We start from the raw sequence: 52,500 nt of genomic DNA on the forward strand, positions 1-52,500 counted from the left end.
GACATCAATAATCTGCTCCCTAACATTATAAACCAGCATCAGGACATCAATAAGCTGCTCCCTAACATTATAAACCTGCATCAGGACATCAATAATCTGCTCCCTAACATTATAAACCAGCATCAGGACATCAATAACCTGCTCCCTAACATTATAAACCTGCATCAGGACATCAATAACCTGCTCCCTAACATTTATAAACCTGTATCAGGACATCAATAACCTGCTCCCTAACATTATAAACCTGCATCAGGACATCAATAATCTGCTCCCTAACATTATAAACCTGCATCAGGACATCAATAATCTGCTCCCTAACATTATAAACCTGTATCAGGACATCAATAATCTGCTCCCTAACATTATAAACCTGCATCAGGACATCAATAATCTGCTCCCTAACATTATAAACCTGCATCAGGACATCAATAATCTGCTCCCTAACATTATAAACCTGCATCAGGACATCAATAATCTGCTCCCTAACATTATAAACCTGCATCAGGACATCAATAATCTGCTCCCTAACATTATAAACCTGCATCAGGACATCAATAACCTGCATCAGGACATCAATAATCTGCTCCCTAACATTATAAACCATTAACTGTCCTGAATGCCTCTGCTGATCCTACAGTTATTGTATGCAGTAATCAGTTAACCTATGAACCAGAGTTACACTGTTAGCACTGAGGAGGTGTGTCCTAGTAGGAAGACTACTGAGGTGGTGTGTCCTAGTAGGAAGACCACTGTTAACACTGAGGAGGTGTGTCCTAGTAGGAAGACCACTGTTAACACTGAGGTGGTGTGTCCTAGTAGGAAGACCACTGTTAACACTGAGGCTGTGTGTCCTAGTAGGAAGACCACTGTTAACACTGAGGAGGTGTGTGCTAGTAGGAAGACCACTGTTAACACTGAGGAGGTGTGTCCTAGTAGGAAGACCACTGTTAACACTGAGGAGGTGTGTCCTATGGGAAGACCACTGTTAACACTGAGGAGGTGTGTCCTAGTAGGAAGACCACTGTTAACACTGAGGTGGTGTGTCCTATAGGAAGACCACTGTTAACACTGAGGAGGTGTGTCTAGTAGGAAGACCACTGTTAACACTGAGGAGGTGTGTCCTAGTAGGAAGACCACTGTTATCACTGAGGAGGTGTGTCCCAGTAGGAAGACCACTGTTAACACTGAGGTGTGTCCTAGTAGGAAGACCACTGTTAACACTGAGGAGGTGTGTCCTAGTAGGAAGACCACTGTTAACACTGAGGAGGTGTGTCCTATAAGAAGACCACTGTTAACACTGAGGTGGTGTGTCCCAGTAGGAAGACCACTGTTAACACTGAGGAGGTGTGTCCTAGTAGGAAGACCACTGTTAACACTGAGGAGGTGTGTCCTAATAGGAAGACCACTGTTAACACTGAGGGAGGTGTGTCCTAGTAGGAAGACCACTGTTAACACTGAGGAGGTGTGTCCTAGTAGGAAGACTACTGTTAACTCTGAGGAGGTGTGTCCTAGTAGGAAGACCACTGTTAACACTGAGGAGGTGTGTCCTAGTAGGAAGACCACTGTTAACACTGAGGAGGTGTGTCCTAGTAGGAAGACCACTGTTAACACTGAGGTGGTGTGTCTAGTAGGAAGACCACTGTTAACACTGAGGAGGTGTGTCCTATAGGAAGACCACTGTTAACACTGAGGCTGTGTGTCCTAGTAGGAAGACCACTGTTAACACTGAGGTGTGTCCTAGTAGGAAGTCCACTGTTAACACTGAGGTGGTGTGTCCTAGTAGGAAGACCACTGTTAACACTGAGGAGGTGTGTCCTAGTAGGAAGACCACTGTTAACACTGAGGAGGTGTGTCCTAGTAGGAAGACCACTGTTAACACTGAGGTGGTGTGTCCTAGTAGGAAGACCACTGTTAACACTGAGGAGGTGTGTCCTATGGGAAGACCACTGTTAACACTGAGGCTGTGTGTCCTAGTAGGAAGACCACTGTTAACACTGAGGAGGTGTGTCCTAGTAGGAAGACCACTGTTAACACTGAGGAGGTGTGTCCTAGTAGGAAGACCACTGTTAACACTGAGGCTGTGTGTCCTAGTAGGAAGACCACTGTTAACACTGAGGAGGTGTGTCCTAGTAGGAAGACCACTGTTAACACTGAGGAGGTGTGTCCTAATAGGAAGACCACTGTTAACTCTGAGGAGGTGTGTCCTAGTAGGAAGAACACTGTTAACACTGAGGAGGTGTGTCCTAGTAGGAAGACCACTGTTAACACTGAGGAGGTGTGTCCTAGTAGGAAGACCACTGTGTTCAGGTCACCCTGCACTAACATAAATAACATGAGCACATCTACTGCTGCTAAGTTCTCTCTCCCGTTTTCTCTCTCCCGTTTTCTCTCTCCCGTTTTCTCTCTCCCGTTTTCTCTCTCCCGTTTTCTCTCTCCCGTTCTCTCTCTCCCGTTCTCTCTCTCCCGTTCTCTCTCTCCCGTTCTCTCTCTCCCGTTCTCTCTCTCCCGTTCCTCTCTCTCCCGTTCTCTCTCTCCCGTTCTCTCTCTCCCGTTCTCTCTCTCCCGTTCTCTCTCTCTCTCCCGTTCTCTCTCTCTCTCCCGTTCTCTCTCTCTCTCCCGTTCTCTCTCTCTCTCCCGTTTCTCTCTCTCTCTCCCGTCTCTCTCTCTCTCTCCCGTTCTCTCTCTCTCTCCCGTTCTCTCTCTCTCTCCCGTTCTCTCTCTCTCCCGTTCTCTCTCTCTCCCGTTCTCTCTCTCTCCCGTTCTCTCTCTCTCTCCCGTTCTCTCTCTCTCCCGTTCTCTCTCTCGTTCTCTCTCTCTCCCGTTCTCTCTCTCTCCCGTTCTCTCTCTCTCCCGTTCTCTCTCTCTCCCGTTCTCTCTCTCTCCCGTCTCTCTCCCTCCCGTTCTCTCTCCCGTTTCTCTCTCCCTCCTGTTCTCTCTCCCTCCCGTTCTCTCTCCCTCCCGTTCTCTCTCCCTCCCTCCCGTTCTCTCTCCCTCCCGTTTCCCTCTCCCGTTCCCTCTCTCCCGTTCCCTCTCTCCCGTTCCCTCTCTCCCGTTCCCTCTCTCCCGTTCCCTCTCTCCCGTTCCCTCTCTCCCGTTCTCTCTCTCCCGTTCTCTCTCTCCCGTTCTCTCTCTCCCGTTCTCTCTCTCCCGTTCTCTCTCTCGTTCTCTCTCCCGTTTCTCTCTCTCCCGTTCTCTCTCTCCCGTTCTCTCTCTCCCGTTCTCTCTCTCTCCCGTTCTCTCTCTCTCCCGTTCTCTCTCTCTCCCGTTCTCTCTCTCTCCCGTTCTCTCTCTCCCGTTCTCTCTCTCTCCCGTTCTCTCTCTCTCCCGTTTCTCTCTCTCCCGTTCTCTCTCTCTCTCCCGTTCTCTCTCTCTCTCCCGTTCTCTCTCTCTCTCCCGTTCTCTCTCTCTCTCTCCCGTTGTCTCTCTCCCGTTGTCTCTCTCCCGTTGTCTCTCTCCCGTTGTCTCTCTCCCGTTCTCTCTCTCCCGTTCTCTCTCTCTCTCGTTTTCTCTCTCCCGTTCTCTCTCTCTCTCGTTCTCTCTCTCTCCCGTTTCTCTCTCTCCCGTTCTCTCTCTCCCGTTCTCTCTCTCCCGTTCTCTCTCTCCCGTTCTCTCTCTCCCGTTCTCTCTCTCCCGTTCTCTCTCTCCCGTTTCTCTCCCGTTTCTCTCTCTCCCGTTCGTTGTCTCTCTCCCGTTCTCTCTCTCTCCCGTTCTCTCTTCTCTCTCTCCTAGTTTTCTCTCTCCCTCTCTCTCTCGTTCTCTCTCTCTCTCTCGTTCTCTCTCTCGTTCTCTCTCTCTCCCGTTCTCTCTCGTTCTCTCTCTCCCGTTCTTCTCGTTCTCTCTCTCCCGTTCTCTCTCTCCCGTTCTCTCTCCCCGTTCTCTCTCCGTTCTCTCTCTCCGTTCTCTCTCTCCCATTTCTCTCTCCCGTTCTCTCTCTCCCGTTCTCTCTCTCCCGTTCTCTCTCCGTTCTCTCTCTCCGTTCTCTCTCTCCCGTTCTCTCTCTCCCGTTCTCTCTCCCGTTCTCTCTCTCCCGTTCTCTCTCGTTCTCCGTTCTCTCTCTCCGTTCTCTCTCTCTCCCGTTCTCTCGTTCTCTCTCTCCCGTTCTCTCTCTCCCGTTCTCTCTCTCCGTTTCTCTCTCTCCCGTTCTTCTCTCTCTCCCGTTCTCTCTCTCTCCCGTTCTTCTCTCTCTCCCGTTCTCTCGTTCTCTCTCCCCGTTCTCTCTCTCTCTCCGTTCTCTCTCTCCCGTTCTCTCTCTCTCCCGTTTTCTCTCTCTCCCGTCTCTCTCTCTCTCCGTTCTCTCTCTCCCCGTTCTCTCTCTCTCCTCTCTCTCTCCTCCCGTCTCTCTCTCTCTCCCGTTCTCTCTCTCTCCCGTTTCTCTCTCTCTCTCCCGTTCTCTCTCTCTCCCGTTCTCTCTCTCTCTCCCTCTCTCTCTCTCCCGTTCTCTCTCTCTCCCGTTCTCTCTCTCCCGTTCTCTCTCCGTTCTCTCTCTTCTCTCTCTCTCCCGTTCTTCTCTCTCCCGTTCTCTCTCCTCCCGTCTCTCTCTCCCGTTCTCTCTCTCTCCGTTCGTTCTCTCTCTCTCTCTTCTCTCTCTCTCCCGTTCTCTCTCTCTCCCGTTCTCTCTCGTCTCGTTCTTCTCTCTCTCTCTCCCGTTCTCTCTCTCTCTTCTCTCTCTCTCTCCCGTTCTCTCTCTCTCCCGTTCTCCTCTTTCTCTCTCTCCCGTTCTCTCTCTCTCCTCTCTCTCCCGTTCTCTCTCTCCCGTTCTCTCTCTCTCTCCCGTTCTCTCGTTCTCTCTCCCGTTCTCTCTCTCTCCGTTCTCTCTCTCCCGTTCTCTCTCTCCGTTCTCTCTCTCTCTCCCGTTTCTCTCTCTGTCTCTTCTCTCTCTCTCTTCCGTTCTCTCTCTCTCGTTCTCTCTCTTCTCTCTCTCTCTCTCTCTCTCCCGTTCTCTCTCTCTCCCGTTCTCTCTCTCCGTTCTCTCTCCCGTTCTCTCTCTTCCGTTCTCTCTCCTCTCTCTTCTCGTTCTCTCTCTCTTCCGTTCTCTCGTTCTCTCTCCGTTCTCTCTCTCTCTCTTCCGTTCTCTCTCTCCGTTCTCTCTCTCCCGTTCTCTCTCTCTCCCGTTCTCTCTCTCTCCCGTTTCTCTCTCTCTCGTTTCCGTCTCTTCTCTCTCTCCGTTCTCTCTCTCCCGTTCTCTCTCTCTCCTCTCCCGTTTCTCTCGTTCTCTCCCGTTCTCTCTCTCTCTCTCTCTCCCGTTCTCTCTCTCTCTCCGTTCGTTCTCTCTCTCCCGTTCTCTCTCTCCGTTCTCTCTCCCGTTCCTCTCTCTCGTTCTCTCTCTTCCCGTTCTCTCTCTCTCCCGTTCTCTCTCTCTCCCGTTCTTCTCTCGTTCTCTCTCCTTCTCTCTCTCTCTCCCGTCTCTCTCTCTCCGTTTCGTTCTCTCTCTCTCCCGTTCTCTCTCTCTCCGTTCTCTCTCTCTCCCGTTCTCTCTCTCCCGTTCTCTCTCTCCTCCGTTCTCTCTCTCTCCCGTTCTCTCTCTCTCCCGTTCTCTCTCTCTCCCGTTTCTCTCTCTCCCGTTCTCTCTCCCGTTCGTCTCTCTCTCTCTCTCTTCTCTCTCTCTCCCGTTCTCTCTCTCTCCCGTTCTCTCTCTCTCTCCGTTCTCTCTCTCTTCCGTTCTTCTCTCTCTTCCGTTCTCTCTCTCTCCCGTTTTCTCTCTCTCTCTTCCGTTCTCTCTCTCTCCGTTCTCTCTCTCCCGTTCTCTCTCTCTCCCGTTCTCTCTCTCTCCTCGTTCTCTCTCTCGTTCTGTCCGTTCTCTCTCTCCGTTCTCTCTCTCTCCGTTCTCTCTCCCGTTCTCTCTCTCTCCCGTTTCTCTCTCTCCGTTCTCTCTCTCTCGTTTCTCTCTCCCGTTCTCTTCTCTTCTCTCCGTTCTCTCTCTCCCGTTTCTCTCTCTCCGTTCTCTCTCGTTCTCTCTCGTTCTCTCTCTCTCCGTTCTCTCTCCCTCTCTCCGTTCGTCTCTCTCTTCCGTTCTCTCTCTCCGTTTCTCTCTCTCTCTCGTTCTCTCTCTCTCTCCGTTCTCTCTCTCCCGTTCTCTCTCTCCCGTTCTCTCTCTCTCCCGTTCTCTCTCTCTCCCGTTCTCTCTCTCTCCCGTTCTCTCTCTCTCCCGTTCTCTCTCTCTCCCGTTCTCTCTCTCTCCCGTTCTCTCTCTCTCCCGTTCTCTCTCTCTCCGTTCTCTCTCTCCCCGTTTCTCTCTCTCCGTTCTCTCTCTCCCGTTTTCTCTCTCTCCGTTCTCTCTCCCGTTCTCTCTCCCGTTCTCTCTCTCCGTTCTCTCTCTCCCGTTCTCTCTCTCCCGTTCTCTCTCTCCCGTTCTCTCTCTCCCCGTTCTCTCTCTCTCCTCCCGTTTTTCTCGTTCTCTCCGTTCTCTCTCTCCTCCCGTTCTCTCTCTCCCCCGTTCTCTCTCTCTCCCGTTCTCTCTCTCTCCCGTTCTCTCTCTCTCCCGTTCTCTCTCTCTCCCGTTCTCTCTCTCTCTCCCGTTCTCTCTCTCTCCGTTCTCTCTCTCTCCCGTTTCTCTCTCTCCCGTTTCTCTCTCTCTCTCCGTTCTCTCTCTCTCTCTCCGTTCTCTCTCTCTCTCCCGTTCTCTCTCTCTCTCCCGTTCTCTCTCTCTCTCTCTCCGTTCTCTCTCTCTCTCCCGTTCTCTCTCTCCCGTTCTCTCTCTCTCGTCTCTCTCTCCCTCTCTCTCTCCCGTTCTCTCTCTCTCTCCCGTTCTCTCTCTCTCTCGTTCTCTCTCTCTCCCGTTCTCTCTCTCCTGTCCCGTTCTCTCTCTCCGTCTCGTTCTCTCTCTCTCTCCCGTTCTCTCTCTCTCCCGTTCTCTCTCTCTCCCGTTCTCTCTCTCTCTCCCGTTCTCTCTCTCTCCCGTTCTCTCTCTCTCTCCCGTTCTCTCTCTCTCTCTCCCGTTCTCTCTCTCTCTCTCCGTTCTCTCTCTCTCTCCCGTTCTCTCTCCCCGTTCTCTCTCTCCGTTTCTCTCTCTCTCCCTCTCTCCCGTTCTCTCTCTCTCGTTCTCTCTCTCTCCCGTTCTCTCTCTCTCTCCCGTTCTCTCTCTCTCCCGTTCTCTCTCTCTCCCGTTCTCTCTCTCTCCCGTTCTCTCTCTCTCCCGCTCTCTCTCTCTCTCTCTCCCGTTCTCTCTCTCTCTCTCTCTCTCTCTCCCGTTCTCTCTCTCTCTTCTCTCTCTCGTTCTCTCTCCCGTTCTCTCTCTCCCGTTCTCTCTCTCCCGTTCTCTCTCCCGTTCTCTCTCCTGTTCTCTCTCCTGTTCTCTCTCCTGTTCTCTCTCCCGTTCTCTCTCTTGTTCTCTCTCTCCCGTTCTCTCTCTCCCGTTCTCTCTCTTGTTCTCTCTCTCTCTGCTGTTCTCTCTCCTGTTATCTCTCTCACATTTTCTCTCTCTATCCTTCACTTCCCAGTGAAGCCATGAAAACAATCAAGCATCCCAGAAAATTGCTAAAAAATAGCCAACGTTAACATAGCCTAAGAAACAAGGTTCATGAAATCAATAATTTGCTCGTAACAGATGACATTCATATTCTGACAATCTCTGAAACTCACTTAGATAATACCTTTGATGATACAGTGGTAGCAATACATGGTTATAACATTACCGAAAAGACAGGAATGCCAAAGGTGGAGGTGTTGCTGTTTATATTCAGAACCACATTCCTGTAAAGATTAGAGAGGATCTCATGTTTAATACTGTTGAAGTAATATGGCTACAGGTTCATCTGCCTCCCCTAAAGCCCATTCTGGTGGGCAGCTGCTATAGACCACCACGTGCTAACAGTCAGTATCTGGGTAAAGTGTGAAATGCTTGATAATGTAAGTGATATCAACAGAGGTATTTTTTCTGGGTGATTTAAATATTGACTGGCTTTAATCAGGCTGCCCACTCAAGACAAAGCTTCAAACTGTAACCAGTACCTGCAACCTGGTTCAGGATATCAGTCAACCTACCAGGGTAGTTACAAACAGCACAGGAATTAAATCAACATGTATTGATCACATCTTTAACACTGTAGTTAGTCCTACATATAAAAACAAAAACTAAAAGCATTGTCCAAAATACTATCGTTCACTAAACCCTAAACCTCACCTACATCTTGTAATGATTAACGTGGAAATTGAGCAAGTTGAGGAGACTAAACTGCTCGGAGTAACCCTGGATTGTAAACTGTCATGGTTAAAACATATTGATACAACAGTAGCTAAGATGGGGAGAAGACTGTGTTGTTAAGGCAATGCTCTGCCAACAAGGCAGGTCCTAGTTTCTACATTAACAACACTGTCAAAAAGACAGGCCCTAGTTTCTACCTTCTTAACAACACTATCAACAAGGCAGGTCCTACAGGCCCTAGTTTCTACCTTCTTAACAACACTATCAACAAGGTAGGTCCTACAGGCCCTAGTTTCTACCTTCTTAACAACACTATCAACAAGGCAGGTCCTACAGGCCCTAGTTTCTACCTTCTTAACAACACTATCAACAAGGTAGATCCTACAGGCCCTAGTTTTGTTCCACCTGGATTACTGTTCAGTCGTGTGGTCAGGTGCCACAAGGAAGGATTTAGAAAAATTGCAATTGTCTTAGAACAGGGCAGTACGGCTGGCCCTTGCATGTACACAGAGAGCTAATATTTAGATTTACGAATGTCAATCTCTCCTCAAAATGGTAAAGATACACCTTATGGAACACCCATAACGATACCTGGATGTTGTATTGTAGATATTATATATTATAGATCATGTATTGTAGATTTGTGGTAGTAGTGGTCTGAGGGAACACAATGTATTGTGAAATGTAATGTCGTGTAGTATTTTCAATTGTATTTAATTACCTTAATGTTGCTGGACCCCAGGAAGAGTAGCTGCTGCCTTGGCAGGAACTAATGGGGATCCATAATAAACCCCAGGAAGAGTAGCTGCTGCCTTGGCAGGAACTAATGGGGATCCATAATAAACCCCAGGAAGAGTAGCTGCTGCCTTGGCAGGAACTAATGGGGATCCATAATAAACCCCAGGAAGAGTAGCTGCTGCCTTGGTAGGAACTAATGGGGATCCATAATAAACCCCAGGAAGAGTGGTCCTTCTGTAGCACAGTTGGTAGAGCATGGTGAACGCCAGGCTAGTGGGGATCCATAATAAACCCCATGGAAGAGATAAAAGTCTGCTAAATGCCTTGACAGGAACTAATGGGGATCCATAATAAACCCCAGGAAGAGTAGCTGCTGCCTTGGCAGGAACTAATGGGGATCCATAATAAACCCCAGGAAGAGTAGCTGCTGCCTTGGCAGGAACTAATGGGGATCCATAATAAACCCAGGAAGAGTAGCTGCTGCCTTGGCAGGAACTAATGGGGATCCATAATAAACCCCAGGAAGAGTAGCTGCTGCCTTGGTAGGAACTAATGGGAACCATAATAAACCCCAGGAAGAGTAGCTGCTGCCTTTGCAGGAACTAATGGGAACCATAATAAACCCCAGGAAGAGTAGCTGCTGCCTTGGTAGGAACTAATGGGGATCCATAATAAACCCCAGGAAGAGTAGCTGCTGCCTTGGCAGGAACTAATGGGGATCCATAATAAACCCCAGGAAGAGTAGCTGCTGCCTTGGCAGGAACTAATGGGAACCATAATAAACCCCAGGAAGAGTAGCTGCTGCCTTTGCAGGAACTAATGGGAACCATAATAAACCCCAGGAAGAGTAGCTGCTGCCTTGGTAGGAACTAATGGGAACCATAATAAACCCCAGGAAGAGTAGCTGCTGCCTTTGCAGGAACTAATGGGAACCATAATAAACCCCAGGAGGAGTAGCTGCTGCCTTGGTAGGAACTAATGGGGATCCATAATAAACCCCACGAAGAGTAGCTGCTGCCTTGACAGGAACTAATGGGGATCCATAATAAACCCCAGGAAGAGTAGCTGCTGCCTTGGTAGGAACTAATGGGGATCCATAATAAACCCCAGGAAGAGTAGCTGCTGCCTTGGCAGGAACTAATGGGGATCCATAATAAACCCCAGGAAGAGTAGCTGCTGCCTTGGCAGGAACTAATGGGGATCCATAATAAACCCCAGGAAGAGTAGCTGCTGCCTTGGCAGGAACTAATGGGGATCCATAATAAACCCCAGGAAGAGTAGCTGCTGCCTTGGCAGGAACTAATGGGGATCCATAATAAACCCCAGGAAGAGTAGCTGCTGCCTTGACAGGAACTAATGGGGATCCATAATAAACCCCAGGAAGAGTAGCTGCTGACTTGACAGGAACTAATGGGGATCCATAATAAACCCCAGGAAGAGTAGCTGCTGCCTTGGCAGGAACTAATGGGGATCCATAATAAACCCCAGGAAGAGTAGCTGCTGCCTTGGCAGGAACTAATGGGGATCCATAATAAACCCCAGGAAGAGTAGCTGCTGCCTTGGCAGGAACTAATGGGGATCCATAATAAACCCCAGGAAGAGTAGCTGCTGCCTTGGCAGGAACTAATGGGGATCCATAATAAACCCCAGGAAGAGTAGCTGCTGCCTTGGCAGGAACTAACGGGGATCCATAATAAACCCCAGGAAGAGTAGCTGCTGCCTTGGCAGGAACTAACGGGGATCCATAATAAATACAATAGGATATATGAATTAGTGTGATGGAGATGTGTGTGTGTGCTGCCTGTTGATGTTGTTGGGTTTGATGGCATTTTAACGTGTGTGTGTATTAATAATGTGTGTGTGTATTAATAATGTGTGTGTGTATTAATAATGTGTGTGTTATGTGAGCCCGGTCCCATATTAATAATGTGTGTGTGTGTGTGTGTGTGTGTGTGTGTGTGTGTGTGTGTGTGTGTGTGTGTGTGTGTGTGTGTGTGTATTCAATGTGTGTGTGTGTGTATTAATAATGTGTGTGTGTATTCATAATGTGTGTGTGTATTCATAATGTGTGTGTGTATTAATAATGTGTGTGTTAGGTGAGCCCGGTCCCATATTAATAATGTGTGTGTGTATTCATAATGTGTGTGTGTATTCATAATGTGTGTGTGTGTGTATTCATAATGTGTGTGTGTATTCATAATGTGTTAGGTGTGTATTCATAATGTGTTAGGTGAGCCCGGTCCCATATTCATAATGTGTGTGTGTGTATTCATAATGTGTGTGTGTATTCATAATGTGTGTGTGTGTGTGTGTATTCATAATGTGTTAGGTGTGTGTGTGTATTCATAATGTGTGTGTGTATTCATAATGTGTTAGGTGTGTATTCATAATGTGTGTGTGTGTATTCATAATGTGTGTGTGTATTCATAATGTGTGTGTGTATTCATAATGTGTGTGTGTGTTCATAATGTGTTAGGTGTGTGTGTGTATTCATAATGTGTTAGGTGAGCCCGGTCCCATATTAATAATGTGTGTGTGTATTCATAATGTGTGTGTATTCATAATGTGTGTGTATTCATAATGTGTGTGTATTCATAATGTGTTAGGTGTGTATTCATAATGTGTTAGGTGTGTGTGTGTATTCATAATGTGTTAGGTGTGTGTGTGTATTCATAATGTGTTAGGTGTGTATTCATAATGTGTGTGTGTGTGTGTGTATTCATAATGTGTTAGGTGAGCCCGGTCCCATGCCACCGTCGAGGGCCTTTCTCCTGTAAGCGTGTCTGTGGTCGAACTCTGACCTGTGGTAACCATAGCTGCACCAAGGACTGTCACCGTGTCACCGCGACAACCAACAAACTACAGGTACGTAGACAGAAGGGGTTTGTGTGTGTGTGTCTCCTTCTCTCCCTCGTCTCCTTTTCTCTCCTTCTCTCCCTCTCGTCTCCTCTCTCCTTCTCTTCCCCCTCCCCTCGTCTCCTTCTCACCTTCTCTCCCCTCGTCTCCTTCTCACCTTCTCTCCCCCTCGTCTCCTTCTCTCTCACTCGTCTCCTCTCCTTCTCTCCCTCCCCTCATCTCCTTCTCTCCCCCTCGTCTCCTTCTTCCCCCTCCCCTCGTCTCCTTCTCTCTCACTCGTCACCTTCTTCCCCCTCCCCTCGTCTCCTTCTCTCCCCCTCCCCTCGTCTCCTTCTCGCCTTCTCTCACCCTCTTCTCCTTCTCTCCCCCTCGTCTCTTTCTCTCCCCCTCGTCTCTTTCTCTCCCTCTCGTCTCTTTCTCTCCCTCTCGTCTCTTTCTCTCCCCCTCGTCTCTTTCTCTCCCTCTCGTCTCCTTCTCTCCTTTGCTCCCCCTCGTCTCCTTCTCTCCCTCTCATCTCCTTCTCTCACCCTCCCCTCATCTCCTTCTCTTACCGAGACAACGTTGAATGTTCCTGAGTGGCCGAGTTACAGTTTTTACTTAAATCGGCTTGAAAATCTATGGCAAGACTTGAAAATGGTTGTCTAGAAATGATCAACAACCAGCTTGACAAAGCTTGAAGAGTTTTTAAAAGAATAATGGGCAAATATTGTACAATCCAGGTGTGCAAAGCTCTTAGAGACTCACCCAGAAAGACTCACAGCTGTAATCACTCTTAGAGACTTACCCAGAAAGACTCACAGCTGTAATCACTGCCAAAGGTTATTCTAGCATGTATTGATTCAGGGGTGTGAATATTTACAGTACCAGTCAAACGTTTGGTATTCCAGGTGACTACCTCATGAAGCTCGTTGAGAGAATGCCAAGTGTGCAAAGCTGTCAAGATAAAGGGTGGCTACTTTGAAGAATCTCAAATATAAAATATGTTTAGATTGGTTTAACACCTTTTTGGTTACATGATTCCATATGTGTTATTTCATAGTGTTGATGTCTTCATTATTATATTACAGTGTAGAAAATAGTAAAAATAAATAAAAAATCCTTGAATGAGTAGGCGTGTCCAAACTTTTGACTAGCGCTCAAAATAAATTAAATATTTCTGTATTTCATAAACAAATGAAGAACAATTATTGAAAAACATGTTTTCACTTTGTCATTATAGGGTGAATTCAGGCTGTAACAAGTACATGTGAGGTTATGAATGGTTATGAATGGTTATGAATGGTTATGAATGCTCTATGAATGGTTATGAATGGTTATGAATGGTTATGAATGGTTATGAATGGTTATGAATGGTTATGAATGGTTATGAATGCTCTATAAATGGTTATGAATGCTCTATGAATGCTCTATGAATGGTTATGAATGCTCTATGAATGGTTATGAATGGTTATGAATGCTCTATAAATGGTTATGAATGCTCTATGAATGCTCTATGAATGGTTATGAATGCTCTATGAATGGTTATGAATGGTTATGAATGGTTATGAATGGTTATGAATGCTCTATGAATGCTCTATGAATGGTTATGAATGCTCTATGAATGGTTATGAATGGTTATGAATGGTTATGAATGGTTATGAATGCTCTATGAATGCTCTATGAATGGTTATGAATGCTCTATGAATGGTTATGAATGGTTATGAATGCTCTATGAATGCTCTATGAATGGTTATGAATGCTCTATGAATGGTTATGAATGCTCTATGAATTGTTATGAATGGTTATGAATGCTCTATGAATGGTTATGAATGCTCTATGAATGGTCATGAATGGTTATGAATGCTCTATGAATGGTTATGAATGCTCTATGAATGGTTATGAATGCTCTATGAATGGTTATGAATGCTCTATGAATGCTATGAATGCACTGCCTATAATAGTCTTCTATTACTCTCCCTAGTCTTCTACACACACACACACACACACACACACACACACACACACACACACACACACACAAGCGTGTGCAGAATGTCTCACATGATTGCTTGTGTGTGCCTGTCGTGCGGTACGCTGTTACTCCGGGGTCCACGGGACCGAGTATTACAACCTCTGATTACCAGACTGACGTGGTGAACACGGAGAGGTGATAGAGTTGGGGAGGACGGGGACCGAGAGGTGATAGTGTTGGGGAGGACGGGAGGTGATAGTGTTGGGGAGGACGGGGACTGAGAGGTGATAGTGTTGGGGAGGACGGGGACGGGAGGTGAGAGTGTTGGGGAGGACGGGGACGGGAGGTGAGAGTGTTGGGGAGGACGGGGACCGAGAGGTGATAGTGCTGGGGAGTGTTGGGGGACGGGGACGGGAGGTGATAGTGTTGGGGAGGACGGGGACTGGAGGTGATAGTGTTGGGGGGACGGGAGGTGATAGTGTTGGGGAGGACGGGGGGAGGTGATAGTGTTGGGGAGGACGGGGACCGAGAGGTGATAGTGTTGGGGGGAGGACGGGAGGTGATAGTGTTGGGGAGGACGAGGGAGGTGATAGTGTTGGGGAGGACGGGGGGAGGTGATAGTGTTGGGGACGGGGACGGGGGTGGGAGGTGATAGTGTTGGGGAGGACGGGGACTGGAGGTGATAGTGTTGGGGAGGACGGGGGAGGTGATAGTGTTGGGGAGGACGGGGACCGAGAGGTGATAGTGCTGGGGAGGATAGTGTGGGGAGGACGGGGGGAGGTGATAGTGTTGGGGAGGACGGGGACTGGAGGTGATAGTGTTGGGGAGGGGGGACGGGAGGTGATAGTGTTGGGGAGGACGGGGACGGGAGGTGATAGTGTTGGGGAGGACGGGGACGGGAGGTGATAGTGTTGGGGAGGACGGGGACGGGAGGTGATAGTGTTGGGGAGGACGGGGAGGGGAGGTGATAGTGTTGGGGAGGACGGGGACGGGAGGTGATAGTGTTGGGGAGGGGGGACGGAGGTGATAGTGTTGGGGAGGACGGGGACGGGAGGTGATAGTGTTGGGGAGGACGGGGAGTGTTGGGGGGAGGTGATAGTGTTGGGGAGGACGGGACGGGAGGTGATAGTGTTGGGGAGGAGTGTTGGGGGGGGGACGGGGAGAGGGAGGTGATAGTGTTGGGGAGGACGGGACGGGAGGTGATAGTGTTGGGGAGGAGGACGGGAGGTGATAGTGTTGGGGAGGACGGGGACGGGAGGTGATAGTGTTGGGGAGGACGGGGACTGGAGGTGATAGTGTTGGGGAGGACGGGGACGGGTGGTGATAGTGTTGGGGAGGACGGAGGTGATAGTGTTGGGGAGGAGGTGATAGTGTTGGGGAGGAAGGGGACGGGAGGTGATAGTGTTGGGGAGGACGGGGACCGGGAGGTGATAGTGTTGGGGAGGACGGGGACTGGAGGTGATAGTGTTGGGGAGGACGGGGACGGGAGGTGATAGTGTTGGGGGGAGGACAGAGGGACGGGAGGTGATAGTGTTGGGGAGGACGGGGACGGGAGGTGATAGTGTTGGGGAGGACGGGGACGAGAGGTGATAGTGTTGGGGAGGACGGGGACGGGAGGTGATAGTGTTGGGGAGGACGGGGACGGGAGGTGATAGTGTTGGGGAGGACGGGGACGGGAGGTGATAGTGTTGGGGAGGACGGGGACTGGAGGTGATAGTGTTGGGGAGGACGGGGACTGGAGGTGATAGTGTTGGGGAGGACGGGGACGGGAGGTGATAGTGTTGGGGGGAGGACGGGAGGTGATAGTGTTGGGGAGGACGGGGACGGGAGGTGATAGTGTTGGGGAGGACGGGAGGTGATAGTGTTGGGGAGGACGGGGACGGGAGGTGATAGTGTTGGGGAGGACGGGGACGGGAGGTGATAGTGTTGGGGAGGACGGGGACGAGAGGTGATAGTGTTGGGGAGGACGGGGACGGGAGGTGATAGTGTTGGGGAGGACGGGGACGGGAGGTGATAGTGTTGGGGAGGACGGGGACGGGAGGTGATAGTGTTGGGGAGGACGGGGACGGGAGGTGATAGTGTTGGGGAGGACGGGGACGGGAGGTGATAGTGTTGGGGAGGACGGGGACGGGAGGTGATAGTGTTGGGGAGGACGGGGACGGGAGGTGATAGTGTTGGGGAGGACGGGGACGGGAGGTGATAGTGTTGGGGAGGACGGGGGGAGGTGATAGTGTTGGGGAGGACGGGGACGGGAGGTGATAGTGTTGGGGAGGACGGGGACGAGAGGTGATAGTGTTGGGGAGGACGGGGACGGGAGGTGATAGTGTTGGGGAGGACGGGGACGGGGACGAGAGGTGATAGTGTTGGGGAGGACGGGGACGGGAGGTGATAGTGTTGGGGAGGACGGGGACGGGAGGTGATAGTGTTGGGGAGGACGGGGACTGAGAGGTGATAGTGTTGGGGAGGACGGGGACGGGAGGTGATAGTGTTGGGGAGGACGGGGACTGAGAGGTGATAGTGTTGGGGAGGACGGGGACTGAGAGGTGATAGTGTTGGGGAGGACGGGGACCGAGAGGTGATAGTGTTGGGGAGGACGGGGACTGAGAGGTGATAGTGTTGGGGAGGACGGGGACGGGAGGTGATAGTGTTGGGGAGGACGGGGACGGGAGGTGATAGTGTTGGGGAGGACGGGGACTGAGAGGTGATAGTGTTGGGGAGGACGGGGACGGGAGGTGATAGTGTTGGGGAGGACGGGGACCGAGAGGTGATAGTGTTGGGGAGGACGGGGACGGGAGGTGATAGTGCTGGGGAGGACGGGGACGGGAGGTGATAGTGTTGGGGGGACGGGGGAGGTGAGGAGTGTTGGGGAGGACGGGGACGGGAGGTGATAGTGTTGGGGAGGACGGGGACAGGAGGTGATAGTGTTGGGGAGGACGGGGACAGGAGGTGATAGTGTTGGGGAGGACGGGGACGGGAGGTGATAGTGTTGGGGAGGACGGGGACTGGGGAGGAGGTGATAGTGTTGGGGAGGACGGGGACGAGAGGTGATAGTGTTGGGGAGGACGGGGACGGGAGGTGATAGTGTTGGGGAGGACGGGGACGGGAGGTGATAGTGTTGGGGAGGACGGGGACTGAGAGGTGATAGTGTTGGGGAGGACGGGGACGGGAGGTGATAGTGTTGGGGAGGACGGGGACGGGAGGTGATAGTGTTGGGGAGGACGGGGAGGGGAGGTGATAGTGTTGGGGAGGACGGGGACGGGAGGTGATAGTGTTGGGGAGGACGGGGACGGGAGGTGATAGTGTTGGGGAGGACGGGGACGGGAGGTGATAGTGTTGGGGAGGACGGGGACCGAGAGGTGATAGTGTTGGGGAGGACGGGGAGGTGATAGTGTTGGGGAGGACGGGAGGTGATAGTGTTGGGGAGGACGGGGACGGGAGGTGAGAGTGTTGGGGAGGACGGGGACGGAGGTGGAGGTGAGGTGAGTGTTGGGGAGGACGGGGACGGGAGGTGATAGTGTTGGGGAGGACGGGGACCGAGAGGTGATAGTGTTGGGGAGGACGGGGACGGGAGGTGATAGTGTTGGGGAGGACGGGGACTGAGAGGTGATAGTGTTGGGGAGGACGGGGACTGAGAGGTGATAGTGTTGGGGAGGACGGGGACCGAGAGGTGATAGTGCTGGGGAGGACGGGGACCGAGAGGTGATAGTGTTGGGGAGGACGGGGACGGAGGTGATAGTGTTGGGGAGGACGGGGACGGGAGGTGATAGTGTTGGGGAGGACGGGGACTGAGAGGTGATAGTGTTGGGGAGGACGGGGACTGAGAGGTGATAGTGTTGGGGAGGACGGGGACGGGAGGTGATAGTGTTGGGGAGGACGGGGACGGGAGGTGATAGTGTTGGGGAGGACGGGGACGGGAGGTGATAGTGGTGGGGAGGACGGGGACGGGAGGTGATAGTGTTGGGGAGGACGGGGACGGGAGGTGATAGTGTTGGGGAGGACGGGGACGGGAGGTGATAGTGTTGGGGAGGACGGGGACCGAGAGGTGATAGTGTTGGGGAGGACGGGGGAGGTGATAGTGTTGGGGAGGACGGGGGAGGTGATAGTGTTGGGGAGGACGGGGGGAGGTGATAGTGTTGGGGAGGACGGGGACGAGAGGTGAGAGTGTTGGGGAGGTGAGAGTGTTGGGGAGGACGGGGACGGGAGGTGATAGTGTTGGGGAGGACGGGGACTGAGAGGTGATAGTGTTGGGGGGGACGGGAGGTGAGAGTGTTGGGGAGGACGGGGACGGGAGGTGAGAGTGTTGGGGAGGACGGGGACGGGAGGTGATAGTGTTGGGGAGGACGGGGACGGGAGGTGATAGTGTTGGGGAGGACGGGGACGGAGGTGATAGTGTTGGGGAGGACGGGGACGGGAGGTGATAGTGCTGGGGAGGACGGGGACGAGAGGTGATAGTGTTGGGGAGGACGGGGACCGAGAGGTGATAGTGTTGGGGAGGAGTGTTGGGGGGGACGGGGGAGGTGATAGTGTTGGGGAGGACGGGGACTGAGAGGTGATAGTGTTGGGGAGGACGGGGATCGAGAGGTGATAGTGCTGGGGAGGACGGGGACTGAGAGGTGATAGTGTTGGGGGGAGGACGAGGGGACTGAGAGGTGATAGTGTTGGGGAGGACGGGGACCGAGAGGTGATAGTGTTGGGGAGGACGGGGACGGGAGGTGATAGTGCTGGGGGGAGGACGGGAGGTGATAGTGTTGGGGAGGACGGGGGAGGTGATAGTGTTGGGGAGGACGGAGGTTTAGTGTTGGGGGGACGGGAGGTGATAGTGTTGGGGAGGACGGGGACGAGAGGTGATAGTGTTGGGGAGGACGGGGACCGAGAGGTGATAGTGTTGGGGACGGGGACGGAGGTGATAGTGTTGGGGGGACGGGGAGGTGATAGTGTTGGGGAGGACGGGGACTGAGAGGTGATAGTGCTGGGGAGGACGGGGATCGAGAGGTGATAGTGTTGGGGAGGACGGGGACTGAGAGGTGATAGTGTTGGGGAGGACGGGGACCGAGAGGTGATAGTGTTGGGGAGGACGGGGACGGGAGGTGATAGTGTTGGGGAGGACGGGGACGGGAGGTGATAGTGTTGGGGAGGACGGGGACTGAGAGGTGATAGTGTTGGGGAGGACGGGGACTGAGAGGTGATAGTGTTGGGGAGGACGGGGACCGAGAGGTGATAGTGTTGGGGAGGACGGGGACTGGGAGGTGATAGTGTTGGGGAGGACGGGGACTGAGAGGTGATAGTGTTGGGGAGGACGGGGACGGGAGTTGATAGTGCTGGGGAGGACGGGGACTGAGAGGTGGGGACACATTTATCCGTTAAGGGAAGCTCGTTAGGATCAGGTGGAGACGTGGAGAAACCCTTCTTAAGCACCCCGTCACTCCTCTCCTGCACACAAACAGTTTCAAACATTTCTGTCTGCGAACGGAATGCTCCTCCCACCCCCTGTGACATCACAGCCTATTGTTCATGTGGCGGAACAACACGCGCTCTCGCCTCCATCTTGGAACGTCTCTATGTTTCTTTCTGGAACTTTCCACCGTGGAATGCTCTGTGACATCACAGCATGGCACTAAGTCCTGTTTCGCGATTGGTGGAGACGCTGGCGATGGCCGCATTTGGCAATGAACCTTATCACAACGTGTGTGTGTGTGTGTGTGTGTGTGTGTGTGTGTGTGTGTGTGTGTGTGTGTGCGCACAGATTATCAGAGCTGGGAAATGCCAGGTACTTGGGTGCCGATGCGATATGTATTGTGATTGGTTGAATATTGAATATGTTTTTGAGATTTGATCTTCCCAACATTTTGCTCTCCATATCAGCTTCAGAGGGACAGAGAGAGAAAACACGTTTTGGTCAGTCATGGAGATGAATATACTGAAAACATGTTTTGGTCAGTCATGGAGATGAATGTACTGAAAACAAATGGGCTCCTTATTAAACAGCTGTGAAGGAGCGATAGGATCAGCTGTGAAGGAGCGATAGGATCAACAGCTGTGAAGGAGCGATAGGATAAACAGCTGTGAAGGAACGATAGGATAAACAGCTGTGAAGGAGCGATAGGATCAGCTGTGAAGGAGCGATAGGATCAGCTGTGAAGGAGCGATAGGATAAACAGCTGTGAAGGAGCGATAGGATAAACAGCTGTGAAGGAGCGATAGGATAAACAGCTGTGAAGGAGCGATAGGATCAACAGCTGTGAAGGAACGATAGGATAAACAGCTGTGAAGGAACGATAGGATAAACAGCTGTGAAGGAGCGATAGGATAAACAGCTGTGAAGGAGCGATAGGATAAACAGCTGTGAAGGAGCGATAGGATAAACAGCTGTGAAGGAGCGATAGGATCAGCTGTGAAGGAGCGATAGGATAAACAGCTGTGAAGGAGCGATAGGATAAACAGCTGTGAAGGAGCGATAGGATAAACAGCTGTGAAGGAGCGATAGGATAAACAGCTGTGAAGGAGCGATAGGATCAACAGCTGTGAAGGAACGATAGGATCAACCGCTGTGAAGGAACGATAGGATAAAGGGATAAACAGCTGTGAAGGAGCGATAGGATAAACAGCTGTGAAGGAGCGTTAGGATAAACAGCTGTGAAGGAGCGATAGGATAAACAGCTGTGAAGGAGCGATAGGATCAGCTGTGAAGGAGCGATAGGATAAACAGCTGTGAAGGAGCGATAGGATAAACAGCTGTGAAGGAGCGATAGGATAAACAGCTGTGAAGGAGCGATAGGATAAACAGCTGTGAAGGAGCGATAGGATCAGCTGTGAAGGAGCGATAGGATAAACAGCTGTGAAGGAGCGATAGGATAAACAGCTGTGAAGGAGCGATAGGATAAACAGCTGTGAAGGAGCGATAGGATAAACAGCTGTGAAGGAGCGATAGGATAAACAGCTGTGAAGGAGCGATAGGATAAACAGCTGTGAAGGAAATGTAAATGTCCTTGAACAGCTGATCCTATCGTTCCTTCACAGCTGTTTACATAATGTCTACACCTGTTGTATTCAACATTTCACGGTCAGGTCTACACCACCTGTTGTATTCAGCATTTCACTGTGAGGTCTACACCACCTGTTGTATTCAGCATTTCACTGTGAGGTCTACACACCTGTTGTATTCAGCATTTCACTGTGAGGTCTACTACACCTGTTGTATTCAGCATTTCACTGTAAGGTCTACTACACCTGTTGTATTCAGCATTTCACTGTGAGGTCTACTACACCTGTTGTATTCAGCATTTCACTGTGAGGTCTACTACACCTGTTGTATTCAGCATTTCACTGTGAGGTCTACTACACCTGTTGTATTCAGCATTTCACTGTAAGGTCTACTACACCTGTTGTATTCAGCATTTCACTGTGAGGTCTACTACACCTGTTGTATTCAGCATTTCACTGTGAGGTCTACTACACCTGTTGTATTCAGCATTTCACTGTGAGGTCTACTACACCTGTTGTATTCAGCATTTCACTGTAAGGTCTACTACACCTGTTGTATTCAGCATTTCACTGTGAGGTCTACTACACCTGTTGTATTCAGCATTTCACTGTGAGGTCTACTACACCTGTTGTATTCAGCATTCCACTGTGAGGTCTACTACACCTGTTGTATTCAGCATTTCACTGTGAGGTCTACTACACCTGTTGTATTCAGCATTTCACTGTAAGGTCTACTACACCTGTTGTATTCAGCATTTCACTGTGAGGTCTACTACACCTGTTGTATTCAGCATTTCACTGTAAGGTCTACTACACCTGTTGTATTCAGTATTTCACTGTAAGGTCTACTACACCTGTTGTATTCAGCATTTCACTGTGAGGTCTACTACACCTGTTGTATTCACTGTGAGGTCTACTACACCTGTTGTATTCACTGTGAGGTCTACTACACCTGTTGTATTCAGCATTTCACTGTAAGGTCTACTACACCTGTTGTATTTCACTGTAATGTCTACTACACCTGTTGTATTCAGCATTTCACTGTAAGGTCTACTACACCTGTTGTATTCACTGTGAGGTCTACTACACCTGTTGTATTCAGCATTTCACTGTAAGGTCTACTACACCTGTTGTATTCAGCATTTCACTGTGAGGTCTACTACACCTGTTGTATTCAGCATTGCACTGTAAGGTCTACTACACCTGTTGTATTCAGCATTTCACTGTGAGGTCTACTACACCTGTTGTATTCAGCATTTCACTGTGAGGTCTACTACACCTGTTGTATTCAGCATTTCACTGTAAGGTCTACTACACCTGTTGTATTCAGCATTTCACTGTAAGGTCTACTACACCTGTTGTATTCAGCATTTCACTGTAAGGTCTACTACACCTGTTGTATTCAGCATTTCACTGTAAGGTCTACTACACCTGTTGTATTCAGCATTTCACTGTAAGGTAATATAATAATAATATATGCCATTTAGCTGACGCTTTTATCCAAAGCGACTTACAGTCATGTGTGCATACATTCTACGTATGGGTGGTCCCGGGAATCGAACCCACTACGCTGGCGTTACAAGCGCCATGCTCTGCCAACTGAGCCACAGAAGGACCACGGTCTACTACACCTGTTGTATTCAGCATTTCACTGTAAGGTCTACTACACCTGTTGTATTCAGCATTTCACTGTAAGGTCTACTACACCTGTTGTATTCAGCATTTCACTGTCAGGTCTACTACACCTGTTGTATTCAGCATTTCACTGTGAGGTCTACTACACCTGTTGTATTCAGCATTTCACTGTAAGGTCTACTACACCTGTTGTATTCAGCATTTCACTGTAAGGTCTACTACACCTGTTGTATTCAGCATTTCACTGTAAGGTCTACTACACCTGTTGTATTCAACATTTCACTGTCAGGTCTACTACACCTGTTGTATTCAGCATTTCACTGTGAGGTCTACTACACCTGTTGTATTCAGCATTTCACTGTGAGGTCTACTACACCTGTTGTATTCAGCATTTCACTGTGAGGTCTACTACACCTGTTGTATTCAGCATTTCACAAAGGTGTTAAATAGGGTTGAGGTCAGGAGATCTGCCAGTCAAGTTCTTCTACAATTTTACTGTTTTACTCCCCAATTTCGTGACATCCAATTGGTAGTTACAGTCTTGTCCCATCGCTGCAACTCTCGTACGGACTCAGGAGAGGTGAAGGTTAAGAGCCATGTGTCCTCCGAAACACGACCCTGCCATGCCACACTATGCACTTAACCCGGAAGCCAGCCGCACCAATGTGTTGGAGGAAACACTGTACAACTGGCAACCGTTTCAGTGTGCTCCCAGACCGCTACAGGAGTCGCTAGAGCGTGATGGGACAAGGACATCCCTGCCGGCCAAACCCTCCCCTAACCCGTACGACACTGGGCCAAACCCTCCCCTAACCCGTACGACACTGGGCCAAACCCTCCCCTAACCCGTACGACACTGGGCCTAACCCGGACGACACTGGGCAAAACCCTCCCCTAACCCGTACGACACTGGGCCTAACCCGGACGACACTGGGCAAAACCCTCCACTAACCCGGACGACACTGGGCAAAACCCTCCACTAACCCGGACGACACTGGGCAAAACCCTCCCCTAACCCGGACGACACTGGGCAAAACCCTCCCCTAACCCGGACGACACTGGGCAAAACCCTCCCCTAACCCGGACGACACTGGGCAAAACCCTCCCCTAACCCGGACGACACTGGGCAAAACCCTCCCCTAACCCGGACGACACTGGGCAAAACCCTCCCCTAACCCGGACGACACTGGGCAAAACCCTCCCCTAACCCGGACGACACTGGGCAAAACCCTCCCCTAACCCGGACGATACTGGGCAAAACCCTCCCCTAACCCGGACGACACTGGGCAAAACCCTCCCCTAACCCGGACGACACTGGGCCTAACCCGGACGACACTGGGCAAAACCCTCCCCTAACCCGGACGACACTGGGCAAAACCCTCCCCTAACCCGGACGACACTGGGCAAAACCCTCCCCTAACCCGGACGACACTGGGCAAAACCCTCCCCTAACCCGGACGACACTGGGCAAAACCCTCCCCTAACCCGGACGACACTGGGCAAAACCCTCCCCTAACCCGGACGACGCTGGGCCAAACCCTCCCCTAACCCGGACGACACTGGGCAAAACCTCCCTAACCCGTACGACACTGGGCCAGACCCTCCCCTAACCCGGACGACCACACTGGGCAAAACCCTCCCTAACCCGTGCGACACTGGGCATGAAAAAACCCTTTACAGTTGACACTATGCATTGGGGCAGGTAGCGTTCTCCTGGCGTCTGCCAAACCCAGATTAGTCCGTTGGACTGCCAGGTGGTGATTCATCCCTCCAGAGAACACATTTCCACTGTTCTAGAGTTCAATGGTGGTGAGCTTTACACCATTCCAGTCCCCGTATGGTGGTGTGCATGGTGATCTTAGGCTTGTGGGCAGCTGCTCGGCCATGGAAACCCATTTCATGACGCTCCCGATGAACAGTTCCTGTGCTGACGATGCTTCCAGAGGCAGTTTGGAACTTGGTACTGAGTGTTGCAACCGAGGACAGACGATTTTTATGCGCTTCAGCACTCGACGGTCCCGTTCTGTGAGATTGTGTGGCCTACCACTTCGTGGCTGAGCCGTTGTTGCTCCTAGACGTTTCCACTTCACAATAACAGCACTTACAGTTGACCGGGGAAGCTCTAGCAGGGAAGCTCTAGCAGGGAAGCTCTAGCAGGGCAGACATTTGAGGAACTGACTTTGATGGAAAGGTGGCATCCTTTGACGGTGCCAAGTAGAAAATCACTGATCTCGTCAGTAAGGCCATTTTACTGCCAATGTTTGTCTATGGAGATTGCATGGCTGTGTGCTCGATTTTATACACCTGTCAGCAAATCCACTAATTTGAAGGGGGTCCACATACTTCTGTGTATATAGTGTATATTGATTGCCCCTTTAACCTCCATAACCTCACTCACTCACTCACTCACCCTACAATTACATTTACATTTAAGTCATTTAGCAGACGCTCTTATCCAGAGCGACTTACAAATTGGTGCATTCACCTTATGACATCCAGTGGAAGAGCCACTTTACAATAGTGCATCTAAATCTTTTAGGGGGGTGAGAAGGATTACTTATCCCCTCTTTCTTTACTTCCCTCTCTCTCCTTTTCATACCCCTCCCTCCATCTCCCCCCACCCCTGTGTGAGGAGGGGTGTGTTTACTTCTCTCCTTCTCTCTCCAGGCGGGTCCAGAGTGTGTGGTGTGTGAGGAGGGGTGTGTTAACTTCTCTCCCTCTCTCTCCAGGCGGGTCCAGAGTGTGTGGTGTGTGAGGAGGGGTGTGTTAACTTCTCTCCCTCTCTCCCCAGGCGGGTCCAGAGTGTGTGGTGTGTGAGGAGGGGTGTGTTAACTTCTCTCCCTCTCTCTCCAGGCGGGTCCAGAGTGTGTGGTGTGTGAGGAGGGGTGTGTTAACTTCTCTCCTTCTCTCTCCAGGCGGGTCCAGAGTGTGTGGTGTGTGAGGAGGGGTGTGTTAACCCTCGCCCCCCTGGCTGTCCCCACCCGTGCCTGTTGGCATGCCACCCGGGGTCGTGCCCCCCCTGCCAACAGATGACCCGACAACGCTGTCACTGCAAGATCTCCCTGCTCTACATCGACTGCCTGTACGTCTCACACACACACACACACGTCACACACACGTTATACACACACGTCACACACACACACACACACACACACACACGTCACACACACACGTCACACACACACACACACACACACGTTATACACACGTTATACACACACGTCACACACACACACACACACGTCACACACACGTCACACACACGTTATACACACACGTCACACACACACACGTCACACACACGTTATACACACACACACACACGTTATACACACACACACATTACACTCACTAGCAGATCAGCCTACTGTCAGCCAGTACCACAGATCCATATGAACTGGAATCAATGAAAAGCTATCAACTTTCAGAGTTATGTTGGATCCATCCTCAGCAGTCAACATCAATCACTATCGCTGTCTGTCAACATCTATATATCACTGTCTGTCAACATCTATATATCACTGTCTGTCAACATCAATCACTATCGCTGTCTGTCAACATGTATCACTGTCTGTCAACATCTATATATCACTGTCTGTCAACATCTATATATCACTGTCTGTCAACATCTATATATCACTGTCTGTCAACATCAATCACTATCGCTGTCTGTCAACATGTATCACTGTCTGTCAACATCTATATATCACTGTCTGTCAACATCTATCACTGTCTGTCAACATCTATCACTGTTTGTCAACATCTATATATATCACTGTCTGTCAACATCTATCACTGTCTGTCAACATCTATGTATCACTGTCTGTCAACACCTATCACTGTCTGTCAACACCTATCACTGTCTGTCAACATCAATCACTGTCTGTCAACATCTATATATCACTGTCTGCCAACATCTATCACTGTCTGTCAACATCTATCACTGTCTGCCAACATCTATCACTATCTGTCAACATCAATCACTGTCTGTCAACATCTATATATCACTGTCTGTCAACATCAATCACTGTCTGTCAACATCTATCACTGTCTGTCAACATCTATATATCACTGTCTGTCAACATCTATATATCACTGTCTGTCAACATCTATCACTGTCTGTCAACATCTATATATCACTGTCTGTCAACATCTATCACTGTCTGTCAACATCTATATATCACTGTTTGTCAACATCTATCACTGTCTGTCAACATCTATCACTGTCTGCCAACATCTCACTGTCTGTCAACATCTATCACTGTCTGTCAACATCTATATATCACTGTCTGTCAACATCTATCACTGTCTGTCAACATCTATCACTGTCTGTCAACATCTATCACTGTCTGTCAACATCTATCACTGTCTGTCAACATCTATCACTGTCTGTCAACATCTATCACTGTCTGCCAACATCTATCACTGTCTGTCAACATCTATCACTGTCTGCCAACATCTATCACTGTCTGTCAACATCTATCACTGTCTGCCAACATCTATCACTGTCTGCCAACATCTATCACTGTCTGCCAACATCTATCACTGTCTGCCAACATCTATCACTGTCTGTCAACATCTATATATCACTGTCTGTCAACATCTGTATATCACTGTCTGCCAACATCTATCACTGTCTGTCAACATCTATATATCACTGTCTGTCAACATCTGTATATCACTGTCTGCCAACATCTATCACTGTCTGTCAACATCTATATATCACTGTCTGTCAACATCTATATATATCACTGTCTGCCAACATCTATCACTGTCTGTCAACATCTATCACTGTCTGTCAACATCTATCACTGTCTGCCAACATCTATATATCACTGTCTGCCAACATCTATATATCACTGTCTGCCAACATCTATCACTGTCTGCCAACATCTATCACTGTCTGTCAACATCTATCACTGTCTGCCAACATCTATCACTGTCTGCCAACATCTATATATCACTGTCTGCCAACATCTATCACTGTCTGTCAACATCAATCACTGTCTGCCAACATCTATATATCACTGTCTGCCAACATCTATCACTGTCTGTCAACATCAATCACTATCACTGTCTGTCAACATCTATATATCACTGTCTGCCAACATCTATCACTGTCTGTCAACATCTATATATCACTGTCTGCCAACATCTATCACTGTCTGCCAACATCTATATATCACTGTCTGCCAACATCTATATATCACTGTCTGCCAACATCTATCACTGTCTGTCAACATCAATCACTATCACTGTCTGTCAACATCTATCACTGTCTGCCAACATCTATCACTGTCTGCCAACATCTATCACTGTCTGTCAACATCTATCACTGTCTGCCAACATCTATCACTGTCTGTCAACATCTATCACTGTCTGTCAACATCTATCACTGTCTGCCAACATCTATCACTGTCTGCCAACATCTATCACTGTCTGCCAACATCTATCACTGTCTGCCAACATCTATATATCACTGTCTGCCAACATCTATATATCACTGTCTGCCAACATCTATCACTGTCTGCCAACATCTATATATCACTGTCTGCCAACATCTATATATCACTGTCTGCCAACATCTATATATCACTGTCTGCCAACATCTATATATCACTGTCTGCCAACATCTATATATCACTGTCTGCCAACATCTATCACTATCACTGTCTGTCAACATCTATATATCACTGTCTCCCAACATCTATCACTGTCTGTCAACATCTATATATCACTGTCTGCCAACATCTATCACTGTCTGCCAACATCTATCACTGTCTGTCAACATCAATCACTATCACTGTCTGTCAACATCTATCACTGTCTGCCAACATCTATCACTGTCTGTCAACATCTATCACTGTCTGCCAACATCTATCACTGTCTGTCAACATCTATATATCACTGTCTGTCAACATCTATCACTGTCTGTCAACATCAATCACTATCACTGTCTGTCAACATCTATCACTGTCTGCCAACATCTATGTATCACTGTCTGCCAACATCTATCACTGTCTGCCAACATCTATCACTGTCTGTCAACATCTATCACTGTCTGCCAACATCTATATATCACTGTCTGCCAACATCTATATATCACTGTCTGCCAACATCTATATATCACTGTCTGCCAACATCTATATATCACTGTCTGTCAACATCTATCACTGTCTGCCAACATCTATCACTGTCTGCCAACATCTATTACTGTCTGTCAACATCTATATATCACTGTCTGTCAACATCTATCATTATCACTGTCTGTCAACATCTGTCATTATCACTGTCTGCCAACATCTATCACTGTCTGTCAACATCTATATATCACTGTCTGCCAACATCTATCATTATCACTGTCTGCCAACATCTATATATCACTGTCTGTCAACATCTATATATCACTGTCTGTCAACATCTATATATCACTGTCTGTCAACATCTATATATCACTGTCTGTCAACATCTACTGCCCTTTCTCTAGGACGTTCAGAAGTGCGGAAGATGAGACTAAAGCTGATCTGGGGTCCTGTAAGAACCAATGTCCTAAACAGGTATGCTCTCTGTGTGGGTCTCTCTAAAGTCCTCTCTCTGTGTTGGTCTCTCTAAAGTCCTTTCTCTGAGTGGGTCTCTCTAAAGTCCTCTCTCTGTGTGGGTCTCTCTACAGTCCTCTCTCTGTGTGGGTCTCTACAGTCCTCTCTCTGTGTGGGTCTCTCTAAAGTCCTCTCTCTGTGTGGGTCTCTCTAAAGTCCTCTCTCTGTGTGGGTCTCTCTAAAGTCCTCTCTCTGTGTGGGTCTCTCTAAAGTTCTCTTTCTGTGTGGGTCTCTCTACAGTCCTCTCTCTGTGTGGGTCTCTCTAAAGTCCTCTCTCTGTGTGGGTCTCTCTAAAGTCCTCTCTCTGTGTGGGTCTCTCTAAAGTCCTCTCTCTGTGTGGGTCTCTCTAAAGTCCTCTCTCTGTGTGGGTCTCTCTAAAGTCCTCTCTCTGTGTGGGTCTCTCTAAAGTCCTCTCTCTGTGTGGGTCTCTCTAAAGTCCTCTCTCTGTGTGGGTCTCTCTAAAGTCCTCTCTCTGTGTGGGTCTCTCTACAGTCTCCCCCTCTCCCTCTCCTCCCCTTTCCCCCTCTCCCTCTCCTCCCCTTTCCCCCTCTCCTTATCTCACCCTCTCCCCCTCTCCCCCTCTCCCTCCCTCTCCCCTCTCTCCCTCCCTCTCCCCCTCTCTCCCTCTCCTCCCCTTTCCCCCTCTCCTTATCTCACCCCCCTCTCTCCCTCTCCTCCCCTCTCTCCCACCCTCCCCTTTCCCCCCCTCTCCTTATCTCACCCTCTCCCTCTCTCTCCCCCCTCTCCCTCTCCTCCCTTTTCCCCCTCTCTTTATCTCCTCCTCCCCCTCTCTCTCCCCCCTCTCCCTCTACCCCCCCCTCCCCTCTCCTCCACTCTACCCCCCTCTCTCTCCCTCCCTCTCTCTCCCTCCCTCTACCCCCTCTCCCTCCCCCTTTCCCCCCTCTCTTTATCTCACCCCCTCTCTCCCCTCTCCCTCTCCTCCACTCTACCCACCCCTCTCTCTCCCTCCCTCTCCCCCCTCCTCCCCTCTCCTCCACTCTACCCCCCTCCCCTCTCCTCCACTCTACCCCCTCTCCCTCTCCTCCACTCTACCCCCCCTCTCCCTCTCCTCCCCTCTACCCCCCCTCTACCCCCCCACCCTCTCTCCCCCCCTCTCCTCCCCTCTCCCCCTCTCCTCCCCTCTCCTCCACTCTACCCCCTCTCCCTCCCCCCCCACCCTCTCTCCCCCCTCTCCCCCTCTCCCCCTCTCCCCTCTCCTCCCCTCTCCCCCTCTCCCCCTCTCCTCCCCTCTCCCCCCTCTCCTCCCCTCTCCTCCACTCTACCCCCCTCTCCCTCTACCCCCCACCCTCTCTCCCCCCTCTCCCTCTCCCCCCCTCTCCTCCACTCTACCCCCCTCTCCCTCTCCTCCCCTCTCCTCCCCTCTCCTCCCCTCTCCTCCACTCTACCCCCTCTCCCCCTACCCCCCACCCTCTCCCCCTCTACCCCCCTCCCTCTCCTCCCTCTCCTCCCCTCTCCCCCTCTCCCTCTCCTCCCCTCTCCCCTCCCCTCTCCCTCTCCTCCCTCTCCCCCCTCCCTCCCTCTCCTCCCCTCTCCTCCCCTCTCCCTCTCCTCCCCTCTCCTCCCCCTCTCCTCTCCTCCCCTCTCCTCTCCTCCCCTCTCCCCCCCTCTCCCCTCCTCCCCTCTCCTCCCCTCTCCCTCCCCCCTTTCCCCCTCTCTCTTTATCTCCTCCCCCCTCTCCTCCCTCTCCTCCCTCTACCCACCCCTCTTCTCCCTCCCTCTCCCCCTCTCCTCCCCTCCTCCACTCTACCCCCCTCCCCTCTCCTCCACTCTACCCCCCTCCCTCTCCTCCACACTAACGATGCTACCCCCCTGTTTCTCCTCCCCACAAACCCAGTCTCTACCCCCCACCACTCTCTCCCCCACTCCTCCCCTCTCCCCCACTCAAACCCTCTCCTCCACTAACCCCACACCTCTACCCCCCACCCTCTCTCCCCCACTCCTCCCCCTCTCCCCCCTCTCCCTCACACCCCCTAACCCCCCACTCCCCCCAGTCCACCCACACTCCCCTCACACCCCTCTCCTCCACACTAACCCCCTCCCACACTACCCCCCACCCTCTCACCCCCTAACCACTACCCCCTCTCCTCCACTCTACCCTACACTCCCTCTCCTCCCCTCTCCTCCCCACTCCTCCCTCTCCTCCACTCACCCCCTCTCCCCTCTACCCCCACACCCTCCCCCCACTAACACCCCTCCCTCACACACTCCCCTCTCCTCCCCACTCCCACCCTCTCCCTCTCCACCCTGACACAACACTCACACCCCTCTCCCAATTTTGGTGGTTCTCCTCCCCTCTCCCCCCTCTCCCCTCTCCTCCCCTGCCCCTAACTCTCCTCTCCTCCCCTCTCCTCCCCTCTCCTCTCCTCCCCTCTCCTCTCCTCCCCTCTCCATTTCTAGAAATAACCCTCTCCTCCCCTCCCTCAGATATCCCTCCCTCTGTTACTCTCCTCCCCTCTCCCCCTCTACCCCCCTCTCCCTCTCCTCCCCCCACCCTCTCTCCCCCCCTCTAACTCTGAGAGCATGTTTTCCACTGATGGATAATCGATGCAGCTCAGTGGCGCCAGTGGTGTTTATGGTTACACACTAACACAGTCACACACACACATTACACACACACACACACACACACACACACACACACACACTAACACACACAAACACAGTCACACACACACACACACTAACACACACAAACACAGTCCACACACACACACAATACACACACACACACAAACACACACACACAATACACAGTCTGTTACTCAACACACACACAGTCAACACACACACTAACTGCTGACACACTAACACAGTTACTCACTGCTACACATTACACACTGTTACTCACACTGAGACAAACACAGTTACTCACTGCTGAGACATTACAGTCTGTTACACACACTAACACAGTCCACACACTACTCACACACTGAGACATTACTAACTGTTACTCACTAACGCACATTACTGTCTGTTACACACACACTATTACTGTCTGTTACTCACACTAACATTACACACAGTTACTCACACTGACACATTACAGTCTGTTACTCACTGCTGAGACATTACTAATATTTTACTCACTGCTCAGACATTACTGTTCACTAACACAACACTGGGACAAAACTGTCACACTCACTGCTGACAAACACTAACACACACACACACAGTCTGTTACACACACACAGACAGTCTGACACACACTACTGTCTGTTACACACTGACACAACACTAACACACACACACACTGCTGGGAACAATTTTGGTGGTTCTGTGTCCCTGAGGCAGGAGCTGTCGGCCTCTCAGCGAACCATTCCAAGAACATCAGATATCCACACGGCCTTTTTCTCAGCCTTTCCTGAGCAGCTTTTGCCTGTCTAACAAAGTCAATAAATAAAATTGATGCCAAACCCCCCTCACCCCCTCCACCCCCAGAAATATGACTTTTCATTCATTTATAGAAATAACAGTCCTGAAACTTCCAAGGCAGATATGCTGAGACATTACTGTCTGTTACTCACTGCTGAGACATTACTGTCTGTTACTCACTGCTGAGACATTACTGTCTGTTACTCACTGCTGAGACATTACTGTCTGTTACTCACTGCTGAGACATTACTGTCTGTTACTCACTGCTGGGACATTACTGTCTGTTACTCACTGCTGAGACATTACTGTCTGTTACTCACTGCTGAGACATTACTGTCTGTTACTCACTGCTGGGACATTACTGTCTGTTACTCACTGCTGAGACATTACTGTCTGTTACTCACTGCTGAGACATTACTGTCTGTTACTCACTGCTGAGACATTACTGTCTGTTACTCACTGCTGGGACATTACTGTCTGTTACTCACTGCTGAGACATTACTGTCTGTTACTCACTGCTGAGACATTACTGTCTGTTACTCACTGCTGGGACATTACTGTCTGTTACTCACTGCTGAGACATTACTGTCTGTTACTCACTGCTGAGACATTACTGTCTGTTACTCACTGCTGAGACATTACTGTCTGTTACTCACTGCTGAGACATTACTGTCTGTTACTCACTGCTGAGACATTACTGTCTGTTACTCACTGCTGAGACATTACTGTCTGTTACTCACTGCTGAGACATTACTGTCTGTTACTCACTGCTGGGACATTACTGTCTGTTACTCACTGCTGAGACATTACTGTCTGTTACTCACTGCTGGGACATTACTGTCTGTTACCCCAGATCGTTCCTTCTTGAGGATAGAGTAACGAAGCTGATGTTCATCAAGCCTCTACAAGGAGGGGATTCTTTCTGTAAACCAGTAAAGATGGCCCCCAGATCGTTCCTTCTTGAGGAGGCCTTAACCAAACCAGGCCTTAACCAAACCAGGCCTTGACCACGCCAGGCCTTAACCAAACCAGGCCTTAACCAAACCAGGCCTTAACCAAACCAGGCCTTAACCAAACCAGGCCTTAACCGAACCAGGCCTTGACCACGCCAGGCCTTAACCAAACCAGGCCTTAACCAAACCAGGCCTTAACCAAACCAGGCCTTAACCAAACCAGGCCTTAACCAAACCAGGCCTTAACCGAACCAGGCCTTAGCGAAGCCAGCCCTTAACCAGGCCTTAACCAAACCAGGCCTTGACCACGCCAGGCCTTAACCAGGCCTTAACCAGGCCTTAACCAAACCAGGCCTTAACCAAACCAGGCCTTAACCGAACCAGGCCTTAGCGAAGCCAGCCCTTAACCAGGCCTTAACCAAACCAGGCCTTGACCACGCCAGGCCTTGACCAGGCCTTAACCAAACCAGGCCTTAACCAAACCAGGCCTTAGCGAACCATCCTTATTTACATATTCAATTTGATTGTCCAGAATCAGTTTAATAATTTCTTAATTTTGTGGCTGCCAAGAGTCTCCTCTTTCCACTGCTGTGGTCACAGTGGGAGTGGAGAGAGGGGCGGGTTAGGGTTAGGGTTAGGGGTTAGGGTTAGGGTTAGCCAGTGGGAGTGGAGAGAGGGCCGGGTTAGGGTTAGGGTTAGCCAGTGGGAGTGGAGAGAGGGGCGGGTTTGGGTTAGGGTTAGGGTTAGCCAGTGGGAGTGGAGAGAGGGGCGGGTTAGGGTTAGGGTTAGCCAGTGGGAGTGGAGAGAGGGGCGGGTTAGGGTTAGGGGTTAGGGTTAGCCAGTGGGAGTGGAGAGAGGGGTGGGTTTGGGTTAGGGTTAGGGTTAGGGTTAGCCAGTGGGAGTGGAGAGAGGGGCGGGTTTGGGTTAGGGTTAGGGTTAGCCAGTGGGAGTGGAGAGAGGGGCGGGTTAGGGTTAAGGGTTAGGGTTAGCCAGTAGGAGTGGAGAGAGAGGGCGGGTTAGGGTTAGGGTTAGGGTTAGCCAGTGGGAGTGGAGAGACCAGGCGGGTTAGGGTTAGGGTTAGCCAGTGGGAGTGGAGAGAGGGGCGGGTTAGGGTTAGGGGTTAGGGTTAGGGTTAGCCAGTGGGAGTGGAGAGAGAGGCGGGTTAGGGTTAGGGTTAGCCAGTGGGAGTGGAGAGAGGGGCGGGTTTGGGTTAGGGTTAGCCAGTGGGAGTGGAGAGAGGGCGGGTTTGGGTTAGGGTTAGCCAGTGGGAGTGGAGAGAGGGGCGGGTTTGGGTTAGGGTTAGGGTTAGCCAGTGGGAGTGGAGAGAGGGGCGGGTTAGGGTTAGGGTTAGCCAGTGGGAGTGGAGAGATGGGTGGGTTAGGGTTAGGGGTTAGGGTTAGGGTTAGCCAGTGGGAGTGGAGAGAGGGGCGGGTTAGGGTTAGGGGTTAGGGTTAGCCAGTGGGAGTGGAGAGAGGGGTGGGTTAGGGTTAGTGTTAGGGGTTAGGGTTAGCCAGTGGGAGTGGAGAGAGGGGCGGGTTAGGGTTAGGGTTAGCCAGTGGGAGTGGAGAGAGGGGCGGGTTTGGGTTAGGGTTAGGATTAGCCAGTGGGAGTGGAGATAGGGGCGGGTTAGGGTTAGGGGTTAGGGTTAGCCAGTGGGAGTGGAGAGAGGGGCGGGTTTGGGTTTGGGTTAGGGTTAGGGTTTGGGTTAGGGTTAGCCAGTGGGAGTGGAGAGAGGGGCGGGTTTGGGTTTGGGTTAGGGTTAGGGTTAGCCAGTGGGAGTGGAGAGAGGGGCGGGTTAGGGTTAGGGTTAGCCAGTGGGAGTGGAGAGATGGGTGGGTTAGGGTTAGGGGTTAGGGTTAGGGTTAGCCAGTGGGAGTGGAGAGAGGGGCGGGTTAGGGTTAGGGGTTAGGGTTAGCCAGTGGGAGTGGAGAGAGGGGTGGGTTAGGGTTAGTGTTAGGGGTTAGGGTTAGCCAGTGGGAGTGGAGAGAGGGGCGGGTTAGGGTTAGCCAGTGGGAGTGGAGAGAGGGGCGGGTTTGGGTTAGGGTTAGGGTTAGCCAGTGGGAGTGGAGATAGGGGCGGGTTAGGGTTAGGGGTTAGGGTTAGCCAGTGGGAGTGGAGAGAGGGGCGGGTTTGGGTTTGGGTTAGGGTTAGGGTTTGGGTTAGGGTTAGCCAGTGGGAGTGGAGAGAGGGGCGGGTTAGGGTTAGGGTTAGGGTTAGCCAGTGGGAGTAGAGAGAGGGGTGGGTTTGGGTTAGGGTTTAGGGTTAGCCAGTGGGAGTGGAGAGAGGGGCGGGTTTGGGTTAGGGTCAGGGGGGTTAGGGTTAGCCAGTGGGAGTGGAGAGAGGGGCGGGTTAGGGTTAAGGGTTAGGGTTAGCCAGTGGGAGTGGAGAGAGGGGCGGGTTAGGGTTTAGGGTTAGCCAGTGGGAGTGGAGAGAGGGGCGGGTTTGGGTTAGCCAGTGGGAGTGGAGAGAGGGGTGGGTTAGGGTTAGGGGTTAGGGTTAGGGTTAGCCAGTGGGAGTGGAGAGAGGGGCGGGTTTGGGTTAGGGTTAGGGTTAGGGGTTAGGGTTAGCCAGTGGGAGTGGAGAGAGGGGCGTGTTTGGGTTAGGGTTAGGGTTAGGGTTAGCCAGTAGGAGTGGAGAGAGGGGCGGGTTAGGGTTAGGGGTTAGGGTTAGCCAGTGGGAGTGGAGAGGGGCGGGTTTGGGTTAGGGTTAGGGTTAGCCAGTAGGAGTGGAGAGAGGGGCGGGTTAGGGGTAGGGTTAGGGGTTAGGGGTTTGGGGGTTAGGGTTAGCCAGTGGGAGTGGAGAGGGGCGGGTTAGGGTTAGGGTTAGGGGTTAGGGTTAGGGTTAGCCATTGGGAGTGGAGAGAGGGGCGGGTTAGGGGTAGGGTTAGGGGTTAGGGTTAGCCAGTGGGAGTGGAGAGAGGGGCGGGTTAGGGTTAGGGTTAGCCAGTGGGAGTAGAGGGGCGGGTTTGGGTTAGGGGTTAGGCAGTGGGAGTGGAGAGAGGGGCGGGTTTGGGTTAGGGTTAGGGTTTGGGTTAGGGTTAGGGTTAGCCAGTGGGAGTGGAGAGAGGGGCGGGTTTGGGTTAGGGTTCGGGGTTAGGGTTAGGGTTAGCCAGTGGGAGTGGAGAGAGGGGCGGGTTTGGGTTAGGGTTAGGGTTAGGGTTGGGGTTAGGGTTAGCCAGTGGGAGTGGAGAGAGGGGCGGGTTTGGGTTAGGGTTAGCGTTAGTGTTAGGGGTTAGGGTTAGCCAGTGGGAGTGGAGAGAGGGGCGGGTTTGGGTTAGGGTTAGGGTTAGGGTTAGTGTTAGCCAGTGGGAGTGGAGAGAGGGGCGGGTTTGGGTTAGGGTTAGGGTTAGCCAGTGGGAGTGGAGAGAGGGGCGGGTTAGGGTTAGGGTTAGGCGTTAGGGTTAGGGGTTAGGGTTGGGGTTAGGGTTAGGGGTTAGGGTTTGGGTTAGGGTTAGGGTTTGAGTTAGGGTTAGGGTTAGCCAGTGGGAGTGGAGGGACAGGAAGGGATACACCTTTTGTCAAATAGCCTGCTGCGTTAATGTTTTGATTGGGTGGGTAACAGAGTATCCACCCACTGTGATTGGGTGGGTAACAGAGTATCTCCCCACTGTGATTGGGTGGGTAACAGAGTATCCACCCACTGTGATTGGGTGGGTAACAGAGTATCTCCCCACTGTGATTGGGTGGGTAACAGAGTATCTCCCCACTGTGATTGGGTGGGTAACAGACTATCCACCCTCTGGTGGGACAGCTTCTGGTGGGACAGCTTCAGGTGGGACAGCTTCTAGTGGGACAGCTTCTAGTGGGACAGCCTCTGGTGGGACAGCTTCTGGTGGGACAGCTTCTAGTGGGACAGCTTCTAGTGGGACAGCTTCTAGTGGGACAGCTTCTAGTGGGACAGCCTCTGGTGGGACAGCCTCTAGTGGGACAGCTTCTAGTGGGACAGCTTCTGGTGGGACAGCTTCTAGTGGGACAGCTTCTAGTGGGACAGCTTCTAGTGGGACAGCTTCTAGTGGGACAGCCTCTGGTGGGACAGCCTCTAGTGGGACAGCTTCTAGTGGGACAGCTTCTAGTGGGACAGCCTCTGGTGGGACAGCTTCTGGTGGGACAGCTTCTAGTGGGACAGCTTCAGGTCTCTCTCTCTCTCTCTCTCTCTCTCTCTCTCTGTCTCTGTCTCTGTCTCTCTTGTTGAGTTGTGGTCATAATTGTAAGGACATGTCTCTCTCTCTCTGTCTCTCTCTCTGTCTCTCTTTCTGTCTCTTTCTCTGGGACTCTCTCTCTCTCTCTCTCTCTCTCTCTCTCTCTCTCTGTCTCTGTCTCTGTCTCTCTTGTTGAGTTGTGGTCATAATTGTAAGGACATGTCTCTCTCTCTGTCTCTCTCTCTGTCTCTCTTTCTGTCTCTTTCTCTGACAGCTCTCTCTCTCTCTCTCTCTCTCTCTCTCTCTCTCTCTCTCTCTCTCTCTCTCTCTGTCTCTGTCTCTGTCTCTCTCTGTCTCTCTTGTTGAGTGGGTCATAATTGTAAGGACATGTCTCTCTCTCTGTCTCCTCTCTGTCTCTCTTCTGTCTCTCTCTTTCTCTGTCTCTCTTTCTCTGTCTCTTTCTCTGGGTCCCTCTCTCCCTCTCTCTGGGACTCTCTCTCTCTCTCTCTCTCTCTGGGACAGCTCTCTGTGTCTCTCTCTCTCTCTCTCTCTCTCTCTCTCTCTCTCTCTCTCTCTCTCTCTCTCTCTCTCTCTCTCTCTCTCTCTCTCTCTCTCTTGTTGAGTTGTGGTCATAATTGTAAGGACATGTCTCTCTCTCTGTCTCTCTCTCTGTCTCTCTCTCTGTCTCTCTCTCTGTCTCTCTCTCTCTCTCTCTCTCTCTCTCTCTCTCTCTCTCTCTCTCTCTCTCTCTCTCTCTCTCTCTCTCTCTCTCTCTCTCTCTCTCTCTCTCTCTCTCTCTCTGTCTCTGTCTCTCTTGTTGAGTTGTGGTCATAATTGTAAGGACATGTCTCTGTCTCTCTTTCTCTGTCTCTCTTTCTCTGTCTCTTTCTCTGTCCCTCTCTCTCTCTCTCTCTCTCTCTCTCTCTCTCTCTCTCTCTCTCTCTCTCTCTCTCTCTCTCTCTCTCTCTCTCTCTCTCTGTCTCTCTCTCTGTCTCTCTCTCTCTCTCTCTCTCTCTCTCTCTCTCTCTCTCTCTCTGTCTCTCTCTGTCTCTCTCTGTCTCTGTCTCTGTCTCTGTCTCTCTTGTTGAGTTGTGGTCATAATTGTAAGGACATGTCTCTCTCTCTGTCTCTCTCTCTCTCTCTCTCTCTCTCTCTCTCTCTCTCTCTCTCTCTCTCTGTCTCTCTGTCTCTCTCTCTCTCTGTCTCTCTCTCTCTCTGTCTCTCTCTCTCTCTCTCTCTCTCTCTCTCTCTCTCTCTCTGTCTCTGTCTCTCTTGTTGAGTTGTGGTCATAATTGTAAGGACAAGTCTCTCTCTCTGTCTCTCTTTCTGTCTCTCTTTCTGTCTCTTTCTCTGTCTCTCTCTCTCTCTCTCTCTGTCTCTCTCTGTCTCTCTTGTTGAGTTGTGGTCATAATTGTAAGGACATGTCTCTCTCTCTGTCTCTCTCTCTTGTTGAGTTGTGGTCTTTCTCTCTCTCATCTCTCTCTCTCTCTCTCTCTGTCTCTCTCTCTGTCTCTCTCTTCTCTGTCTCTCTTCTCTGTCTCTCTGTCTCTCATAATTGTAAGGACATGTCTCTCTGTCTGTCTCTCTTTCTCTCTCTCTCTCTCTCTCTCTCTGTCTCTCTGTTGTTGAGTCTCCCTGGTCTCCTCTAAGGACATGTCTCTCTCTCTGCTCTCTCTCTCTCTCTCTCTCTCTCTGTCTCTCTCTCTCTCTGTCTCTCTTGTTGAGTTGTGGTCATAATTGTAAGGACATGTCTGTCTCTCTGTCTCCCTCTCCGTCTCTGTCTCTCTCTCTCTCTCTGTCTCTCTGTCTCCCTCTGTCTCTCTGTGTCTCTCTCTGTCTCTCTCTCTCTCTCTCTGTCTCTCTCTCTCCAGTTGAGTTGTGGTCATCATTGTAAGGATCTGTGTCACCCAGGACATTGTGAGGATAAATGTTCCCACAGGGTCAAACTGAAGTGTCCCTGCAAGAGGATTAAAAAGGTATGTTTTTATCTGCCTGTAGCTTTGTGTCTGTAGCTTTGTGTCTGTAGCTTTGTGTCTGTAGCTTTGTGTCTGTAGCTTTGTGTCTGTAGCTTTGTGTCTGTAGCTTTGTGTCTGTAGCTTTGTGTCTGTAGCTTTGTGTCTGTAGCTTTGTGCCTGTAGCTTTGTGCCTGTAGCTTTGTGTCTGTAGCTTTGTGTCTGTAGCTTTGTGTCTGTAGCTTTGTGTCTGTAGCTTTGTGTCTGTAGCTTTGTGTCTGTAGCTTTGTGTCTGTAGCTTTGTGTCTGTAGCTTTGTGTCTGTAGCTTTGTGTCTCTAGCTTTGTGTCTCTAGCTTTGTGCCTGTAGCTTTGTGTCTGTAGCTTTGTGTCTGTGTGTCTGTAGCCCCGTGTCTGTGTGTCTGTAGCCCCGTGTCTGTGTGTCTGTAGCCCCGTGTCTGTGTGTCTGTAGCCCCGTGTCTGTGTGTCTGTAGCCGTCATGATGTAGGAGCTGCTGTGTTATAGAGCCAGACAGGACCAGACTGGTATATGTTATTAATACTGTAGTGTCTATGTCATGATGTAGGAGCTGCTGTGTTATAAAGCCAGACAGGACCAGACTGGTATATGTTATTAATACTGTAGTGTCTATGTCATGATGTAGGAGCTGCTGTGTTATAGATCCAGACAGGACCAGACTGGTATATGTTATTAATACTGTAGTGTCTATGTCATGATGTAGGAGCTGCTGTGTTATAAAGCCAGACAGGACCAGACTGGTATATGTTATTAATACTGTAGTGTCTATGTCATGATGTAGGAGCTGCTGTGTTATAGAGCCAGACAGGACCAGACTGGTATATGTTATTAATACTGTAGTGTCTATGTCATGATGTAGGAGCTGCTGTGTTATAGAGCCAGACAGGACCAGACTGGTATATGTTATTAATACTGTAGTGTCTATGTCATGATGTAGGAGCTGCTGTGTTATAGAGCCAGACAGGACCAGACTGGTATATGTTATTAATACTGTAGTGTCTATGTCATGATGTAGGAGCTGCTGTGTTATAGAGCCAGACAGGACCAGACTGGTATATGTTATTAATACTGTAGTGTCTATGTCATGATGTAGGAGCTGCTGTGTTATAGAGCCAGACAGGACCAGACTGGTATATGTTATTAATACTGTAGTGTCTATGTCATGATGTAGGAGCTGCTGTGTTATAGAGCCAGACAGGACCAGACTGGTATATGTTATTAATACTGTAGTGTCTATGTCATGATGTAGGAGCTGCTGTGTTATAGAGCCAGACAGGACCAGACTGGTATATGTTATTAATACTGTAGTGTCTATGTCATGATGTAGGAGCTGCTGTGTTATAGAGCCAGACAGGACCAGACTGGTATATGTTATTAATACTGTAGTGTCTATGTCATGATGTAGGAGCTGCTGTGTTATAGAGCCAGACAGGACCAGACTGGTATATGTTATTAATACTGTAGTGTCTATGTCATGATGTAGGAGCTGCTGTGTTATAGAGCCAGACAGGACCAGACTGGTATATGTTATTAATACTGTAGTGTCTATGTCATGATGTAGGAGCTGCTGTGTTATAGAGCCAGACAGGACCAGACTGGTATATGTTATTAATACTGTAGTGTCTATGTCATGATGTAGGAGCTGCTGTGTTATAGAGCCAGACAGGACCAGACTGGTATATGTTATTAATACTGTAGTGTCTATGTCATGATGTAGGAGCTGCTGTGTTATAGAGCCAGACAGGACCAGACTGGTATATGTTATTAATACTGTAGTGTCTATGTCATGATGTAGGAGCTGCTGTGTTATAGAGCCAGACAGGACCAGACTGGTATATGTTATTAATACTGTAGTGTCTATGTCATGATGTAGGAGCTGCTGTGTTATAGAGCCAGACAGGACCAGACTGGTATATGTTATTAATACTGTAGTGTCTATGTCATGATGTAGGAGCTGCTGTGTTATAGAGCCAGACAGGACCAGACTGGTATATGTTATTAATACTGTAGTGTCTATGTCATGATGTAGGAGCTGCTGTGTTATAGAGCCAGACAGGACCAGACTGGTATATGTTATTAATAATGTAGTGTCTATGTCATGATGTAGGAGCTGCTGTGTTATAGAGCCAGACAGGACCAGACTGGTATATGTTATTAATACTGTAGTGTCTATGTCATGATGTAGGAGCTGCTGTGTTATAGAGCCAGACAGGACCAGACTGGTATATGTTATTAATACTGTAGTGTCTATGTCATGATGTAGGAGCTGCTGTGTTATAGAGCCAGACAGGACCAGACTGGTATATGTTATTAATACTGTAGTGTCTATGTCATGATGTAGGAGCTGTGTTATGAAGCCAGACAGGACCAGACTGGTATATGTTATTAATACTGTAGTGTCTATGTCATGATGTAGGAGCTGCTGTGTTATAGAGCCAGACAGGACCAGACTGGTATATGTTATTAATACTGTAGTGTCTATGTCATGATGTAGGAGCTGCTGTGTTATAGAGCCAGACAGGACCAGACTGGTATATGTTATTAATACTGTAGTGTCTATGTCATGATGTAGGAGCTGCTGTGTTATAGAGCCAGACAGGACCAGACTGGTATATGTTATTAATACTGTAGTGTCTATGTCATGATGTAGGAGCTGCTGTGTTATAGAGCCAGACAGGACCAGACTGGTATATGTTATTAATACTGTAGTGTCTATGTCATGATGTAGGAGCTGCTGTGTTATAGAGCCAGACAGGACCAGACTGGTATATGTTATTAATACTGTAGTGTCTATGTCATGATGTAGGAGCTGCTGTGTTATAGAGCCAGACAGGACCAGACTGGTATATGTTATTAATACTGTAGTGTCTATGTCATGATGTAGGAGCTGCTGTGTTATAAAGCCAGACAGGACCAGACTGGTATATGTTATTAATACTGTAGTGTCTATGTCATGATGTAGGAGCTGCTGTGTTATGAAGCCAGACAGGACCAGACTGGTATATGTTATTAATACTGTAGTGTCTATGTCATGATGTAGGAGCTGCTGTGTTATGAAGCCAGACAGGACCAGACTGGTATATGTTATTAATACTGTAGTGTCTATGTCATGATGTAGGAGCTGCTGTGTTATAGAGCCAGACAGGACCAGACTGGTATATGTTATTAATACTGTAGTGTCTATGTCATGATGTAGGAGCTGCTGTGTTATAGAGCCAGACAGGACCAGACTGGTATATGTTATTAATACTGTAGTGTCTATGTCATGATGTAGGAGCTGCTGTGTTATAGAGCCAGACAGGACCAGACTGGTATATGTTATTAATACTGTAGTGTCTATGTCATGATGTAGGAGCTGCTGTGTTATAAAGCCAGACAGGACCAGACTGGTATATGTTATTAATACTGTAGTGTCTATGTCATGATGTAGGAGCTGCTGTGTTATAGAGCCAGACAGGACCAGACTGGTATATGTTATTAATACTGTAGTGTCTATGTCATGATGTAGGAGCTGCTGTGTTATAAAGCCAGACAGGACCAGACTGGTATATGTTATTAATACTGTAGTGTCTATGTCATGATGTAGGAGCTGCTGTGTTATAGAGCCAGACAGGACCAGACTGGTATATGTTATTAATACTGTAGTGTCTATGTCATGATGTAGGAGCTGCTGTGTTATAGAGCCAGACAGGACCAGACTGGTATATGTTATTAATACTGTAGTGTCTATGTCATGATGTAGGGGCTGCTGTGTTATGAAGCCAGACAGGACCAGACTGGTATATGTTATTAATACTGTAGTGTCTATGTCATGATGTAGGAGCTGCTGTGTTATAGAGCCAGACAGGACCAGACTGGTATATGTTATTAATACTGTAGTGTCTATGTCATGATGTAGGAGCTGCTGTGTTATAAAGCCAGACAGGACCAGACTGGTATATGTTATTAATACTGTAGTGTCTATGTCATGATGTAGGAGCTGCTGTGTTATAGAGCCAGACAGGACCAGACTGGTATATGTTATTAATACTGTAGTGTCTATGTCATGATGTAGGAGCTGCTGTGTTATAAAGCCAGACAGGACCAGACTGGGGGGTGGACTGTAATGAAGCATGTACAGCCCTACGAAGAAAGGCCAACGAGGTAAACACACACACACACACTTTATAGACACACATGGACACACACACACACACACACACACACACACACACACACACTTTATACACACACACACACTTTAGAGTTACATGGACACACTTTATACACACACTTTATACACACACACTTTATAGTTACACACACACACACACACACACACACACACACACACACACACACACACACACACACACACACACACACTTTATACTCACACACACACACACACACACTTTATACACACACACACACACACACACTTTATACACACACACATATACACACCCACTTTATACACACACACATATACACACACACACACTTTATACACACACACACACACACACACACACACTTTATACACACACACACACACACACATTAATACACACACACATAGATGTATAAGGTGGGACGCCCCAGATCTCCATTCCTCCGGAGCTCTGACAGAACAAGCTAATGCATCTCTGCTGATGTTTTAAAATCAATGGAGCTTCACAACATTATATTCATGGACCCTGCTGGGGGGTGGAGGTATCTAGAGAGTTACATGGACCCTGCTGGGGGGTGGAGGTATCCAGAGAGTTTCATGGACCCTGCTGGGGGGTGGAGGTATCAGAGAGTTACATGGACCCTGCTGGGTGGGTGGAGGTATCCAGAGAGTTACATGGACCCTGCTGGGGGTGGAGGTATCCAGAGAGTTACATGGACCCTGCTGGGTGGGTGGAGGTATCAGAGAGTTACATGGACCCTGCTGGGGGGTGGAGGTATGTCCAGAGAGTTACATGGACCCTGCTGGGTGGGTGGAGGTATCCAGAGAGTTACATGGACCCTGCTGGGTGGGTGGAGGTATCAGAGAGTTACATGGACCCTGCTGGGGGGTGGAGGTATCCAGAGAGTTACATGGACCCTGCTGGGGGGTGGAGGTATCCAGAGAGTTACATGGACCCTGCTGGGGGGTGGAGGTATCCAGAGAGTTACATGGACCCTGCTGGGGGGGTGGAGGTATCCAGAGAGTTACATGGACCCTGCTGGGGGGGTGGAGGTATCCAGAGAGTTACATGGACCCTGCTGGGGGGGTGGAGGTATCCAGAGAGTTACATGGACCCTGCTGGGGGGGTGGAGATATCCAGAGAGTTACATGGACCCTGCTGGGGGGGTGGAGGTATCCAGAGAGTTACATTGACCCTGCTGGGTGGGTGGAGGTATGTAGAGAGTTACATGGACCCTGCTGGGGGGGTGGAGGTATCCAGAGAGTTACATGGACCCTGCTGGGGGGGTGGAGGTATCCAGAGAGTTACATGGACCCTGCTGGGGGGGTGGAGGTATGTAGAGAGTTACATGGACCCTGCTGGGTGGAGGTATCCAGAGAGTTACATGGACCCTGCTGGGGGGGTGGAGGTATCCAGAGAGTTACATGGACCCTGCTGGGGGAGTGGAGGTATCCAGAGAGTTACATGGACCCTGCTGAGTGGGTGGAGGTATCCAGAGAGTTACATGGACCCTGCTGGGTGGGTGGAGGTATCCAGAGAGTTACATGGACCCTGCTGGGGGGGTGGAGGTATGTAGAGAGTTACATGGACCCTGCTGGGTGGGTGGAGGTATCCAGAGAGTTACATGGACCCTGCTGGGTGGGTGGAGGTATCCAGAGAGTTACATGGACCCTGCTGGGTGGAGGTATCCAGAGAGTTACATGGACCCTGCTGGGTGGGTGGAGGTATGTAGAGAGTTACATGGACCCTGCTGGGGGTGGAGGTATGTAGAGAGTTACATGGACCCTGCTGGGTGGAGGTATCCAGAGAGTTACATGGACCCTGCTGGGGGTGGAGGTATCCAGAGAATTACATGGACCCTGGTGGGTGGGTGGAGGTATCCAGAGAGTTACATGGACCCTGCTGGGGGGGTGGAGGTATGTAGAGAGTTACATGGACCCTGCTGGGGGTGGAGGTATCCAGAGAGTTACATGGACCCTGCTGGGTGGGTGGAGGTATCCAGAGAGTTACATGGACCCTGCTGGGGGGGTGGAGGTATCCAGAGAGTTACATGGACCCTGCTGGGGGTGGAGGTATCCAGAGAGTTACATGGACCCTGCTGGGTGGGTGGAGGTATCCAGAGAGTTACATGGACCCTGCTGGGGGGGTGGAGGTATGTAGAGAGTTATATGGACCCTGCTGGGGGGGTGGAGGTATCCAGAGAGTTACATGGACCCTGCTGGGTGGGTGGAGGTATCCAGAGAGTTACATGGACCCTGCTGGGGGGGTGGAGGTATCCAGAGAGTTTCATGGACCCTGCTGGGTGGGTGGAGGTATGTAGAGAGTTTCATGGACCCTGGTTGGTGGGTGGAGGTATCCAGAGAGTTACATGGACCCTGGTGGGGGGGTGGAGGTATCCAGAGAGTTACATGGACCCTGCTGGGGGGTGGAGGTATGTAGAGAGTTTAATGGACCCTGGTTGGTAGGTGGAGGTATCCAGAGAGTTACATGGACCCTGCTGGGTGGGTGGAGGTATCCAGAGAGTTACATGGACCCTGCTGGGTGGGTGGAGGTATCCAGAGAGTTACATGGACCCTGCTGGGTGGGTGGAGGTATCCAGAGAGTTACATGGACCCTGCTGGGTGGGTGGAGGTATCCAGAGAGTTACATGGACCCTGCTGGGGGGGTGGAGGTATCCAGAGAGTTTCATGGACCCTGCTGGGTGGGTGGAGGTATGTAGAGAGTTTCATGGACCCTGGTTGGTGGGTGGAGGTATCCAGAGAGTTACATGGACCCTGGTGGGGGGGTGGAGGTATCCAGAGAGTTACATGGACCCTGCTGGGGGGTGGAGGTATGTAGAGAGTTTCATGGACCCTGGTTGGTAGGTGGAGGTATCCAGAGAGTTACATGGACCCTGCTGGGTGGGTGGAGGTATCCAGAGAGTTACATGGACCCTGCTGGGTGGGTGGAGGTATCCAGAGAGTTACATGGACCCTGCTGGGTGGGTGGAGGTATCCAGAGAGTTACATGGACCCTGCTGGGGGGGTGGAGGTATCCAGAGAGTTACATGGACCCTGCTGGGGGGTGGAGGTATCCAGAGAGTTACATGGACCCTGCTGGGTGGGTGGAGGTATCCAGAGAGTTACATGGACCCTGCTGGGTGGGTGGAGGTATCCAGAGAGTTACATGGACCCTGCTGGGTGGGTGGAGGTATCCAGAGAGTTACATGGACCCTGCTGGGTGGGTGGAGGTATCCAGAGAGTTACATGGACCCTGCTGGGGGGTGGAGGTATCCAGAGAGTTACATGGACCCTGCTGGGGGGGTGGAGGTATCCAGAGAGTTACATGGACCCTGCTGGGGGGGTGGAGGTATCCAGAGAGTTACATGGACCCTGGTGGGTGGAGGTATCCAGAGAGTTACATGGACCCTGCTGGGGGGTGGAGGTATCCAGAGAGTTACATGGACCCTGCTGGGGGGTGGAGGTATCCAGAGAGTTACATGGACCCTGCTGGGGGGTGGAGGTATCCAGAGAGTTACATGGACCCTGCTGGGGGGGGAGTGGAGGTATCCAGAGAGTTACATGGACCCTGCTGGGGGGTGGAGGTATCCAGAGAGTTACATGGACCCTGGTGGGTGGAGGTATCCAGAGTTACATGGACCCTGCTGGGTGGGTGGAGGTATCCAGAGAGTTACATGGACCCTGCTGGGGGGTGGAGGTATCCAGAGAGTTACATGGACCCTGCTGGGGGGTGGAGGTATCCAGAGAGTTACATGGACCCTGCTGGGTGGGTGGAGGTATCCAGAGAGTTACATGGACCCTGCTGGGTGGGTGGAGGTATCCAGAGAGTTACATGGACCCTGCTGGGGGTGGAGGTATCCAGAGAGTTACATGGACCCTGCTGGGGGAGTGGAGGTATCCAGAGAGTTACATGGACCCTGCTGGGGGGTGGAGGTATCCAGAGAGTTACATGGACCCTGCTGGGGGGGTGGAGGTATGTAGAGAGTTATATGGACCCTGCTGGGGGGTGGAGGTATCCAGAGAGTTACATGGACCCTGCTGGGTGGGTGGAGGTATCCAGAGAGTTACATGGACCCTGCTGGGGGGGTGGAGGTATCCAGAGAGTTACATGGACCCTGCTGGGTGGGTGGAGGTATCCAGAGAGTTACATGGACCCTGCTGGGGGGGTGGAGGTATGTAGAGAGTTACATGGACCCTGGTGGGTGGAGGTATCCAGAGAGTTACATGGACCCTGCTGGGGGGGTGGAGGTATCCAGAGAGTTACATGGACCCTGCTGGGGGGGTGGAGGTATCCAGAGAGTTACATGGACCCTGCTGGGGGGGTGGAGGTATCCAGAGAGTTACATGGACCCTCGTGGGTGGGTGACAGGAACATGGTTATGTGTATAATTATGTGTACTCAACATCAGATGATGTCATAATTATGTGTACTCAACATCAGATGATGTCATAATTATGTGTGTAGGTGAAAGAAGCAGAAGAGAATGCAGCCCTAGAGGAAGAGAGGAAGAAACATAGGTGATTTATGTGTACTCAACATCAGATCTGTCATCTATTTACCCATCAGATGATGTCATAATTCTGTCTCTTTACCCCTCTCAGAAAGAGAATCTCTTTTTACAAGAAACTCTCTCTCTCTACCCTCCTCTCTCTCCCTCTCTCTCTCTCTCTCTCTTTACCCCCTCTCTCTCTCTCTCTCTCTTTACCCCCTCTCTCTCTCTCTTTTTACACTCCTCTCTCTCTACCCTCTCTCTCTCTCTCTCGCTCTCTTTACCCTCTCTCTCTCCTCCTTTCTCTTCTCTCTCTCACCCCTCCTTTCTCTCTCTCTTTCTTTACCCTCCTCGCTCTCGCTTTCTCTCTCTTTATACCCTCCTCTCTCTATCTCTCTCTACCCTCCTCTCTCTCTCTCTCCCCTCCTCTCTCTCTCTCTCTCCCCTCCTCTCTCTCTCTCTCTCCCCTCCTCTCTCTCTCTACCCCTCCTCTCGCTCGCTCTCTTTACCCTCCTCTCTCTCTCTCTCTCTCTCTCTCTCTCTCTCTCTCTCTCTACCCTCCTCTCACGCTCTCTCTCTCTCTCTCTCTTTACCCTCATCTCTCTCTCTCTCTCTCTACCCTCATCTCTCTCTCTCTTTACCCTCATCTCTCTCTCTCTCTTTACCCTCATCTCTCTCTCTCTCTTTACCCTCATCTCTCTCTCTCTCTTTACCCTCATCTCTCTCTCTCTCTTTACCCTCATCTCTCTCTTTACCCTCATCTCTCTCTCTTTATCCTCCTCTCTCTCTTTCTTTACCCTCCTCTCTCTCTCTCTCTCTCTTTATCCTCCTCTCTCTCTCTCTCTCTCTTTATCCTCCTCTCTCTCTTTCTTTACCCTCCTCTCTCTCTCTCTTTATCCTCCTCTCTCTCTTTCTTTACCCTCCTCGCTCTCTCTCTCTTTACCCTCCTCGCTCTCTCTCTCTTTACCCTCCTCGCTCTCTCTCTTTACCCTCCTCGCTCTCTTTGTTGAACAGATGAAACCTCAGTAATGGTGATCATTATTTGGGGTGTTCCCCAAAGTTCAGTATTATGACTGATACTGTTCCTCCTTAATTAACTACAACATTATTCGTATGATTTGAGGTTTGAGTTTTACGACATTGTTCATTAACATCTCTCTCTCTCCCCTCTCTGTCAACCCCCATCTCTCTCCACCCCTCTCTCTCCACCCCTCTCTCTCCACCCCCTCTCTCTCCACCCCCTCTCTGTCCCCCCCTCTCTCTCCATCCCCCCTCTCTGTCCCCCTCTCTCTCCTTCCCCCATCTCTGTCCACCCCCCCTCTCTGTCCCCCTCTGTCCCCTCTCTCTCCCCCTCTCTCTCCACCCCTCTCTGTCCACCCCTCTCTGTCCACCCCTCTCTGTCCACCCCCTCTCTCCCCCTCTCTGTCCACCCCCCTCTCTGTCCACCCCCCCTCCACCCCTCTCTCTGTCCATCCCCCCTCTCTCTCTGTCCATCCCCCTCTCTCTCTGTCCATCCCCTCTCTCTCTGTCCATCCCCCTCTCTCTCTGTCCATCCCCTCTCTCTCTGTCCATCCCCTCTCTCTCTGTCCATCCCCCTCTCTCTCTGTCCATCCCCTCTCTCTCTGTCCATCCCCCTCTCTCTCTGTCCACCCTCTCTCTCTGTCCATCCCCCCTCTCTCTCTGTCCATCCCCCTCTCTCTCTGTCCATCCCCCTCTCTCTCTGTCCATCCCCCTCTCTCTCTGTCCATCCCCCTCTCTCTCTGTCCATCCCCCTCTCTCTCTGTCCACCCCCTCTCTCTCTGTCCACCCCCTCTCTCTCTGTCCACCCCCTCTCTCTCTGTCCATCCCCCTCTCTCTCTGTCCATCCCCCTCTCTCTCTGTCCATCCCCCTCTCTCTCTGTCCATCCCCTCTCTCTCTGTCCATCCCCCTCTCTCTCTGTCCATCCCCCTCTCTCTCTGTCCATCCCCCTCTCTCTCTGTCCATCCCCTCTCTCTCTGTCCACCCCCTCTCTCTCTGTCCACCCCCTCTCTCTCTGTCCATCCCCCTCTCTCTCTGTCCATCCCCTCTCTCTCTGTCCATCCCCCTCTCTCTCTGTCCATCCCCTCTCTCTCTGTCCATCCCCCTCTCTCTCTGTCCATCCCCCCTCTCTCTCTGTCCATCCCCCCTCTCTCTCTGTCCATCCCCTCTCTCTCTGTCCATCCCCCTCTCTCTCTGTCCATCCCCCTCTCTCTCTGTCCATCCCCCTCTCTCTCTGTCCATCCCCCCCCTCTGTCCATCCCCTTCTGTCCATCCCCTCTCTCTCTGTCCATCCCCTCTCTCTCTGTCCATCCCCTCTCTCTCTGTCCATCCCCCTCTCTCTGTCCATCCCCCTCTCTATGTCCACCCCCCTCTCTCTCCACCCCCTCTCTCTCCATCCCCCTCTCTCTCCATCCCTCTCAGGCTGAGTTGGAAGCCTTTGAGAATCGTCAGAAGGGCAGACGTAAGAAGCGAGGGAAGAGAGGAGAGGAGGAGGAGGAGGAGGAGGGTGGTTGGAGGAGGTATAGAGTGGTCATGGTGTCTCTGGGTGGAGTTCTACTGGCTGCTGTCGCTTTCTATCTCATACAAATGGATTAGACACACACACACACACACACCAATACACACACACCAATACACACACACCAACACACACACACACACACACACACACACACACCCAGACAACATATCACAGGCAGACAGAAACAGACAGGCAGGCTGACTGAGACTCTTCCTGGTTCAGATGATGTCTACTTAGCAGAGGAGAGAGAACCAGTATCACTTCCTGTTTCACTCTCTGAATGATTTATGATCTATTAGGATGGGTCTGAAATAGAACCCCGTTAGGATGGGTCTGAAACAGAACCCCATTAGGATGGGTCTGAAATAGAACCCCGTTAGGATGGGTCTGAAACAGAACCCCGTTAGGATGGGTCTGAAACAGAACCCCATTAGGATGGGTCTGAAATAGAACCCCATTAGGATGGGTCTGAAATAGAACCCCATTAGGATGGGTCTGAAATAGAACCCCGTTAGGATGGGTCTGAAATAGAACCCCGTTAGGATGGGTCTGAAATAGAACCCCGTTAGGATGGGTCTGAAATAGAACCCCCCTGTTAGGATGGGTCTGAAATAGAACCCCGTTAGGATGGGTCTGAAATAGAACCCCATTAGGATGGGTCTGAAACAGAACCCCATTAGGATGGGTCTGAAATAAAACCCCATTAGGATGGGTCTGAAATAGAACCCCATTAGGATGGGTCTGAAACAGAACCCCATTAGGATGGGTCTGAAATAGAACCCCATTATGATGGGTCTGAAACAGAACCCCATTAGGATGGGTCTGAAACAGAACCCCATTAGGATGGGTCTGAAATAGAACCCCATTAGGATGGGTCTGAAATAGAACCCCATTAGGATGGGTCTGAAACAGAACCCCATTAGGATGGGTCTGAAACAGAACCCCATTAGGATGGGTCTGAAACAGAACAGAACCCCATTAGGATGGGTCTGAAACAGAACCCCATTAGGATGGGTCTGAAACAGAACCCCAATTAGGATGGGTCTGAAACAGAACCCCAATTAGGATGGGTCTGAAACAGAACCCCATTAGGATGGGTCTGAAACAGAACCCCATTAGGATGGGTCTGAAACAGAACCCCAGAATTAGGATGGGTCTGAAACAGAACCCCATTAGGATGGGTCTGAAACAGAACCCCATTAGGATGGTCTGAAACAGAACCCCATTCGGATGGGTCTGAAACAGAAGAACCCCATTAGGACGGGGATGGGTCTGAAACAGAACCCCATTAGGACGGGTCTGGATGGGTCTGAAACAGAACCCCATTAGGATGGGTCTGAAACAGAACCCCATTAGGATGGGTCTGAAACAGAACCCCATTAGGATGGGTCTGAAATGGGTCAGAACCCCATTAGGATGGGTCTGAAATAGAACCTCATAGGGAATAGGACAAACATATTTAGTCTCATTATTTCAAGTGTTATTTTTCTTATAATCAGGATTATTATTGTTATGAAACTCGGTCTGCAATCCAGCTGGTTTTACCTCCGTCTAGAAACACCACATCGGGACCACCAGGAGATTCAAGGGTCTCGGAGTAGGAATGCTGCTGATCGAGGATCAGTCGTTAGCATCTTATTCAGGATGATATGAAAAGGTCAAACTGATCCTAGTTCAGCGTACATGTCTCTATTGAGTCAACAGCAGTCTGATTTGGGGATTTAAATCTGATGTGAGATCTGAACGATCTGAACGAGGTGTTATTGTCTGGTGATGATTGATGACACTTTGTTTTGTGTAATGAAATAAAAAATAAAATCTGAATTTGGAAATAATGAAGTCTATTTTCATGTCTCAACTGTTGATGATGCCCTTTGGTGTTCTGGCAGCACACACACACACACACACACACACACACACACACACACACACACACACACACAC

The 52,500-nt window shown here is 50.5% G+C and overlaps 1 protein-coding gene and 1 long non-coding RNA gene across 4 annotated transcripts; both read left to right on the forward strand.

Moving 5' to 3' along the window:
- The first annotated feature begins 379 nt into the window (after positions 1–379).
- On the forward strand, positions 380–2,633 carry LOC127906567 (uncharacterized). 3 transcript variants are annotated; one of them, XR_008061882.1, is made up of 3 exons: positions 380–805; positions 1,463–1,615; positions 1,806–2,633. It is a non-coding gene; the product is annotated as an uncharacterized LOC127906567 (long non-coding RNA). The 3 variants fall into 3 exon arrangements; XR_008061880.1 differs by having other exon boundaries at positions 1,463–1,550; positions 2,053–2,633; XR_008061881.1 differs by lacking the exon at positions 1,806–2,633 and adding an exon at positions 1,657–1,731 and having other exon boundaries at positions 1,463–1,540.
- A 42,055-nt stretch (positions 2,634–44,688) lies between these two features.
- Positions 44,689–47,971, forward strand: LOC127906566 (uncharacterized). Its single transcript, XM_052458828.1, has 3 exons — positions 44,689–45,125; positions 46,392–46,557; positions 47,579–47,971. Exons 1-3 carry the CDS (start codon positions 44,836–44,838, stop codon positions 47,945–47,947), a joined length of 825 nt encoding a protein of 274 aa, XP_052314788.1. The 5' UTR covers positions 44,689–44,835; the 3' UTR covers positions 47,948–47,971.
- Positions 47,972–52,500: the final 4,529 nt, after the last annotated feature.

The sequence above is a fragment of the Oncorhynchus keta genome, chromosome 13, assembly GCF_023373465.1.
Source record: "Oncorhynchus keta strain PuntledgeMale-10-30-2019 chromosome 13, Oket_V2, whole genome shotgun sequence".
Taxonomy (NCBI): domain Eukaryota; kingdom Metazoa; phylum Chordata; class Actinopteri; order Salmoniformes; family Salmonidae; genus Oncorhynchus; species Oncorhynchus keta.

Excerpts from the sequence above, each read along its gene's own strand:
- LOC127906566 (XM_052458828.1), top strand. The coding sequence starts at position 44,836 with ATGGACCCTGCTGGGGGGGTGGAGGTATGTAGAGAGTTACATGGACCC. Across the intron at positions 45,126-46,391 it reads AGTTACATGGACCCTGCTGG|GTGGAGGTATCCAGAGAGTT; the intron begins GTGGGTGGAGGT and ends CCTGGTTGGTAG. Across the intron at positions 46,558-47,578 it reads ACCCTGCTGGGGGGGTGGAG|GTATCCAGAGAGTTACATGG; the intron begins GTATCCAGAGAG and ends GGGTGGGTGGAG.